Below are 72,089 nucleotides of genomic sequence, written 5' to 3'. Positions count from 1 at the left end.
TCAGCATCTAAACTGTGATTCAAGTCTGACCAAAGATTTCTGCCAGGTGAGGAAAGAAAAGCAGGTGAGATGAAATTCAGTGTTTTGTAGATGTATTGGACCAGTCATTGAGTCCCAGTCTTTTTTTTCTTTCTGCCTTACTTTTCCATTCCTCAAACCCAAAGAAAGACATCTTTCCTACTTAGTGAGGTTAAATTTGTGAGCACAATCTGCAGAAAATTTGCCAAAATGCAAAAGGCTTCTGTCCCAGTGGTAGCTACAGCAGAGAGGGACGTATGGTGTCATGGCAACCTGTGCTTGAAGGCAGAAAACAGGGTTGACTTGCACTGTTGCGTTGTTATCTTTCAATATTCCTAACATGTCTCTGGTGAATTAGAGAAGTTATTCAGTGTTAGAAAAATGACAAACAAATAAAGCTTACATAAGCATATTGCAGCATTTCTGCTTCATTTCTGTAACATAAACTACAAAGCCGCTGTACTGGAGTGTTTTGCTTGGATTAGTGCATTTTTGGGGACGTTAGATAAACTAACTGCGTGTTGCAGCAAAAATGTGACTGAATAGTTCTGGAAAATGTGAGGTCAGTATTATTCAACAGGTTAGTGACGAGAGAAAATCCTGCACGTAGTTGTTTTTGACGCGGCTTTCAGTCCGACGATGGGGTGTCATCATCGAGTCTTAAAGCGGAGTGAAAGACCGCGGTGTTGGAGGAGTGTCGGACTCGCGTGTAGCGCTGAGAGTTCAGGAGGCCCCCGACACACAAATCAACAATGTCCGAGTTCTTGAACCGACGGCACACAGCGAGTGACGGGAGTCTGCTGCCTGCTGACATCACAGGGAGGCCAGTTTTCTACATGCAACGGAGCGGATGTTTGAGCAAAGATACTCAAACGGTACAAGAGACGTGTTTCAGAGCCGCTAATAAACAAATTGCATCGAACTATTTTATGGAAATAACACATCTGCATTAGCGACAACCATTTCGGGTGGAACTAAGTCCACTTTACACTTTGACATTTATCCTCAAACAATTTTAAAATGTTTAATTTACACTTGGCCACATATAAACCTCAGTAAGACAGATTAAAGAGAACTTTATAGCCGTAAGTCTTCATTTGAAAAAGTAAAGCTTACGTCTTAAGGTCAAGATACATTTCCAACTTAATTTAACGCAATGGTAAAATGTTGAGCGCTATTCCACAGAAGGACTTCGTTAGTTCCAGATGATTGCTTTCACTCAAAATGCTTCTATTTTTTTTAACCACACAGCAGAACTTTAATAACTGCAGCCATTTTTTTTCTCACTGAATTAAGTGAAATTCAGTGTAAGATTTTTTTTTTTTTTTTTTTTTTAGGGAATCATCTGAAATATATTAAACCAAAAGTCAATTTTTTTCAGAGATTGCAGCAAAGAGAAAAAAAAAGCATGACTTCCAAAGTGCTGCAAGATAGCCGAGTAATGACACTTTTTGTTGTTGAGATTTATTGCACTGGAGTAATATTCTTCAGAAATGATTTGTTGTGAAATAAAAGCAGCTCGGCCGCGCACAAAATGAGGCGGGCGGTTGGACAAAGAAATGCCCATCAATATACACGTAGCTGCTGGCTTTTCATTTCATATGATATGCAAACCATGCAGCCTGCGAGGAAAATAAGCACATGAAAGAGAGACGGAGTGACGGGGCGAGACAGGGATTACTCATTGTCTCTCTCTCTCTCTCTCTTCGCAGCCTCTGCCGTCTCCCATGACGTGACCTTTTTTTTTGTTTTTTTATTTTAATGGATTTTCTCATCTTTTTGTGCGAGGTAACATGATATGTACTCATCTCAGTGTGACCGGCACCGCATGGGGCAGGAGACAGGATGAAGAGGTTGCCCGTGTGCTAACATAACATGATTTCACCTGCAATCCTTCCTGTTCATTTCGCGGCTTCCTGTTTTCATTCGTGGCACAGAGCCGGATAGCATCCTCAATCCAGCAGCTGCGTTGCCTCTCATGTTGAGGAGTTTTTCTTTGCAATCTTCTATTTTGATACACAATCTTGAAAGAAAATGAGGATTTATTCCTCATTTCACTCGATATTGCAAAAAAAAAAAAAAAATTGCGCTCACATAGACCATCTGTTCATCTGATAATTAGTTAATCAATTCACTGCAGTGCAAGGCATAAAATCCTGCAGATAGGGGTCAGGGGCTTCAGTTAATAAGTGTAATCTTATTGACTTTGGCTGGTGGCTTTTGCCAAACGAGCTGCTTTGAGAATTTCTAAAACTGTTGATCTCCTGAGATTCCCACACTGAACAGTCCTGATGAGTTAACTCAGGAAAAAAGAAGCGGAAACGTCTTGTCGAAGCTGGAGGTCAGAGGAGAGCGGCCTGACTGGTTGGAGCTGACAACAGTAGAAGACCACGTCGGGTCTCGTCAGAGTAGAAGAGAAATGTGAGGCTACAGTGGGCACAACAGTTAAAGGTGGAAAAATGTTGCAGTCAACAGCATGAATCATGGACCCAAACAGCAGTCAGGCTGCTGCTGGAGGTGGAACAGTGTGTGGAACACTTTGAGGTGTTTAACGTCAATCACTGAATGTGCGTTACACACTCCTGCCTTGTGTTTTTTCCGTGAAGCGTGGATGGCTCTGCTCACTTGTGGTTAAGTCTTTCTTTAGAATATAGAGGTTCAGGTCTGTCTTCAATATTTATTCACTCGGAGGTAAAAACTACGGGTCCCGTGTCCGTTTGCGTGGCCGTGTTGCTGACCTAAACGCATCCTTTTGTTCTTTTTATGCCTCCAGACTTCCATAGTTTTGGGTGAATATTGATTTTATTTGTTATTATTTGTTAGCCCTTAGTCTGTGGAGTAGAAGCCCACAACAGCATCTGTGACGCACGTTATTTTGACCGGCGCCTCAGTTGTGGAAGTGGATTGTTGTGGGGTTTTTTTAACAGTTAGATGGAAGCATGTCTTGAGGTGGCGTGAATGCCCCGAAGGTTAATTTGGTCAGTTTGTTTTTGATTTTGTTAGTTTTTTCTGATGATTCATGAGGTATAAATACATTAAGTAATGCTTAATTCATGCATGAATCATGTTTGCTGACTGTATTTATGTCTTGACTGATTTTCTTCTGAAAAAAAGACCCAAGACAAACATGCAGTTTTGGTTGGAATAAAACATTCTCTACTGTAGAACACTTGGGAAAACAGCTGATCATTTGCATGACAACACTGGTTTCACTAATGTGTTAAACCCCACACATGTAGTCCTCAGTGCAGGTCAACAAAAGCTCAGCATTATTATTATTATTATTATACAAATACTAATTCAGCCTGTCTGAGGCGCGGACAGGCTGAGACTCTCCCTGCACTCTCAGGCTAATGTTACATTAGAGAGATGTCCGCAGGCTCCCTGGTTGTATCTGAGCCCCCTAAAAGCTTCGATTGGACTCAATTATGGCTTCATCAGAATGAGTGAATCGGAGTGTATTTCCCTTATCTCCCCGTGCCCCGAGCTTCTTTTCCTCCCCCACCTTAAGAAACAGACATTAGCGTCTCCAAATGCAGCTCTCAAAGAGATTAGATGTGTACAGGCCTGCTGCAGTATGGACAGAGATGAAGGATTAATACCAGCCACAGGCCACATGAGGAAATAAGAAAAGATAGTGGTCGATTCTAACATCCTACTAATGTAATGGTTTGATGATGTTTGACTGTTTTAAACTCACAGAGAACCAAACACTTTATTAGGAACACAACAGTACTAACGGCTCATAATATTCTCTTTATTATTGCTCCCCTGGATTCCACAATGTGTTGGAAACAGTCCTCTAAGATTGTTAAACTTTCTGACATGATTGAGTCACATGATTTCTGCAGATTTGCCTCCCAAGCAGACAACAACGGACCGTTCACCCTTCGGTGAAGTGTTACCAATTCTCGTCATTATGCACATTGTTATTTATGGCAGAGATAATCTACAAACAAAAATAGATGCACTAACCTGAGGAGTTAACTTAATCTGTTTTGGGTAAATAATTTTACAGGGCAACTCGGCTTGAAAGGGTAAAAAAATAAAAACACACGTCGGGCACTTAAAAACAAAGAAATCCAGGTCAGGGCTAACGAGCTGGTTTACAACTGGAAAACTGGAGGTCAATCCAAACACACACAAACAGTTCGAAAAGAGCCAGGCAGACGTGTAAGAAGAAACCAAAGTCAAAAAAATAGGCATGCAGGCTGATAAACAAGCAGTTAGGAAGCGTCTGGCACGAGGCAACAAAGACAAACTGACAGCTGGATGATGAAACACATCATCACATATACATCATGTTTGTTTTATATTACACTCTCTTTATCACCGCTATGAAGCAAAGCCTAAAGAAAGTAGCATACAGGCTGTAAATATTCAGAATTTTTTCAAACATATAGTAGTATTCATCGCCATGGGAACCTCCTTATGAAATCTGATTTTCTAGTCGAGGCAAATGGGGAAAATCCCTTTTTCACAAATGTGTGTCATTCCCCTCGTGATGAAATTGGATGTTTGCCTCGGCTCGCTTAAATTAACTCCTTTTTTGTTGTTGTTTTGTTTCTGTGAGTGCAGAAAAGAAGCTTTTCAATATGTGGTCTTAATGAAAGATGGTATCTGTAACGGCAGCGAGGATTTTACACAATTGAAGCCGGATGCGCGCGCACAAAATCCCACTGTTTACAGTTTTTCTGCATCTTTTTTTTGTTTTTTGATTTTTTTTGCAGAAGGAAGATCTGCTTTTTATGCGGGGAGGAAGGAAGCAGTGAAATGAGCTGAATTTCCATCTTTTTACGACGTCTATCTCATTTATTACTCTGCTATTCTCACACAGATCCCTGAATTACACAAGTAGAGTCTGCAGGACCGCGATTCAACATTTACAGGCTGCAGAAGGGATTACATTTATTTGATCTTTGGAAAAATATCCAATTCATTAGTCACAAGTTTACAAGGATGAACTCAAAGAGCTTCCAGGTGACTCAGAATAACCGGGTTTCATTACAGGCTAAACATCAGAGATGCACCTCATTATATGTGTGTGCATACAGTATCTACCTGTATCAGAAACTTCATCGGGGTAAAAAATTTACTTTCAAAACACAAAACTCAACAAGAAATACAGACAGATTACATGGTTTAGTACATGGCTTATTAATTGTTGTGTTTAAAAAAGTTAGAAGCATTAGTAAGAAATTTAAAGGTGTCCCCTCTTAACGCATACAAAGAGCTCTATAATTTTCTCTGCAGCGAAATAGTAGATTACTGAATGTAACTTTAGTTCCCTGAATACGATCAGTTTGCGTCTAATTATTTTATTGCTGCATTAATTTAACAGCACGTAAAACAAATCAAATCATTTAGAAATTATAGTAACCAATGGACCAGCCTAGCACTAATATGCAATATCATATAATCAATGTATAAACAATCAGTATTATGATGACTGGTTATTTAGAGTCGATTTTATTAGTAGGAAGGTGAAGCAAAATATATATATAATTCATAAAAATTCAATGAGTTAGCTAATTAAATTACTCATCCGCAGCACAGGCAGTCTTAAAAGCTCCAGCATTCGTAGCCTTTTTTCTTTTTTTTTGTGGGTTTTAATGTTTTTATGTTTTTATCTCGACCGGTCCGTGTCGCTTCCTTTCAGCACTAATGGCATACATTAGCCGATTTGACAAAAGCAAGCCTTTCACTTCTTTCATTTTACATTGAAACGCTCTCCACCGGATGACCAGCCAGCGTTTGGTGCAGCTCGTGTTTTATCTACCTTTTTTATCTGTTAAAAAAAATAAGAAGATAACACTTCAACCAGCACCTCGGTGTAAATAACTGAAAAAAAGAAAAAGAAAAGGAGCGCAGCTCCCAAAGCCGGTGTGATGAACTGTGCTCTGCAGATACTGTATTAGTCCTGCTCTACTGCGGAGGGGAAAAAGTCTCACGTCTGTCATTTGAAAAGGAAATTTCAACATCTTCCGGTGTGACAATAAATGCTTTACCCCACATTCATCTCATCTGTGTATCCTCTGGTAACGACAGCGACCTCGGTGAGGGAGCTTTGCCCTCATTAGCAGCCTGCACAGTGTGTGTGTGTGTGTGTGTGTGTGTGTGTGTGTGTGTGTGTGTGTGTGTGTGTGTGTGTGTGTGTGTGTGTGTGTGTGTGTGTGTGTGTGTGTGTGTGTGTATGTTTGTCGGTCGTCTCACCGGGGAACAACAAGCAGAGGGAGAAGGTGTCCCTGCACTCTTTCTCCGTCCTCAAACCTCGTCCTGAAGCCCGAGCGGGGGACACAACAAATGTCAAGCGACACGAGGTGCCAGACAGGCCTCCGCCGTCTCCGTGTGTTCTGGGGACTCGTCTCTGCTCATTAGGAGCTATAACAAGATTTCACCCTTCTGCCCAAATCAAATAAAGGCTGTGTGATGATAGCCTCGGTGACCTTCAGGCTCCTAATGAATCTGACAAGCCAGACTTCCTGCCTCCTCTTCGTTCTCTCTTTCTGCTGTGTGTGTGTGTGTGTGTGTGTGTGTGTGTGTGTGTGTGTGTGTGTGTGTGTGTGTGTGTGTGACGTGTGTGTGCGTGTGTGTGACATTATGTGTCCGATCTCTGTGGACATCGTCCAAGTGAGTCCTGCAATTTACTGTGTGAGGAATACCGAAGGTACAGATGAAAACGTGAATGGCGCGTTAAAGCGGACAAATTCAGGGGTGTGACGTAAAGGGTGACAGTTATTAACTTTTTTTTTTTTTTTTTTTTCACTTTTTTCATGTAACGTCCACTTTAATAGGGAATTTACAACAGCCTGAAAATTGTTTTCTAAGCCAATATTAAACGCTGTATTTGTTTTTCCGTATTCATCAATGCAGCATCTAAAGATATATCTTGATTCGACATGCGCACTTCTTAAAACCTTTGCTGCTTTAGTCGTTGTTGGTGATGTCAGCCTCGTGAAGATGAGGTGCTCGTTTGCTGTTGTTTTTGTACGTTTTAAATGTCAAATCATCACTTTTTTTTGTGCTCTGGAAATATTATTAGTGAACATCTAGCAGTGATCTTTAACAGTATAAAGTAAGATGGACGTACTTTCACATGAAGTCGAATCTGTAGTCCAACTGTAATTCTTAAATTTAGTCGAGCCATTTAATTTTATTGAATGACAAACACCGTATTTATCTACTTTGAAGCTGTAGCCGGCCCTTTAAAAGCTTTGGATTTTTGTTGACCTCAAAACCATGACATAACTTATGTGCATCTGTGATTTTGATAGATAAACGGGTTTGTGTTATCTAAACGAGACGGTTAAATGTTTTGTAAATGGAAAAGTATTCTTTTCTCTCTCTTTTTTGTTTTGTTTTAAATCATACCTCCGCTCGCGTTTGTGGCCTGGTATAATTTGGTTAAAATGATGTTCCCATTTACTGTGTGGACATTTCTACCTCTGGAACATTTCCATTTGGTCTGCCTGGATTTCATTTTTGCTCAGTGAGACGAGTCTGACAAATGTGACAGAGAAGAAGGCAGAGCCAGAGTGTACGAGATTACCACGAGGTGATGCTGCGAGTGCCGCGCTCTTCATCAGATGTCTGCACTCTGAAATGTCAAGCTTGCAGGTGTTAATGTATTCAAACACCTTTGGAACTTAATGCAACCGTCCACCGCTGTATAAATGTCATTATGTTCTCCATATTTTGGATCCTTAACGAGGACCATGTTGGTCTTTTTAAAGTCATTGTTGCTGCCTTCATCATTTAACTGCTGCTCTAATGAAGAACTTGCAGGTAATTGTGTTGACATGCTTGTCTCTTAATCAAAAGGTACAACCTGGTATCACAGCAAAAGCGTGAAATAGACACGCCTGTCCACAACAGCAAAATGTGAGATGGCCACGCATTAAAGTTACACATTTTCCTGTAGTGGACAAAAATGAAGCCTGATGCATGCTTAGAGCCATGTGTTTTACAGGAAAATGTAACTTTTTGCAAAAAGGCATGGTTGGGGTTAAGAAAAAAAACAACAACTCTGTTGCTGGACCTTGGTCACATAATCCTCCCGTCACTTGACATTTACGTGGCTGCAAGTTTCACGTCTCCGTAGTCCAAAGCGTGGCTATGTCGCGTTTTTACTGTATTGGACGGGCGTGTCTATTTCACGCTTTTGTCGTGATACTGGGCTGTAATGTTGGATAGACTGTGTCCACATGGAGCAGCTGGAATCTGGTTTAAACACAATAAACAATTTAACATTTTAGATTCTCCGTCATGACCTTTGGGTGCCGTTTTCTCCATCTTGGTGTATTAAATTGGCAAATTCAACACTAACGACTTCCTCTCACACACTTCTTGCCCACACAAGTTCTCTGAAAGACCGCAGGAGCTCGCTGTCATTAAATATTCATAATTTCTATTAATGCACAATGAGGGTATAGTGTGCAAACAAAGGCAAAACGCCACTGTGTTCAGGTTGATCATTTTGAAACTGGCTTGGGGACAAAGACATGTTAATGCATCATAGTTATTTGTTATCTGCAGCTCTCTCTCGCAGCCTGTTGTGTCGACCAAAATCCTTTTTCATGACTGATGCAGTCACGACAAGCTGCATACTGTGTTGATACCAAGCTTTTTTTCACAAGCTTTTAAATCTGGAAGGCTTTACATATTTAGTGTGTTTTATCTGTGCTATATTTACAATTGTATTCCTCTAAAAGCACTTTTTTTCCCCACTAAAACTTTGCTATAATGTTTGCTCATTTGGTCACTTTCTTCTTGAATGGTGGACTATTTCCATCTTCTTCTGGGAATCAGCCAAAATGAGTCAGCTCTGGTCAAACATTTTATTTTTACTATGAGTGGCCCCATATCCTACTGAGAGTGGCTGCAGCACAGCGGCTCTTCGGTTTCACGCTGGCATGCATGAGGTTTCCAACAATCAGGAAGTTAAAATAGCCGAACCTGAAACCTGCTCTGATCCCAGGTCTGATTGGCTGTTAGCATTTTTATTCGTCTGGTAACTCACTCGTACACTGATTACATTCTCCGTTGGTTGTGCTGGTAATTCATCAGAAATAAATGATTAGAAGTGCAACAAATGAACACAGTCTCTAAGTTTCTACTAAATTAGGTTTTTGGAAGTTATTCAGGAACTAAAGACCTAGAAAATATAGGAGCAAAGGGAGTTATTCTGACTCTTAAAATGTGTGTTTAACAAAAAACATCTCACTTTAGTGAGTAGATGTGAACAGCATCTTTCAGTGCATTTGAAATGAATGTGGCCTGCAGGTGTGAAGTAAAAATGTGTACTAAGAGGTACAATGAACCATCGAATGTCAATTGTAGTGAATATTTTCCTGTCAGGGCAAATGTTGGGAACTCCACCACTGAGAAAGTCAATTGCCAGATTAAATTTAGCTGCTCCAATTAAGAAAGTACATCAGTAAATCACTGAAAGTTTTTTTTTTTTTTAAATTCTAGAATAAATGAAGTATTTGCAGAACTTTTGTCAAAACTTGGTAAAACTGTCATTTCATTTCAATTAATTAAGTGTGTGAATCCAGCTTCCTGCGTCATCCTGTTTGTTTTGTTCAGTTTGCTTCTTTGTGTCTAAATTTAACTCCGTCGCTGAAGTGTTTCCCTCCAGAAGATGAGCCGTCAAATCCAACGTGTCACGACGACGAAGTCTTCCTGAACTTGGAGTGAATCTCCTGGTGGGGGGAAATCTTGAACAGCATCTAAGATACGACGGGGAGCTGACTGAGCACTGCAGCTCCTTAACAGCTCGGGATATTTCATCAAAGATTATCTTTGTTCTTTTACATTTTTACAGTGAAAGCTAAAGCAGGCTTATAATCACCCGCCCAAAATATGTGCAGCTTTAATGAATTTACCCAGAAATCAACTTTTTTTTTTCGTGCTGAGAGATATTAATATAATCATGCTCTAATCTTGTGCTCTTGTTGTAGAGTTTGTGAAATGGAGCATCATTTAACAAATCATTGTAGAAGAAGTGAGAGAAAAACTTTACCATGAGAAAAGAAGTTGGATGAGAACTCGTAGGTGGTTTAAAAAAAAAGAAGAAGAGCCCAGTGGGAAACACGTTTCTCTGTGATCACGGGAGCATGCAGAGTTTCTGTGGAGTCCCCTTTTTGAACCTCTTAAAAAAAAAATGTCAGTGGAAATCTATCCTTTCAAACTGGTGTTCATCAGCCAAAATTGTCTAAAGTTTGCAGAGTTCAAAGACTCCAAAAAGTACAGGACACGTTCAGCCGAAATTGGGAGGGACGTTAAAATAATGCGGTTGGGTTTGGATATTTCACACTCTCGAAAGGGAAATTTATTATTCTGTCAGACAGTGCAATAAGAGGATTTTTTCCATTCAAAGGAATGAAGGGAAATGAGATACTAAGCGGGTGAAAATAGACAAAGTCACCTTCTTAAATACTCCTGCCTGCCACGCCCACCTCACCTGCTGCCTGTTCCCCCAATCAGCAGCACCTGCAGCCACTCTGCAATCAGCCCTCAGTGTCTCTACACCCAGTCTGTCACTTCATACGCTGCATTCATGCGGGGTCGTATTTCCGTGTACACGAGGGTAGTCCGTACGAACGGCGCCCTCTCGTGGTATTCACGACGTCGGAGCTCGAAATTTTCTATAAGCCTCGAGTTCATGATGTTTGTTTGCTGACGTCTACGGAAACATCCGAGGTCATGGAAGTTGATTTTTTTTTTTTTTTTTTGTAGGACAATATTAGGAAACACTACTGTCCAAAGAGACAATTTAAAAACTACAGAAAGAACCGCAAAATATATATTTTATAAGTTTGAGGGTGAATTTTCATCTTTGTTCAGTAAAAAAAATCCCTCGACTTTTGAAATAGGTTCTCATTGTATATTTAGTTGCACCAACACACACGTTCAGACAAGTTCTGTAATTTTTCTCCCACGATAACTTGAGTTGCTTCATTTCTCTATTGCTATTAAAATGATTCAACAATTATTGACCACTTAAAGCAAAAACATGAATAAATCAGGATTAAAGCTTTTGATAACATTTTCTTTAACATTATTTCTCTCTTATTTATAGATGATCTACAAATGTCTGTCAATCAAAGACCTGCATGGCTGCAAAAGAAATTCCACTTTGAAATTGAAAAGATTTGAGTTTGGAATCATAAAAAAAGCTGCATCACTTATTTGTTTTTATTTTTCTGATGCTGCTTCACTGACCGTCACATAAAGGACATATTGGGACTGAAGATGTTTTTTTGAGCACTTCATTAACTTCTGCTCTCCATCCACTCACCGAAATGTGTTGTTTTACCAGAGTTTGAAAAGTGAGAAATCTGTTTATTAGCGACTCACTAAGGAAAAATGGTGCTTCGATTTCAATGACCGCTGTTGAAAATGCAGCAGGCTGATGAAAACACGGCACGTTCGACGTAAATCTTTTTCTCCCCCCCACACAGAATTTGTTTCCAAGAACTTTGCATGTCGGTTGTCGTAAATGCATTTTAATCACCGGTGATTTGCATCCTGTGACGCGTATGAGGTGACACTTTTTCCTCTGTGTCACGATGCGTCGCCTCATCCGTCGTCCATTCACGTGTGAATTGCAGACACACTGCCATGACAATAGAACCCCAACTCATTTCAGCAGCTCATTTCCTGCCACAGAAAAGTTATTACCCGTGTTTCATTTCCTCATCATTAAGAACTGTGGGGGTATAGAAAAAAAGAAAAATTGATGATAATGGAAATAAATTGACAGAGATCATCCGATACGTATCTGTCTCGGGGACTGTAACGACCCCGGTGACATCGACGACGATTCGAGCGTGAAGACATTTGATTGAACGGTCTCTTGTTTGACCCAGAAATCATAAAAGGTAGACATCGGGGAGGGGAAAAAAAAAACGTACTTGTGGATAATGATGATGTGTGGTATAACAGAAGAAGGTGCTTTCTGTGTCACTGTACTTGCTCGCTCAAGATAACAAGTCCAAATGAGTTGAGAACAGGTTCAGATCAGGATAAATCTGCTCACGAAGTACAAAAGTATGCAGAGAATGAGAAAAGTAGCCAGCAAGAATTGCTAATCATTTTCTGAGGGATGCTCTGATTGTGACTGAAACATGAGTGGCAGTGGAAACCAGCCTTCTGGGGGTGTTTTCAATCATGTGCTCATCACTGTGGTGTGTCGGTGTGTGGCATCTCTATAGGAATAAACGCTGAGGATTTCCTGCCTGACATCTGAACGGAGAGGAGACAGACTTGCTGGTTAATCGTTAGCCCTCTGTGGCAGATGTTGTAGCTGTTTAAAATCTTTTTGTTTCAGCTTACATCTTCACTCTCTTCAGAGAGGAGAAAAAAAAAGGTCTTCTAGAGTTGGTACTAGGAGTTTGGTGTGCTCATGTAGCGCCAGAAACAGCTTCACCTGTCTTCAGCCCGAGCAGAGGCCTAATCAGCCAGAAGAATTGAAAACACCTGCGTGGCATTCAGGGTCTTGAAGCACAACTATCCAAAATCTGTGTTTTTGTTGCATATAAACATTAGATGTGTTTTCGGTTCAGACACATTTCAACTACTAAAAACTTCACCAAATGAATATGGAGTTGAAAGTTGAATAATGCTGCGTTCAAATGGATCTCGTGAGCTCGTGGTTACAGCATGGGGAATGGTTCACGTTGTAAAAACACCGTTGCTAGGCAACAGCAACATGGACGGCGTCTAGAAGCCACAGAGGTTAACAATTTAGCAAGCTAACAGGGGAGGTAACGTAATAATAACATATTAGCCAAGCATCCAATGAAAACTGAACTTCCATGACCGCTGCCATTTCTGTAAACGTCAGCAAACAACGTCACAACTCGTGAATTCGAGGCTTATGGAAGATTTTGAGTTCCGACGCCGTGAAAACCACAAGATGCCGCCGTTCATACTGACTCTTCTCATGTACTTGGTAAATATGACCCCATTTGAACGCAGCAAATATCTTCTGTGAAAAAGGTGTGTCCGGGAGGAGAAAGGCATGAGTGAACCTGCCTCCGTCTCATCGTTGAACTGCTGTCAACTTCCAGTTGGAAATCACTCAGTATTACTGCCTCCAACAATAAAATCCCTTTTGTCTGGATTGATTGCTCTGTTCTGCCTTAATTGTGGACTTTAAAGATCTCATGTTGTAGTTTCCGCCCTGCTGCCACCGTCGTTCTGAAAATGACACGGCAGCAAACAAATCATTTGATCCCGGTGAAATGACTGGGTTATGTGTCAACTCACTACAAAAGAGCTGTGGGCCCATTTGTCTCTCTCTCTCTCTCTCTCTCTCTCTGTGCCTTTCCCCTCCAGCTGTAGTGTGCTGTCAGACTCAAAAGGTGATGGAGTACAACTGCTTTATTTCTAGAGTCAATTCCAACTCAGTTTCCAGTTGCAGGAGTTGCTGCAATTAACTTATTGACTCCTGTGTACGCAGCACCCAAAGCTTATACGCTGCAGCAGACCCCTTGGGTGACGGTAACCCTTAAAACTAATTTACTAACTAACTTAAATAAGAAGAAATCGGAATAATGTTCGAGCGACATTACCATTAAGTCGATTCTCTCCCACTATGAGCCGCAGGTATTTGGGACAACATTTATTTTTTTGATTTACCAGGCTTAAACCTTCGTCTACTTTATCCTGCACAATAAATATCTCCACACTCCCACTTACTTTTGCTTCTGCTAACAGCACTGATATCATCGTCCTGGATTATTCCGCCGAGGACCGGATTGATTTCTGAAAACGAGGACGTCTGTATATCAGCCAGCCCTTCGGGTGACATCAGACGGCCCAGCTGGGCGATTTGCTTTATTTACTATAAAAAAGAAAAGGTGCATAACTCCATTATGGCGTGCAACGGTGAGCAATTTAATAATGCAAGCTCAGCACTGTGAATGTATAATAATAAAATGTTGATTCCTGCAGGTCTATTAACAATAAAATAAAAAAAACCCGGCACTGAAGGGATGACACAGCAGGGAGTCTGCAGCTTGAATATTGGTTAAGTTGGCAGGTTCAAAAACTTACAGCTCTACAAAATTGATTCTGTATTGAATATTGATTGAATATCTGTATTTCTCTGCTGAGGTGTGTTCTGTTAGGTCTGTGCATATTGTACATGTGTGTATGTGTCTAGTTGTAAATATCACATCGTGGGAGAATATTCTGTTTGACGGTTGTATTGTGGACAAACCTTGAGGGGGAAAAAATCATTTAGATTTCTGTCAAAACACTCTTCCTTGATGCTGCATTGACTTTTTTTATACACCGACACACATATTTGTCTACTTCTACATCTTTGCCCCGAACTCTAACCCCTTATAACTCTAAAGCTAAAAATGAATGAGGACTAGATTAAAGGTTTTCACCAGTGTAAAACTTGAATTGACCATCGTCCATCCGCTCGGTGCAACTCTGAGGTTTCTCTCCCGTCTAATCTGACATTTATTTTGAAATATGACTGCGTGTTTGGGAGAACATTCGTTAAAGAGAAACATGCAACCAACCAAACGAACACAGTAACCAGCATTTGTCCCGATACTCCAACATGCAGGTCGCACGTCTCATCCTCTGGGGAAATTTGTGTGCTGATCACAGATCTGCAGCCACATGGGGGAATAAATGCAATACATCAGTGGTGTCTCTCTGGTTTCCCCGTGTTGATCTACAGGCCACCTTCCTGCTTAAACACACAGATCAGCTCTGACAGGCCAGCGGGCATCGTCTGATGTCGACGAGGCAGAGCAGCAATACTGTAACGTGTGTGTGTGTGTGTGTGTGTGTGTGTGTGTGTGTGTGTGTGTGTGTGTGTGTGTGTGTGTGTGTGTGTGTGTGTGTGTGTGTGTGTTAAGAGAAGATGCATTGAGAGAGCGTAATATAGTACCAAAGAGTGGGCCAGAGTTGCATTAACAAGATGTCAGGGGAGTATGTGTGCAAGAGAGGCAGTGTAGGATGGTGTGTGTGCTAACACTGTGCTTTTCTCTCAGTTACACCATCATTTGGCTTCATACGCTAACTTCAAGGTGACCAAAAAGCACCAGAGCGTTTGTTCAGTCTTAAATCTGCCTGGTCACCTTCACCGCCGGGTCGCCACGTGACTATTTACAGACCTGTAACTGAACGATGCGATTGATCAGGAGAGTTAATGAAAATCAAACAAATTCTCATCGGCAGTGCAGTACTGCCATGACAGGAATGGGTTTTTAAAAAAAATCACTTGATGTGAATTACCATTGATCTTCTACCCTGATCAATAGTCATCTTGGAGGGAGATGGAGGGGACGGACGAAGGCGTGTGTGTGGACTCGAATGACCTGCAATTTGGCCCAAAGGCATCCTGGGAGGAAACCTGTGGCAGCAGCAACCCTGCAGTTCGATATTGGAAGCCAACAGTAATGAGCTGTGAACTGAATTGACACTTCCATTTTGCACCGTTTTCCTAATCATTTTAGACATTTTAGCGATAAAGTTTGACACTTTTTTTGAAGATTTCTGTCTCATCTAAAATGTCCATTGTGATAAATTTGACGTATTTGCTCCAATTGCATGTAATATAAAGTGCAATATGAGCGCCGGTCAGTGATAGGAAATGCAAGGGTTGGTGCTAATATGGAAATTCTTGCATTTTTCTAAAATATAACAAATTCTGGTCAGAGAAAAAAGAAACACATAAGAAGTGTCTCGCTGTGTGTGAAAGCTGGACTCGGCGAATTTGTCCAAAATGAAAAGGAGAGGTCACTTTGAAGTTGAAGGACTTCCAGAAATCCTGTAAGGTGACATGAGCGGGACAGGCTGAATCGACTCCCGCTAATCCTGCCTGCCGCTCTTTGATGCTTTATGTTGAAAGAAGCTGAAGGGATGAGGGAAGACTCAGCATTGGTGAGTCCAAGTTTTCTTTGACATTTTATACTTTGCTCTTTCACGTAACCCCTTTAAAATTAATTTCTGACTTCCATTTAACTGGTGAATTCTTCTTTATGGGCAACAGCAGTGACCAAACAACAAGCCGAGGTTAACCTGCCATCTTTTCTTTGCTGTAGTCCTACTTTTATCAGAATATAATCACTGTATTTCCAGATAAAAGTCCTGCTTTGTGTTGCTTTAACTTGAGTAAAAGCCTTACACAGAATAATTCCATGCAGGTGTCATCGTCAGCTTTTATAATGACATTTTATAAATTTCTTTGTACTCAGAGTCGAGCTTCACGTATGTGCAGTTCCACACATATCACAGAGTGGAAAATCGATTGAATTTATGTGACTTTATCACCATTTGAGCCGCAGTATTTGGGATAAATACCTTGGTGGGGAAACTGAGGAAGCCTAATTACCTGAGTTTGGCGTCGTGTTCAACCTTTATATCACAGAGAATTCCTTCAAATGACGAGAGCACGCGAGATAAAATGAAAGCGGGGATTACACTTCTCTACATGCAGCCTATTTCCAGGAAACGTGTCAAGTCCCTGAAATACAACCGAACAGCGGAGCGCTTCGAGTTTGGCACGATTTGCACACACAAATCACACAAACCAAAGGACAGCCGTGAATGCTGAATGGGATGCTAAATGAGGTACAGCTGAAAGGGTGATAAAGATGTGAACATGTAGTGTCACGGCTTTGCATACATTTGCCGAGCATGTCGTGTATCGGGATAAAAGTTCATTGCTGTATTATGTTTGGTGTCTGTAAAAGAAAGATCGCCCTGCCAGGTTAGACTTGTTGGGATCCTGATCGGAAACCATGTTATGAACAGGGAACAAAAAGGGCTCGTGTGGTATTAGAGACTGAAACAAGCTCAATAAAAATGGTATTAAGTCTGCCAGAGTTTAGGCTCACATGATAGACGGGCGAGAGATGCCAGCGGGATTCCTTTGTGGCATAATAATAAGTATTTACTTCATGTATAAACGTATTACATTTGTCATGTCATATCGAATATATCCATTCTCTCGTTTTGCTGTAACGGAGCTGCCATAAAAATGATGCACTGAGTTGAGGGAAACAAGTAGATACAGAATATTTATTTACAGCATGTGACAATGTCATATGTATGTATGTACATGTAACCCGGTATCACTGCAAAGCGTGAAATAGACCCGCACCGCCAACTATAGCAAAATGTGAAATAGCTACGCTTGCCGCTGTCTAGGCGTGAAAGTTACACGCTCATGGTTGGGGTTAGGAAACAAAAAGAAAAACGTTGTCACCTCATGGATTCGAACTTCATCATCCCGTATAGCAGTCTTTGAGTAATGCCACCCATCCTTCATCCTACTCCCACACAATTTTTTTTTATCTTGTACTCTTTTGTACTTCAAACCTCTGTTGCGGGACCTTGGTCACATGATTATAGAGCCAGTGGAGGTCCAGGAAGCCTCTTTGAATCTTTTAAATCATCACAAATAATTGAAGGTAAGTTTCTCTGGCACTGAGTTGACCTTGAAGTACTTTCATAGAAGGCATCCACAATTAGAACCAAATAAAGAAAAGAAAAATTTGCATTTCAAATCAATTTAGAAAAGAAGAAAAATTAAGTATGTATGGGACCTTGGTGTCATCAGTGATTCTGGCATTCAGACTGTGAACAAAATGCTCCACAAATTAGTGGAGGCTCATTATTTTTCAGTCGAGCTGGGTGACAAGAAACACTGAATATGACTCAAAAGAAGTGTTAACAGTTAAACGAAGGAGCTGCATTAACCCAGCCTAGTGTTCACAGATCCAAATTCACAGTGTGAGCATAAGGTTGTGGCCAATTTCTACTGGAGATTGTTTCTAGTTTCTGCATCCTAATGGCCATCGGGTTAATTTGAAGCTATTGGAGCAGCCTTTAATCAGTTGGCATACACCACCACATGTAGGGTGTGCGCAAGAACTCTATCATTGTTGGACTTGCAGTTAGAAACAAACACTAAACTTCAATATCTTTCCACTTAGCCGCCTCCACTGGCCACCGATTGATCCTCCCTTCAGACTGGCGGGGCAAACCTTCATTCGAATCCAGACTATAATCACAGCAAAGACTTCCATTCAACACCTAGTGGGTCAGATCCATCGTAACAACGCATATGACAGTTTCTGCTCAGACGAGGCAGGTACATCAAGATATGATCAAGTTCTGTGTGTTCTCCTTAAATTCTGCCTCGATATGTTAGACGTAGGATGATAAAAGTACCAGGATGTCCGACCGCATCCGTTGGTATTGTGCAGTCTGCAGGCTGAGCGTGCTTCTCTGACTGCTCAGACCCACGATCTTCTATGCGGCAGAAAATACGTCACATCCGCTGAGCTGCCGAGATAGTTGGTGGCGCCGATGCGCCGACATGTTCCAAATCACATCCTTTTTTCTTTCGTTTACTTCAAATGTCGCGCGACGCATCGCAACGAATATGACCAAGGGGGTCAAAGTTCAAGATGCACTTTTACGATAAAGTAGTATGTCCCAATCATATACATACTACATGCAACAGTACATACTTTGCAAAGGTTACTTGCAGTACGTACTTAAAGTTAAAATAAATAGTCGTATTTATGTAGGAAATGTTTCATTTCTGCCTTACAGCTCTTTGGATTCATGAATTGCTCTTCTGATGTGATCCATAATTAGAGGTGCCTCTTTTTCCATCTTGCCCCGTGTCCCCCTTCCAGAGTCTGTGCACACCACTGACGTGCCCTGATGTCTACCTTACAATGTGACAACGGGATGCCTCCTAAATGCAATTAAGAACACCTCGATCACCGTAAAACTACCGGAGCACCACCGACTCAGAGAAATTCCCTGTTGCATCACTGAAACCAAAAACTGCGCTGGAACATTGTGTGATTTTCTTTTTTTTTCACCACCTGGATCCAAACCGAAGAATGTGTCACATCAAAACCAGACAAACCAAGAGACGTCACACTACAACATGTTAACCCCCCCGGTAGCTTATATTCTGCTACTACCGTGTTAAGTGCGAGCCGAGTCCCCTCTTCGCTTTGCCGTGGTGGTGGTGGTGGTGGTGGTGGTGGGGGGCTGTAGGACGGAGCAGCCAGCCAGCCAGCGTCAGGGCTGAATAATTGATCTCTCTCTATCGGTCAGGGGGACGTTAGAGTGGGACGCTTCTCTCTCTCTCTCCCCCCACCCCCCCAACCTCTCTCTCTCCATCACTCCTCCATGTGATTCAGTCGCTCCCTTCCCCATCGCGGTGTTAACGGCAGCTGCTTCACCCTCCGCAAACCACCGCCCCCTCTACTCCTCCTTCCCCTCTTTTCTCTCTCTGCGTGTGTGAGTGAGTGAGAGTGTGTGCAAAGGGAGACGAAGCAAAGAAGGAAGCACCAAGGACGTCCTGTGTTTGGTTTTTTCTTCCTCCAAAGCCCCGGGAACCGGAGATGCAAGGGACGAGCAGTTAGATTGATCCCCGAGCTGCTGTTGCCTGCTGCAGGATAACTTCGTTCCGGAAGGGTGCTGCATCTGAAAGCTGTGCTCTCTCTTGATCCTTGCTCGGTGTGTTGAGTGTGTGAGGAAGGATTTCAGCCCGGTCGCCGGACGTGAAGGTAAATCGATGCGTAATGAGGCTGCTTCAATACAATTCAACGGGTTTTGGAGAAGGGGTGGGGGGGTGAGGGGGGGTAGAGGGGGAGCTATCCACTCGCGGTGGTGCTGAAACCAACCAGTCTCTGAGTGTACAAGGAAGTGCATGTGTGGCTCTTGCTTATTACGGCATCCCTGTCCCCTTGGCACGCAATATGCACAACAGAGGTCGATGTTGTAGCGCACATCGACTGCACATGCATCCGTTAAACTCGCGTGCAATCAGTCGGCATTTGTTGCCTAATTAATTGGCTTGTGCGAGCAGCTTTCTCTGATGCCGGAGTGGGATGGCTGTGTCCAATGTCCCTCCAATAGAGAATGGAAAGTTTTACCACATGATCAGGATTTTTTTTTTTTTTTTTTTTAACACAGGAGTGGTTTAATCCGGGGGGGGGGGGGGGGGCTCCACATGCATGACAACAGAGCCGTCCGGCCGGGCTGAGGACTTGCACCGTGTGTCACTTTCTCACAACTCGCCAACGGAGAGGTTCTAACGGACCGTCGTGACACTAAACACTCAGCTGCCCGGAAATATTTTGGTTTTAAAAAGCGCCTCGTTCGCAGGGAAATAGCACGCGGCAGCTGCTGATTCAGTCAGTGTGTGGTTTTTTGTTGTTGTTGTTGTTGTTGTTGAGAGAGAGAGAGAGAGAGAGAGAGAGAGAGAGAGAGGTTTGGCGCTTTTCTTTGTTCAGTTTGTGTTTGAACCATTGACCTTGGTGTCCTTCAGTTGGCGCATCGAAGAAAACGTGCTCCACGCACCAAATCCTCTACGTGTGAATGTTTGCAAGCTTGATTAGGAGCTAAATGTAATTTCAGAAATGTTTGTTTCATATTTGTCATGAACAAATTAAATAGGGGGGCGTGTCTGTTGTGGTGAAAACATAAGTGGTCTTAATGTTTTTTTTTTTGTTGTTGTCGTTTTTTCTTTCCAGATCTGGCAACAAAGGACTTCTACTTTTCCGGCTACTACTGAATGTAACATCGCTCAGATCAGGAAGGCAGGGAATTAAAAGCCATCACCATGAATTTCGTTATGAAACAAGCGTTGGGAGGTAAGTTCGACCTTTTTTTTTTTTTTTTTTAACTGTGTTTGTGAGTCTGCTGCTGTTTTGTGTATTACGACTTATGATTTTCAGTACCTGCCCCCTTTTTTATTTTTAATCTTTCTGCACAAACACACACGTTGTTATTGTCTTCAATCTTAGACAGTTACACTTGAGGAACTCCATTCTTTTGTCTTTCCTTTCTATTGTGCGCTTTTTTTTTTTTTTTTTTTTTCCTCCCTCCACATCTGCTGCTGCACACATGGCGCAGTTGGCCCCCCTGGGGGGGGGGGGGGGGCACACTGGGTAGTCTACAGTTTACTGTGACAGGCAATTGATTTGTAACGTTGACCAAAACCTTTGTGGCCAAAAGTGGCATTTCATGTTTCGGTGGGTGCAACCTGCTCGCCACGAGCTGTTTGAAACGGGTCTTTACCATTAATCGGGCTGCGTGTGACTCCTGACTGGACGCTTATCTCCACACGCTGAGTACGCATTTTCCACCTGAAGTGGGGTGAGGTGGGGGGGAGGATAATCAAGGCAGAATCTAATCTTCAATAATTTCATTCAGGCATGTGAATGGTTTTGTAATTGCTTGTGCTGCAAACGGCTCCCCGGACATGAGATTATCATAACAGAGTAATGAATTCTGAAGGAATATGAAGCTGTTATCGTGTGTGAATATGCAGATGGTGGAAGGTGAAATGACCTGAGTGGTTGTTGTTGTTTTTTTTTTTTTTACAGAGGAGGCACCCCGCTTGGTAGAAGCAATATTTATTCAGGGGATTGAAACGTCTTTGTCGTCGAGAATATGTTGACGTTTTGAAGCCTCTGACAACCTGGTGTCAAATTAAACATTCAGGAATAAATAAGCAATAATCTGAGTTAAATATGCGACTCCTTCGGCCTGCCATAAATAAACCACACTGCTGTCATCACATCCTGATTGGTGTTTGAAAACATATGACATCAGCATTTTTTTCATTAAGCCCCGCCCTCACTTAAAACCTGGGTGGAGATGACACCCAGAACTCAGAAATCTCTCAGGTGAAATGATCCAAACTGTCCCTATTTTGGCTGAAAACTGGAGGCTGAGAGAAGCTGATGAAACATTTTCAGACTGTTTCAAACCTTTTCCTTTTCTGAAATAGTTTGATTCAAATCTTGAGCTTCAGCAACTCCTGCGTTATCAGAGCCGTGAGATGTTGTAACTTCGACACTGGAAGAGATCGTCTCCTGTCGTCATGAAGGGGATCTTCGCTGAAACTTGAACGAGCTCTCCGCTGACCTTTCGAGTTGCAAATCTTCACTGCTTGAAGTCTCGAAGGCGGCTCAGACCGAACTCCCTTTTGTGAAGGACGACAGCTGGGTCTCAAACTTCACCAGAAACTTCTCCTTTTCCTCTGTTGATCTGTTTTAAGAAAACCTCTTCATCCTGTTGAGCGTCAGCGCTAACAGGAGGAGCAGGAAGCTGTGTTTTTTTTTTTCTCACTATATTGTGGACTAACTGTTGTGTTGTGCATGTGTTGGAGTTTAAATCACAAGATCACCTGGCGATCGTAGTTCGGTATGAATGGATGCAACAGGTCAGAACGAGAGAAAGAACTTCACCACAGTACTTTTTCAATGCCAAACTGTTGGCATTGAAGTACGCAGTTTTCATTTTCACTCAGTTTATAGAGTATTGTACAAAACCGTGATGCATTATTGTCGTAAAAATCCTTCAATTGTAAGGATTAAGATTTATATTCAGGTTCAGTTCATTGTCGTTGCACAATGCAGGTTCTAGTGCAAAGAACTGCAGGTTGAACATATCAGGACATTTCTGATCAGTTTGTCTCATGCAAAGACATTTTGTGAAAGAGGAAATAATCCTGTGAGTTTCATCTCACCCCCGTGTCTTCATGCAGACACACCTTGCTCGACCACCTGCTCTCCATCACATGATGTAATGTATGAACATAATGTAGCGTGTGCGTGCAGTCTGGCCTGTCAGCAGGTAGAGATGTTGAAGTGTGATGCGGAGCAGGATCCACTTCATTAAACAGCTAGAGTGTGAAGCTCCGCCCCCCTCCACCCCCTCCTCCACCCCCCAGTGTGGTTTCTCTGTTTGATGCAAACTCACTGTATTTTCATTGATTTACTCTGAGACATAAAGCTCTCCTCCAGATGAAGGATGCTTGATGCTGTTGTTGGTGTTGTGCTGACAGTATTTTGTGGAAGACTTGTCATGTTGTCGGCCGGCCAGGTGTTTCTCAGTGACGCTGCTGCGACTATGTTTCCTACTTCCTTTTTCCACTGTTTACATTCGAAAACAGAAAATCAATGGCAAGGACAGTAAAAAAATTACAACCAAAAAAATGTAAATCTGCAAAGCTTGTATTCTTATATGTTCCGAAAACATGTAAAATATATATAATTTATGATTGTAGAGCTTGTAGACACACCGGTCTGCAGGTCTCTGTAGCTGTTTTGTGTTTGTTGATGTCAGGTGCTCTGGAGCTCCGTGTGTTCATCACGCGTGGCGGGGATGTTCGTTGTTGTCCCGTGGAGCTGCAGCTGCCCACCGCCCGGCTGCCGCGAAAAACTCCCCGTCAATAAAAGACGAGTCAAACCCGCTGAACTGTGCATAAAAGAAATTTCACACGAGGAAAAAAGCAGGCAGTTTCATGCCAAGGTCTCCACCTTAAGCGGAGAATTTCTTTCCGTCTTGGGAAGCAAGTTTTTTAGTTTTTTGTTTTTTGTTTCCCTTCTTAAGGAGTAATGAGTTTTCAGTGTGCAGTGGATTAGCTGTGGGCTATTATCTCACTTCTCTTTCTCTTTGTGCGCTCCGAGGAGAAACTCACACTCCATCTGCTCCCATCTCGGACCTGATTTGTATTCTGTCGGTTTTGTACAGTGAAGAGCGACGTCGTCCCGCCCGGCGCCGAGGAAGCACTCGTCTGTCACCCATGACCCTTTCATCTTTTGAATTGCAAGTCATAGAGGAGAAGGTCTCAACGTTTTTTGGTGTTTTTTTTTTTTTTTTTATGTCAAGGACTCACATAAGTAAAACTTTAGGAGAGATATCTGAGAAGACGTGCCTGAAGAGACAGTTGGTAGTCTATACAGAGATGTGAGAAAAGATCAAGCTGGTTGTAATAATAATAATAATAATAATAATAATAATCACTATTCATGTGTATTTACATGAGTATCTGCACACAGGCTAATAATCTTGTTCGTGCTGCCAACTAGTGGCGACTACACGCTCTTCCCACAACCCATCATGATTTACTTTGGTTTACTTTGACACATGAATTTGTGCCACAGATCATAAGAAGCTTGTTTTTGTTTTTTTACAGTCCCGAGCTGTGAGTGAGCAGTACGAGCCAGAAAGTCCGAAACAGAATAAGCTATCAGAGACCCAAGTTCTGTGCTGAAGCGTCCACTTTTTGACTTTGTGCTGCCGGCCCACAATCCTCCCCACAAAGAGGTACGGTTAGCCGACAAGGAGAGCAGTCGACTGGCTCAAATGTGTCCTTTAAAATGAGTTGCGTTAAGACCGTAGTGCTGACACGTCTCCAGCTGACCAGCGTGTTAGCTTGCCACAGTAGTTTACCATCTCGTCACTACGTCACTTAAAACTGCTAAAACCATCAAATAATCCCAACAAAAATCTGTGCGCTCTCCGTTTTAAAAGTCCACCAGTCCCGAAGCCGGGGAGCCCCGGCTCACTACTATATATATATATATATATATATATATATATATATATATATATATATTGACACATATCAAAATGGTTCCTACTTGAACCAGTTCTATGTGAAGAAAATATGAAATTAAGAAAATAAAAGAAGATTTCTTATTTCAGTGTTACAATATGTGAAATATATGCAGCAATGTAATCAAAAATAATCTTCAATCAACAATGTTATACACTTTATAAAAGATAAAACCTTCAATAATGAATTTTTCTGCTTTAAATCCCAACTCTATTTTAGATACTCCACTCTAAAGCAGAACTCTGGGAAAAATGAACCCAATATGATGATACGGTACCACGGAAAGTCTGGTATTATCATTGAATTATCATGTAGATGTAGTCTGAAGGTTTATGACAAGAGATGAATCTTTAAAATAAGCAGAGGCCCCCGTCATTTAATATCACATGAATAAAATCAAAATGGATTCAGAACATGGACTTCGGTTTTAGAACCACTGGCTGTAACTCATGAGTGACGTGTCGGGAGAAAAGTCAGGTCAAATGGGGGATCAATTCAATTTGCCTGCCAGTGGATGCAGTGTGTGTGTGTGTGTGTGTGTGTGTGTGTGTGTGTGTGTGTGTGTGTGTGTGTGTGTGTGTGTGTGTGTGTGTGTGTGTGTGTGTGTGTGTGTGTGTGTGTGTGTGTGTGTGTGTGTGTGTGTGTGTGTGTGTGAAGAGGCTCTTATCACAAGAACGTGAGGTCATTCGAAAAGTGCTCGTAAATAGAATCTCTCTCCTCTTTCCCTCGGTGAAGCTGCTGCACCAGCTCCTCCCTCCTTCTTCCTCCTTCTCCTCCTTCTCCTCCTCATTCTCCTCCTCCTCCTCCCACCCTTGGCCTCGGAGGAGGAAGAGGAGGAAAATGAGGTGTAGGAGGAGATGAAAAGTGACAAACTGATCTTTAAAACTGGGTGTTATATCATCAGCAGCTGATGGTGAGAGGTTGTAAAAGTGGAGCTGCACTCTGGACCGGCTGAAGCTGTAATCTCTGTTTAATGGGAGAAGCTCCGAGTTTCTCTCCTTCTCCTTTTTCCTCCACCACCTCCTGCTTCCTTTTTTTCGTGAGTCCTTTCTCCCTCTAACACCTTTTCTTCATCTGCTCGTCCTTCTCGGGTCACTTTCTTACCTCTGTTCCACCATCTCTCGCTTCCTCATCACTGCCCATGCTCCCGAACCTTCCCTCCTTTCTCTCCTCCGTCACTCTCTCCATCATCTCTTTGCTCCTCCATCGCTCCAGTTTCAACTTTCACTCCCTTTTCTTTCCTGCCGATTACAGTAAATCTAAAGGGCGAGGCGAAGAAACCTCAATCAGGCAGCCACGGGGGGAAAACTGGGATGTGTTTGTGTGACTCTGTGTGTGTGTGTGTGTGTGTGTGTGTGTGTGTGTGTGTGTGTGTGTGTGTGTGTGTGTGTGTGTGTGTGTGTGTGTGTGTGTGTGTGTGTGTGGTGGGCGGTGTGTGTTTCTGGATGTGATTCATTGTCTACTGAGAGCGAGCGAGAGAGAGAGGAGAAGAGTGCAGCAAAGTGTGCGACACAGAGGGAGACCAGGGTGGACCTTGGTAGTTGGCTTTAGCTGGTGTTAGATGATAAGTGTGTGTGTGTGTGTGTGTGTGTGTGTGTGTGTGTGTGTGTGTGTGTGTGTGTGTGTGTGTGTGTGTGTGTGTGTGTGTGTGTGTGTGTGTGTGTGTGTTTGGTTAGGAAGCAAAAGGATGCTGACACAAACACGCATACAAATTGACAAAGGCATGAACGTAGACACACACGACCAGGACTAAAATATGAAATTCAAAACTGACTGACATACCGATGAACAATCCCAAGAACACACACACACACACACACACACACACACACACACACACACACACACACACACACACACACACACACACACACACACACACACACACACACACACACACACACACTGGGACTCATAATCAGTGGGAAGTAAGAGACCTCCCGCCCAGTTGAAAACCACAGGAGGGGGAACAGCATCATAACAGCACAGATATAGCAGCCTGCAGTCGGAACAGTTTACACACATTCACTTGGCAAAAATGCAGACGCTCTCTGGAGAAACAACAGATTACAATATTGGATATATGGAGCTGATATGTGAAGCTGAGTGCATATACATGTATATATATATATTATATACATATAAGTACACACTTCTCGTCAGGTGTGAGCAAAGAGACTTTTCTTTTGTTTTTGGTCCGTCTGTCAGTGATTTAAAGATTTAAATTCCTCTTCGTGACTCACTTCTTCTCGCTCCGTTGTCCGTGCAAACCAGCGGTTTGTCATTTAGGAGGGAAAATGAAGAGATTCAATTTATGAATGCATATTTTAGGCAATAATTGCTTTCAAATACATCTGACAAAGATGTGCGCTTTTAATCTTTATTTGTCTGTGCAAGGTTTGCAGAGCATGAATGCAGATAGTAGGGTTGAGTGTTTGGCTCGAGGGTACCTCAGCTGTAACGATGAAGGTCAGAGAACTGAGCTGGGCGCTGACAGTATCAGTTTCAAAACCCAGACCTAAAGGCTTCAAAGGCCTTTAAATGAATTTCCGTAAAAATTAAGGAGGATAAAAAGACCTTTGACCCTTTTTTTTTTTAATCTTCTGGGGTTTTGGTTTTGAGCTGGATTTTGGATTAATGTAAGATACAACTAGGCAATAAACCAAAACAGAGCTTAAATTCTGATGGATAACTGAGATATATTTGAACAAAAACCTCATTGGAGGTTTGTTCTCTCTAAGACCTACAGAAGATGCCTTGTTGTTTCCTCTTCAGGTGTGTTCAGACCTCAGACTGCATATGAAAGTGTTTGTAGCTTGCAGGTTTGAAAAAATGAGACAGATGCGAAAGTGCCTTAATGTGCAATACCACTGTGTGCCACTAGAGGTCAGCCCCAAAAAAGCCTCCGGCTCCATTGACTCCCATTCTACTTCTTTCATGAAATTCTAAGTCAATTAAAAAAAAAAAAAAAAGTCTCCTCGAATTATTTCAGTGTTGTTCGCTCCTTCTTATTAGTTTTCTGGCGGTCCATCTGAAAATAATCATGTCATTAATTAGAAAATAAACACGTGTTTGTTTGATTGACAGGCCTGCGGTGCAGTCAGGTAACTGCTATCGGTGAGCGGGACAGAGTATTTTCGAGTTTCCCCTAAAATGTCTCTGCATTCAAGTAGTTCAAGTGTACTTCAAAAGAAGATTTTTTTTAACACTAAATCTGTCCTTATATTTGCGTAGGAGGTGAATAAACACACAGAAGGAAGCGGCAACTTAGCAACCAAGCAAAGAAAACTAAATGTAACCAAGCCGTAAAATTGTAGATTCTTCTATCGCTTTAAGAACATCCGTTTTGAACCACCAAACATTTGAACATGACATGTTGGGTTCAGTGAAGGTTTACACGAGCTCATCTGACAGAACCGCAGCAGTCCTGCCAGAGGGAGGCCGGGAGGCGCTGCTGCAAACACATTCTCACATTGTGCACATGAAGTCAAACACATACAGTACATATGTTGCACTAATGTGTGCGCATTAGGTCATGTTTGTGTGCAAACCGGGTTCCTAATAAGAGACATGAGAGTAATGGAAGAAAACCTGCACTAATTGTAAAGTGTCACGGCTTCGTGGCGTGACTGTGAAAACGAGGTCCAGTATGCTGTATGAGGCAACTCCCCGTGCTACTGCTGGTGTGGTCACATGGGGGAATAAAACACAATTATCCTAAAGGATTAATTAGGATTAGCTAAAGAACCCTGGGGGATACATGCTATATGAAGATATATAACTCTCGTGTGACCTTACAAACACCTGGACTGTTGTTTACTTGTTCAAAGAGAGGGAAATCATCCAATCATCTGGCTCTGTCCAGTCTCTGCCAATGAGCCTGGTATGGGCCGTGTCTTCTTGAGCGATGGGCGCCGTGCCATCTCCCCCCTCTCCTCCTCCCCTCCGTCTTCAAAAAAAAAGCAGCGGCATGGATCCGCACACGCACGTTTAAACCCTTGATTGTAAAAATGTAAACGCATTTTTTTCTCTTTGTATCAAGTTTTGATTTAAACTACGGGAACGTAACCACAGGTTGTGGAAATTGGATTTTTATGCAGCCGCATTCCTCCCAGTGTGATCGCGATATTACATGTTATTAAAGCCCTTCAGCCCTGCACATGCACAGTGGTAATGTTTCGGGGGTTTTTTTCCACTCACATGTGCTTTACCTCCACAAGCTGCTGACCAAGCTCAGATAACGTCACATGTAATTTCGACAAAACACAGGCTGCGCGCCGGATTTCATATAAAACTTAACTGGCTTTCAGCAGACTTGGCATGTAGGAAATTTTTTTTATGGCGGATATCAACCCATTTTAACCCAATTTAGCAATCACATGTATGATTCATTGTCTACCACTTGTTGCAACATATGATAAAAAAAAATTTCCATGGGAATCTATGCGGGTTTCACACGTTACAGCATGAAAATGTTCCAAAACCATGTTTCCTCCACATAAAATAAAAGTATAAACGTTTTCGCATGTGAAATTTATGTGGACACCAACATTGCACTTTCACTGAGGTGATGACTTTCACCCTTCATAATTAAAATGTTTAATTTCGTTACTTTTAATATTTTTAGTCTCTAACAGGAAATCACAAATTCAGTGCTAACCTCAATATGCCTGGCAACATTTTAATTATTTTTTTTTTTTTATCAGCTAACATAAAAAAAAACAGACAACTCTCAAACCACTCACATTATCTCACTTGATAATAAGCTGGAAGCAAAGAAGTAATATGGTCATAAAGTTTATATTACTGTAATAAGATTCAGGCATAATCTACGAGCAGGAGACAAGGTTCATCATCATTTTACAAGAAAATGTAACACACCTCTTCGCTGCCTGTCAGAAGATTTGAACACTGAATGTATAAAACACAAGTTTTTTTCACGTAGATTAAAAACCTGTGATGAAGCTCAACAAACACAAAGACCGTCGCTGTGAATTAAAGCACTTCTCTAACCTAAATACTTCACAAATAGATCCAAACCTGGCCAAAGTTCTTCACGCCCATGTAGACTTTTACCACCCGAATACTCTTTGTGCCGAGTTGAACTATCTTTCTCCCTTATGTAGTAATGACAATAGATTGACATTCTCCCGTCTGTGGGCGTTTCATTTTTTTTTTTTGCCCTGCGAAAGCCTGCCGGAGGCGGCCGATCCATCAACTGCGGAGGGAATTCCCATGTGGCCAACGTGCCTGTCAATCAAGCCTTTTCATTTTCAAAATGAAAAGTCCCTGAGGTATCCACCGTGTGGAAACATTTCAGCAAAGAGCCGAATGCACAGCGGTTCTGGACACACAAACTGCTCCGTGCCACTGAGTGTTTGAATGACAGTTGGCCTGTTTGGTTCATCGGGTTCCTTCAGGTGACAGTAGAGTTTTGTTTCGTACAGACAAGGGCGATAGTTTTTTTTCTCCATCGTACTTCCTCGTGGCTCATTTCCTCAGTACGAGCTGGAAGCTGTGCGAGACGGAATATTTAGCCGGTGTAGGAAATCACTGTGACATTGTCGAGAGAGATGAACATTGATTACTAATTGAAGTCTGACCAGCAGCACTGAGCTGTCTTTCATTAACTTGATGATCAGAGTGGGAAGGAAAAGCCACAGACAGATTTCTGGGATCAGGAATGTCAAAAGTAGATTTGTGTGTTATCATTGTCTTATTCTACATGTTCAGTACTTTTTTTTTCTTTTTTCTCTAGTGTGTCGTAGCAGCGACATTGAACCAAAGTAAAAAAAAAAAATCCAAAAAGTTAAAGTTGAAATGTGCAAATAGTTGCCGTCTATATCTCCACCCACCCGCCCGCCAGTGAACGCAGCTCGAACTTGCTGCTCGATGACATGGAAAAGTTTCTTTAAGTGTGTGATGTATGACACCCTGGCTGTCTTAATCTGTTTCTGAGACTATCATGGCAATTTCAAAGTGGAAATCCTCAATCATGGCTTCATTATTCTCCGGCGCAGTATCGGTGAAGATACGTGTTAAAACTTCTCAGAAAGCGATGAGTCCTATTTTTCCGTGCCTCTAATATTTGGAGCCGCTGATATATGCATCCATTATCATCCGAATTTTGCACCGAGTTGTGAATCTAATTGCCCTTTGTATTCATCGTGGTTAGTGTTAATTCCCCAGTAATGTAGACTTTTGCTTCGGTTTCAATTGTTCCCCGGACTGATGATATTGCCCTTCACCTTGCGTGAACAGGTGACCGATTTCATGCCACTGGCTAATTAACTGGGATAGTGTGTGGGTCCATATTGGCTAAATTATAGCAAATGGCTTTACTGAAACTGCTGTCAGCACGGCGGATAAACAAACACGTGCACGGTTACAGGAAAAAAACATGTGGCGGTTCCACTCCGTGCAGACAAACGAGCCTCTCTGAACCTAAACACACAAACACCTTCTCGGTGCTAATTACATCTCCAAATCGATTTTTTTTTTGTTTTTTGTTGTTGTTGTTGTTGTTGTTGTCTGAACTTGGTGGGGAGTTCAGGGAATCGAAACACTCCACCTGCATCGCCCGGGAGATGAGGGACACTGTTCTGCATGAGAGCGACTGCTGCTTATTAGCGATTCACGCTTTGACCTAGAAAGCGGTTAATAGCGTACGCTGAGGCTGCATGACACTTAACTATACGCTGTGGCGAGAGGGATGACTGGATAGCACACATTAGTGTTATGGAGCACCCTCTTGATTGTGTTTCGCGCGTGTGTGTGTGTGTGTGTATGTGTGTACACAGTGTTCAGTATATCATCATTAGTCGGTGGGAAAGTCGCTCCTCTCGTTTGTCTGTTTTAACTGAAATGCGCAGTTGACTCGCTGCTCTCTCTGCTGGTATTATTTCATGGTCAAGTTTTTATGGCTCTGATCCGACTACTTTCTGGTGTAACATAAAATATTACAGCTAGAAAGGTGTTTTTGGCATCTTATGTGCATACATTCATGAGAGTAGTTGACTTGGGACCTTGAGCATTCTCAGTTTTGTATACAGTATGATAATTGCCATCTTTTTTTTTTTTTTAATGCTAATGTGAAGCAGGAGCCGTTAAAAACTGAAATATTTTGGAAATTAAATGCTGTAATGCTGTTGTATCCTACTAGTTTGTTGTTTGTAACAGCATACATTCGAGATCAATGTCAATAATCTATAACAACTCCAGCTGGCGTGCTTCCAGACTCCTCCAGGCAACGCGGTGGGTGGGATTAGATAGAGAAGTAGCCTCGCAGTTGAAAACTAAAGGATTGCTGAGATCTGAGAAAATCTAGATTACAAGTTACTGAACCTGAAATTATTAGATGGTTATAATATCATTTTTTGCATAGAAAAACTGTGTCCATGCACATAGTTAGAACGAAGTAGTTTTAGAACTCCTGCAACAGAAAGATGTGGTTAAAATTTGAATGCTTGACTTTAATTTTTTTTCTCCTTTGCACTGTATCCAATTAACTCACAGTATTGTAATAATGGTGACTGCTACGGTTATTAAATGTGCAAAATATATTTATTTTACTGTTTTTTCCCCAAGAAAATCTGATGTAATATGTGTATGGTTTGAAATCAATGTAACTGTGAAACACTTCCATGAATATTTATGAGGCTTTCTAACTTGAACTTGAATTAAGTGTTTCATTTTCAGGTTGATTTACAACCAGTCATCAAATTTGCCACTTAAAAAAAAAATGCGTCAAACATCATCACACACCAAAACTTTGCAATTTAAATATATACGAAAGGGATTTTAAAGGTCCCATATTGTATAAATTCAGATTTGCATTTCATTTTGGATTATAAAGCAGGTTTCGGTGCTATATAAAGGATGTGAAAGTTTCAGCTGTTCAGTCAATGTACAAATGCACACAGATCTTATTCCAAAACTGTGCAATTTGGACGTCCTTAAATTTGTCATGTCAAACTCAGAGTGGTCATTTGGTCGCAAAGCTGTCAAACTACAAGACCAAAGAAAACCTGTGATTGTGGTTTTTGGTACTTAAAACTAAATATGTGTACATTTTAAAATATATACATCAAGACTGGAAATAAAACACCAGAAAAGTGTAAAATATGGGACATTTACATATCATAATTTTCTCCCTGTGATTATTTAAATTAGTTTATAGTTTGCGGTTGAGACAAAGGGTTGACTTTGCATAAGAACACAGATGGGAGGCACACAGAAGAATTGGCCAGGACACCTTGTCAGCCAGCTCAGCAGCATCCAGCACTTTCTGCAGGGGTCAGCAGCTGCACACTTGGCAAACACAAACACACACACACACACACACACACACACACACACACACACACACACACACACACACACACACACACACACACACACACACACACACACACACACACACACACCAGAAGGATTCAGTGATGTGTTGTGGCCCGCTGACCCACCTGCAGGATCCTGATGCAAAGAGATGCCTCCTGCCACCGCGACACACGCACACGAAGGGGTGAGACGTTATCAATGGCCGCTGCAGGAGAGCTGGAAACTGCAGAGTTTGTTTTCTCTTGCGCAAGTTGGGTCGCGAAGGGAGTTTTTGAAGCGCACTGCCAAGAAATGACTGAGTCACCGCTGTCGCTCAGTAACCTGAACAACCCCTGCAGATGTAGTTGGGGGCAGCTTGATCCATCGGCCGGCGAGAATCGACCCGTGATGATGAAACATACACTCGGAAACAGATGCACGTCCACCAAGAACGACGTGTAAGCAACAAAATAAAGACGCCCGCGTTCAAGTTTGCTCAGACACGAGACTCAGAAAACATTAACAACACATAGACACACTTAAACAAGAACATGTAGACAGATTAATGTGAGCGTGTTAACGTGCACAAAAATACAAGATGCAAAAGTTAACCCACTTATTTCAAATACATAATTGTTTATAAAGACACGGACGAAGCAGCACATTAGTCGCACACATGCACACCACAGATGGTCTCTACCTCTGCACTGACTGTGTCGTGAGGAAATGAGTCATCTGTTAGCACCTACATTATGTGAGATCACTGTGTCGTCCTCCACTGTCCATTTATTGGCGATTTATTCACTGTTTAGTTTGGGTCAGGAGAGTTAAAGAGGAAAATCACAGAGGCACTTCTGTAATAACGTCAAGGCCACATGAGGTTATAAAGAAACACAAAACGTACACAGTGTAGTTAATCAGTTCAGCCACTGAGATGGGAAAGTTTCTAAAAGGCTCCTATAATCAGCAGGATGCACCTTCATTCCCCTTTGTTTAGTTTGTTTTGTAAGGCAGAGCCTCCCTGATTGAAGAAATGATCTGATTTGTTGACTTGCACATAAGTGGGCGGAGCCATGAAACTACAGAGAAGTAAGACGAACAATTAACAATCTTGTTATGAAGTTGGCTTCAGAAGGTTATTTTCCAAACTTTAGATTCTCATTAGAAAGTTTTCTTTTAAAGATAAAGTTGAGTCAATGCAAGAGTGCCAAAAAGGTGCAATACCACTGTGGACCACCAGGGGCTGGTTCCAAAAAACATCAGGCTCCAATAGACTCAATTCAAAAAAAGCATCAAGTTATTTTATAAAGTCAATAAAAACAATTTTCTACAAGTTATTCTAGTGACATTAACTAGATTCCCTCCTTGTAATCACTGTTGTGATGCTTCTGAAAATAATGTTTAAAAAAAAAAGCTCTTCCGCAATCATAGCAAACTTCACTTAATTCTCTACGTATAGAATCTTACTGGCTTATCTTTTTACTAACAAATCTGATATTGTGTTTTTCAGTATTAATTCAAGCAGGAGAGATTTGTGCCCACTCGAGGCTTGGAAGTGTTTCAACTGACAGTTATCTAATAGTATGTGTGCAGAACATGAGAACAGGATTTTTACTTCTGGAATTGTAGATGCTTGAAAAACAAAACTACTCCTACTCTAAGAGTCGAAATAGAAAGTAAAAATAAAATGAGTGGATGAAGTTAATTTTCAAAGCAGTCTTAGTTTTATTTCACCACAATACAACACTTGAAATTAAAGCTGAATTTTGCGCTAATAACCTTTCTTAATGCAGAAGTTGTGGCTGATTATGTAAAGGAACCACTGTTGCCTAAAATAACCCTCGTGACGTCCTCCCCCCTTCTTAGGTAATCACTAATTTTCCACTTGGCTCTCCGCTGCGACGTGCTGCGCTGATCCTCCCAGTGAGAACAATGTGTAATTCTCTGGCGACGGCAGGAAAAAGCAACCGCTGACCTTCACCGCACCTTCTTGACCGGCATCCAAAATGGCCGCCCTCTTCAATATGTCGTATTGGCATGTCGTTAGCGACCCGCTGCTCGGCTTGAGTTACACCCTCCGGCAACGGACACTCGTAGGGTTCGGAGTGATTCCCTGTTTTTTTAAGTGTACACGCACGCACACACGCACGCACACACGCACACACACACACACGCACACACACACACACACACACACACACACACACACACACACACACACACACACACACACACTTTCCATGAAAAACAAACAGGCCCATCAATTATGTCTGCTGTGGGCTGAGCTGGTGTTGGTCCATTAAACTGTGTTTCTCCATTTGTTCTGCTGCATCATTAATCAGAACACTTTCTGCTGTCTGCTGCAAACTCTCCGCAGGTGTGTGTGTGTGTGTGTGTGTGTGTGTGTGTGTGTGTGTGTGTGTGTGTGTGTGTGTGTGTGTGTGTGTGTGTGTGTGTGTGTGTGTCTTCGCCTTGCACAGGTGCTCATGCAGAGGTGTTGTTGTGGGTCTGGAGGCAGCAGATATAGACGGTGCAAGGTCGAGCTGAAAACCTATGGATCAAAGACACGTAGCAGAACGCCCACTGAGGCTTCAGTCGAGGTTTCACCAGCGGCTGCTGCTTTCATCCTCACCGTCACTAAAAGCTCCGGGGGATTATTAACCTGAACGCAGCGCAGTTATCTCGACTCCATTACCTGCAAAATATCTACTTAGGTTTAAAGTCAGTGAGCGGACTCTTTAGCTTCAATCATTTTATTGTGATGTGATTCCAGGGTATACGCGGGGACACACTCCCTTCTCTGGTGAAATAATGAATGTCATCATGCTGCTTAGTATCAGGTGTGTCGGTGCAAAAAAATTTTTTTTAAACTTTTTAGAAACAGGATTTTTAAATGTAAATACTGATATAAAGACTTGGACATAAATTTGGGCAAGACGTAGCTAAACAACGAATACAGGGACATTTTGTTTGACGTTTTTCACATTTCCTTTAAATCTGGAGGTAATGCATATTTACAGGGTACAAACATCTGTCACATGACCCCTCAGGCAGACTGAGGTTGAATTCTTGCAAGTCTTCATATTCCCAAATATACCATAACAATGTTTTTTTATTTTTTTTATTTCACATTTGTGGGTTATTTCCTAAATATGCTTGAAATTGCACCAAATCAGAACACGAGTATCAGTCGTACGGCCTTCCCCTTGGAGACGTTGAGCAAAGACTTCTCCACATGTGACTCCGCTTTTCCAAACATGTAGTCTTTCAACTATTATGAACTATAAAAATGATCAAACAGCTTCCATTAGATGCACATAAAAAACATGAACGTTCAGCCCAGCGCTCCTGTCATCTGTATTCTCCGTGAAGCTACTGCTGGTTTTCTACCTTAAGTTAATTGGTGTTAACAGCATTCACATGGCGTCCCAGGTGTAGTTCAGTCCCGATTAGCCGGCAGGAATTAAAGCCAGCAGGACTTTGGATCCTATGGACTGAGATCAGGAACTTCTGTAGGATGTTTTTTTAGTCTACATTGCTCCGCAATTGTGAATAAAAATCAGCAAGTCATGCATTAATTAATACACCGATACCCTGCCTTATATCTGCTTTGTTGCTCTTCCAAATCTTAATCCTATGGTATGGTTTCTCCATATGGTTCACTATAAACATTTCATTTTTGCAGTCTGTACAGGACAAGCTTCGTACCCTGCTGGGTGTCATATGTCGAGTGTCCTGAACAATCCTCGGGTCGACACGCATGCCAAGCTCTCTGTGGTTTGAGTCCTACCGGGCCAAGCTCTCTGTGGTTTGAGTCCTGCCGGGCCAAGCTCTCTGTGGTTTGAATCCTGCCGGGCCAAGCTCTCTGTGGTTTGAGTCCTGCCGGGCCAAGCCATGCAGAAAATGCGTGCACTCAAGATATCGTACGATTCCGTGGATTAATAGCTTGTGGTACTTGGCGAACCGCCGTGAGAGAGAGGGGGGGGCATGCGGGCGAGGACACGATGGTTAAGGTGCTGGTGGTGGTGGTGGTGGTGGTGGAGGGTGTGTGGGGGGAGAGGGGGTTGCCGGGACACAACGCCGACAAACACAAGATCAGAACCGCGTCATCCGCCATCTGTCACGGGGAAATTCCTCCTTCGCCGGTCGGGACAGAGCAACAGAGGCAGGACATAAAGACGCAAACACAGGGAGGTGGAGGTAACAGCAGATGCGACACGCTTCCCTTAGTGCGCTAACAAACAGTCCTCTGACATGTCAGGACTCTTACTTGTGTCGTGCAGGAGTTTTGATAGTAGTGGTGTTGTAAGTGTTTTCTACGTAGCCAAAATGGCGACTGTTTAAGGTATTAAAAAAAAGTGTGCAGCTTCTTTTTTTTTTTGGACCGATTTGAGTGCATCATCCCGGTACTTGTAGTGCACTGCAGGTGCAGGTGATTGTACGATTTGACCTTAACACCAGTGGTTGGAATTTGTCAATAAAACCAAAATTCAAATTAACTTTGAGGCACTTGGAAGAAGGTAAACAACTTGAATATGCTGTAATCCGCACATTAAAAGTGCATCAGAGAATAAAAGTGATGCCAAATTAAGGTAGAAAACTCCTCCACATCCTCCCGTTTTAAAAAGGACACCAGACAGCAGGTCTGAAAAGTACAGTGTGTTCAGTTGTCGTAGGATACACCCCATCTTAAATCCAGCCTATGGTAAGAAAAGGTGGCATTGTACAAATGGGATTGTTCCCCTGACGGAAGTCATTGTGCTGCTAAATCATGCAAATGCTTCACGTGCGTTTCGTCGTTTCATCCCGACACCAGAACAAGCTGCCGTTCACGGTTTTGTTTTCCTGCAGACGTGACTGCTTTCAGACGGTCGGAATCCCCCGAGGACATTTTATTTTCTTTTGTTTTGAGATTATCGTAGCTGGAGACTCGAGCGCGTGATATCCCCTCAGCGATGAGTCATCGCGTGATTTATGTGTCTCCCACAAAACTGTTGAGCTCAGGTGATGACTCCGGGGAATCCACTCGCCAATCCTTGATGCTGACTCTTTAAGCTTTCAAACTGGATGAAGCTCCAGTCTGGGCTTTTATACCACTGCTGTGTTTGTGTGTGTGTGTGTGTGTGTGTGTGTGTGTGTGTGTGTGTGTGTGTGTGTGTGTGTGTGTGTGTGTGTGTGTGTGTGTGTGTGTGTGTGTGTGTGTGTGTGTGTGTGTGTGTGGACACCCACACAGCCTAATGTTTGCCCGGACTGCTTACCGTTACAAAATGTAAAATTACAACTGTTATTTCAGCTATTTATTAGTATCACAATCCCCCTTTTCTCAACCTGACGATTCTAAAGTCCTATAGGCTGTTTTCTTTTAACATTTTATTCACCAAAAATCAAATGATGTCATATTTGTAACACTAGTGATAACATAAAAATAAAAATCAGAGTCGTTCCTGTCCAATTAAAAGAGGACGTGATTATTTTTTTTTTTATCGTAGCTATTTGGCTGTTCTCTGTAAGGTCTTTTTTCTTGAATAGAGCAGCGCAGAGCTTGAAGCTGAGGGTCTCTCCGAGCTGCATCGCTTCACTCCGCTCACTGTGAACCTTTTGTGAAGGTGCAGGAGATGTGGGTGTTGAGAAAAGGGCTGCCTGGGCTGCCGCGAGTGGGAGTGTGAACTTCTGCTGACTGCTAAAAAGCTTTACGAAGCTTCCCGGAGCGTTTCTACGTAAAGACCAGCAGCATGCAGGCGTCCCAGAAATCGGGTCGAACCATTATCGCTGGCGCAGGGGAGGTGGGGGTGTCACAGGTTACGTATTCTCTTTAAGGAACTCAGACTTTACATCTCTTCCTGGTGCTTAAAGGGGTTATTTTTCCTGCGCTTTTCTTATCTACGCGGAGAATGGAAAGATGCCCTCCACATATATCTTGATAGGCGAGCCAGCTTGTATGAATCCTGAAGTACATGGTCTTGACTAAGAGCATTTTCTCAGTTAAACATTGTGACAAAAGCTACAAACAAAAGGAGCTGCTGAATCACTGAAGACCAGTTTACTCCAACTGAGCAAATAGCATCCCTCTGTAAGATGCCAAGCCCACGGAAAAGAGAAAAAACTACAAAAACAAACAACAGACATGGAAATGAAGCCAACTGCCACAATGGAGCTTTAATTAGTCTGCAGATGTGAATTGGATGGCGAGAGGCAAGTGACAGTTAAATGTGTCACTGGCAGGAAAGGAGAGAAGCATGAAATTAGTCTGCTTAGCTCGCGGAGTTAATGAGTCCAAGAGGAGCATCCGAAACGACGTGACAGTGGGACTTGAACATATCGCAACCGCCACCTTTACAAACACGTAGCTGCGTTTTACTGACCCAAATTCATTCAGTCGACCTTCATTTGCGATTTTAATGAAAACCATTGAGCAACTCTCATTTACAAAGATGCCAAAAATCAAATATGGAAGAAAAAGACACAAACAAGAGAAACCGACATAACAAGAAAATCAGAGGCATGAGAGTCTTTCAGCTTCGGGTTACATTGCCAGAGATTTCGTAAGTTTTCTGCGCTACCACCAAAAGCAGTCTTTCCAAGGTCAATCCCAAAACAAGGTACCTGCAGACCCGGCCAGTCACTTGAGATGGTTTAAAGTAGAGTTCCTGTGCAACAGTGGATTGTTTCCAGTCGTTGCATCCTAATGGGCACACACATTTTAAAGCGATTGGATGTCCTGTTTCTAAGAACCAAGAACCCATTTGAATAAAACATTTGGACAGTTTAAAAGGATGCAGAGCAGAAGTGGAAAGGAAGTTGTTGTTTACATGATATGGAAGACAACCTCAAGTCGGCCATTTTAGCCAGAAATGACCGTTTTTGGACGAAGTGGGGAGGAGTGAAGGGTGGATTTGACTGAGAACCAGAGAAAACTACACCCCCTAAACTAAACTCGAAACCTGACTGCACCCCAAGCATGTCAATCAAACCAGACATGTCCTCAAATGTAGCTCTCTTTAAGGCTTAATATTTCATTAATTATGGGAATTTTTCAGAAGGACCACCAGAACCCTGATAACAAGGACTAAATTGATCTTAACTTGTGGAAGAAATTGTACTGACTTTGTATTTCATCAGAGAAGTTGAATGGGGGTCTTTGGAGCCAGAGTTTTTTTTTTTTTTTTTTTTTTTTAAGCCAGCCCCTCGTGACCTTTAGAGGTATAACACTTTAAGACACTTTACTTTTTAACCTGGGAAGCCACGTCCATTTCTATGAACAGTGTATGGACGTATATCTCAGGCTCAGCTAGAGCATATTGTGATCCAGATGGTGCAGGTTGGGACTGCCACTTCCAAAGTTTGCTAATTTATTCCCTGATGTTAAAAGGGTCGGAATTGAGGGCAAGAAAAATGACCTTCTGTCAGACATTTAATACAACCTGCCTGAAATCTGCCAGGCTGCTCTAGGACACACACACACACACACACACACACACACACACACACACACACACACACACACACACACACACACACACACACACACACACACACACACACACAGGAATAGGTTTCATAAGAAAAGAGAAGCAGACACACACCTTTGCTGTAAAGGTCAGTCGTTCCACAGGCTTCCAGACGGTCATGGACTCTGTGCTAACACTCGGCGTACAATAATACTGACTGTTATTGTGACATTGCTGGAATCGCGTCACCTCGCTGACTCCCCGGGGGTAAAAAAAAAAAAAAAAAAAGATAGAATCAATCGTAGCATGAGGGGTCACGCTGCAGAGGAGAATTGCTCTTTTCTATTGCTGGAGTGATTATGAGAGGGAATTGGCAGCGTTGTTATCAGGGCCGTGCACAGTTCAGAAATCAATGTCAGTTTTTGTCCCTCCGAGACAATAGAGGAGATATCTTCTCAATTCGTATCTACAGCGCTGCAAAGACATTCGTCCCTCGGGCCAAAAGAGCAGCGTGAAAGCCCCCACAGTCAACTGAGCAGATGAAAAACTATTGATGGAGACGACAGCGGCTGCGTGAAAAAAAAAAAGGAGACCGTACGCCCTTGTGTGCTCTGACACATTTAGAAAAAGGAACCTACATCCTCAACGATAATCATTCTAAGCAGCAAGATGTCTCTTATTCATGGTGCACCGAACCCTGTATGCAGCAGATGTACATCAGAGTGTGGCAATCATGCGCTGATGTACACAATCTTTTTGGTTCCACTTAAACGCCCCCACTTTTTCAATTTGTTTTGAACCACTTCTCATTCAAAGGTTACATCTCCATGAACTCGAATTAGGTTTCTTTGCATCTTGCGAGAAGATGCTGATCTTTGTCATTTAAGTTAAATGAGGTATTAAGAAACCGACGCCTTTGGAAAACGCCTCCAGTAATGGAAAGTGTAAAGAAACTGGTGGAAAATGCAAATGAGATACTGATTACAGTCAGTAAATGTAAATGTTTTTAAATCTTTACCTTTTTTTTTTTTTTTTAACTCATAGTGCCCAACACAGTGGATCCAAATTGAAGTTTCTTCTTCTTGGTTGATTTGTTCAGGTTCAAGTATTCATCACAGCGAGGCGGCGAACACATCAAATTAAACAGCAAAGTAACTTTTCTGTGACAAATTGTTAAAAAATAAAAAATTATAAAAAATAAAAAAAAAGATTTTGTTTGAATGCTCATTAAACTCGTCACTTTATAATTATGGAACAAATATCACAAGAAACAAATTTCTCAAACTGAAACAAAAGAAATATTTACATAACTTTGCATTTGAAGGCTGTTTGTGTGTCTTCCCTTGTTTCTCGTGCTCGTCGGGCTCAGCTCAAAGCTGTGCGTTGGCAGAAAAACTTAATGAGAGGAAGAAGTCGCGATGAGGAACTCGCAAATGAGGAGGGACTAATTTACAACGCAGCACTGATGGTATGCTAATAGTAAGGCTGCTAATTACTGAGGATTCTCGCTGGGATGAAAACAGATGATATTGAGTCATGGGACGGAAGAAGTTTTGATTAATTAGGATTCTTTTCTTTATTTTTCTTCTTCTCAGGTGGCAACGGTGCAAACTCCAATGTGGCATCGCATTAAAGAGACTTTTGGAGTCAAAAGGTTCAAGACCATTTTTCACTTTGCCCCGACCGACTGAATTGTCAACGTACAGCTAACCTGCTGCGCACAGAGTCTGCAAGAAATGTGTAATGTGTTACGGTGCTTTTCATGATAATATTGAAGGATCTGCAGGTAATGATATTTTCTTCATCTGAACATCTATTGCAGCTATGATGGCACATTTTAAACAGGAAATGCACAAACCGTAGTGAATAACAATCGCGACTTTCCAGCCTCTCGACTGTACGATTCAAACCGTCTTCTTTTGACAGTGTGCCGTCCAGGCAGGAGATGCTAGCCAGGCTTTTTAATTTTTTTTATTTATCATGAGCCAGCTGAGCGACCTAAGCTGCTCTGACATCAGTTTAGCCCCCATGTGACACCTTCCAGGTCCAGTCAGCCTCCTAAAGAAACCTCGTCGCCACCAGCCTCGCCGACCGGCCTTCGCCGCTCAACCCCCGGAGGATAAAGGTTAATTTTCCGAGTGAACTGCTGCTGTCACACGCATTAGCGTACTGATTCACAAACAGTGCAGCAGCAAGTGTGTTGGTACGTGTACACGTCTCCAGGCAGCGAGAGCATCTTGCCGTGACTCAACGGCCGCGTTTGACTCACGGTGACTCGCAGACATCGAGCCTGTCAGAAGGTTTCAGTGAGCTCCGGCTTGAATGGTGCCGCCGACCACGCTCCGACTCCTTCGAACACACAACCGGGCGGGCGACGAGTGCGATGATGAGTAGTGAGCGTTTTCGTGTTGCAGCCATCGGTTGACTCCACATGTGGGTTTGTTTACTTGTCCTTTGAGAGGTCGAGGAACACTCCCACAGAGAAGGTTTTCTGAGTTATCTGGACGACGTTGCGGGAATAAAACACAATTCGTATCGCATTTTTAGCATGGGCTGGTGTACAGAGATCTTTTCCTGTGTTGTTCTTGTTGTTGTTGTTTTTTTGTTTTCCTGGTAAGACTTTCTCGGAAAAAACTCTAGATTTCCTTTTTCAGAAAAAAAAAAACATTTTTTTGTAAAAGTAAGGTAATTTTGAAGGTTTTATTCTTTTTTTCAGGCTTTTTCTGTTTAGTTACTTGAAAAGTGGAAAATTATATTTTGTATTGGCTCATTACTCATTACAATTACACAAGCATCAACTTGGAGTCATGGTTTTTGCCACCTGACAATTGTTAGCCCAATATTAACTCATATTTTAGCTCCTCGGGGACATATTCAGTTCAACTTGACACTGTGTTCGTCATCTAGTTGCTAAATTTGTGTGCCGTTTGCTGGTGGGCGGTTGTGGTATTATCACCAAAAAAAAAAAAAACAGCTTGTCTGCTGTGGCAGGAAACTAAGTTGATGAAAGAGTCGAGACTGAACCACAATTAGTAAAGTTGTGGGCTGCACGATCAAAACAATGAGTTAAAAGATTGCTAAGACGTTTTTAGAGATGTGGGAGGTTGATGGGTTGGGTGATAAAATCATCATGCTTTCATCAATATGTCAGATTACACAGTTTGATAGATTATTAATGCGAGAGGGCTTAAAAGAAAACCTCAAAGAACTAAAACTTACACGGACAAAAACAATCTTTATTTCACAAGAACATGATGTTTGGCTTTTAAGGTTAAAGTTATATATGTATATTTTTTTTCTATGTAAAGGGAGAGAGGGAAATTAAATCGGGTATTTGATGGAGTCAATGCATTTGAGTTCGAGGGTTAATAAGAAAACGTATTCAATGTACGTAAATTCGTACGCAAGTGTGGACAACTGATGTTAACGAGACAACGAATTTGGAGTATTTCCTTCGTCCTCCTGCTTACCCCTTCTTCTTATTAAATGTTCACAATAAAACAAGTCAGTGAAAGTGCCACTAAATAATTCGTGCAGGAACAAACATGTTTGGATAATAGACATATTTCAGTTGCTCTCTTTATGAATCCAATTCTTTATTCTCTTGACTAGTTCTCAGTTTATTTTAACATCCCAATACTTTTTCTGACTTTGAATTTCAAAAGGTGCTTCTAGCAGTTCATATGTTTTCATGTTGTTGTTTTTTTAGCTTGAGCTGATACAAGTTTTCAAAGCTGAGAATAAGAGAAAAAAAAAGTGTAGTAATTGTAAATTATACATCTGCACCTGCAAAGAAAATGGACTACCTGCCCTCCTTGTGCACTCTCCCACTGGGATGATGTAGGTTTACTGAAAAAAAATATCACCGACATAATTACCACTTTAATGCAGAAAATCTCCCCTTTTTACATCATAATTTAATCAAGGTTCATAATGAAGACATTATAAACTAGCACTAATGATTCCTCCCTGAGAGGAATAGAGTTCCTGTATGGAGCATCTATCTTTGTTCTCCGTCTAATAATTCCTTGCAGCGTCCTCGCTGACCTCCCAGGATGCATCAGCAATCCATTTATAGTCCAGGAGCTTTTGAAATGTCTTTTGACACAGCTGCGTTTTCCAAGCGGTCAGAAAATTTGAAACGGACTCTGTGACTTTGTTAGCTTTGAATCTGTTTGATGTTGTGAGTTCAAGACAACAAAGAATAGAATATATTTCTTGTGAGGTCAGACATCTGAAAAGCAGCAATGAGAGGTACTTTCACCCGGAAGTACCGGCTGCCTTCACACACATTATGTAGCTGAAGTGTGGTCTTTTTTTAAAAGCTGTATCCACCCACGGCTTAAATAACTGCACCAGAAATATCTGTCAGTCCAAACCATAACCGAAGCCTGGGAGAGACCATCGTTAGCACCATCAGCCTGTTCTCCACCAACCACACCTTTATGTAATGAGCCTCCCTGAATATGGACGCCATATTGGAGCTGCTCTTGAACACAACAACAGGAGAGGTCTTGCTTTGGTGGTTTCTTTACTTTGCATTGAGTTTTGCTGTCAGAATAAACATGTTCTACTAAACGCGGGTCGTATGCACCATAACTTTGTTCCGTCTTCTGCACGGCTTATAATATCCCACCGAGAGCGTTTCAGAAGCGAAGCGTTTTGTCTGCCGGTGTTTTATCTTACGTCCTCATTTGTTTCCTTGATTTTTGTGTTACCAGTTGTTTCTTCCTTCTTTGTGCTGCAGCATCCATCCATCCATCCATTATGTTTACCCATTTCTCCACACAGAAATGCTCCCCGGCCGAGGTTCGAGCCCAGAACCTTCTTGCTGGCGACAGCGCTAACCACTGCACCGCTGTGCCGCCCGCAACCAAAGTTAATGCAGCATGCTGTGTTTTTATCATCAAACAACATTAATCCTCTTAATTATACCGTAACTATTTCACGTACTGCGCCTGTAGCAGGAGGAGAACGCATTTTGTTTTCCAAATTAAAAGACCGCAGGGGTAGACGGGGATGTGTCTACACATGGGTGTTTTATTTTGAAAAATGACCGAATTCTCTTTGTTTTTCTCTGACTGACTTCCTGCCCGGCCGGTCTGCTGTTCAACATGTCTCGGCATCCGTCAAAAATCAACTCGCTGCCTATCTTTAGCGCGGCGACCCACTTTCTGATACGCACCGCGGCGCAACCTTTGGGATACGAAGCATTGACTTTAATGACGGCGAACCGGCGCCGGTGGAACTGGTGGAAAATGGGCTTCAAGGCCCCCCCTCCCCCCCGAACTAATCTCAGAGCTTGTTATTTCAGGGTGAGAAAGATACAATACAGTTTTTTGTGTCACTGTCACCTACGTTTGGAAATAAATCTACTTTACAAGACATGTACCACGTAGTATTATTGCCACGTTTTGCGAATCCACTTGTTACAATGGCATGAAGCTTGTAGTTGGTCAGACTTTGTCGAACATAGTTAAAAACATGTGAAGTGTGGCCTCTGTCTCTCTGCTCTACACGGGAGGAGAAAGCTTTGATATTCTGTACTGCCCCCCCCCCCCCCACACACACACACACACACACACACACACAGACACACACACCCTCCCTCTGCCAGCCAAGGTCGCTGGCATGGATGAGTAGCACCACAAGCCCCAGCCGTCACACTCTACTTCCTTTTTGTCCTCGGCGACAATCAGCTCTCAGCCTTTTTTTTTTCCCACCACTATTTTCCAATTCTTTTTCCCCGTTCCTTTTCTTTCAGTCTCCGTGCTCCAATCACTCCCTCTGCTTTTGATTCTTTCACTTTCACTCTCTCTTCGTGTCTCTTTTCCATCACGCGGGTATTACAGTTCTAGAAATCCAGACAGGAAAAAAAAGGCATCGGCCCTCACCGCCACGGAAAACCCGCCACGATTCCAACGCTGACCTCGATTCTCAGCTTGCTTCTTACACTTTCTTGTGCTCTTTTTTTTTTTTTTTTTTTGTTGTTGCCCGAGACGAACTTCAAAGAGCTGCAGGAAAGGCGGGGGACCGGTCGTCTGGTGAACATCTGAGGACATCTAGAAAACGCTCGAGCATCAACTCACGCCTGAAAGTGTGCCAGAGCATGTTGCATGACTGAGAATCAGCCGAGGGAAATGCATGATGGGATTTTACTGCTGGAGTCGGTCCCACTTTTCACACCTAACTGGGCTGAGTGCGTCACAGCGGCGGTTGTCAAAACTGGAGGTCATGAGAGGCTTTTAGGGGAAAATAAGGTCATTAATTTTTTTTTTTTTTTTTTTTTAAATATATTGATACCTTTATATCCTGAATTTCTGCACCTTCAGTTCTTTCTTAGGATTAGAAATGTAGCACAGCCTGAAGAGTGAAATCTGTGTGGTGTGGAAAGTTCACCTCTCTGCTTATTTTCTGTTGGATCCCTCTCAGCTACTCCTACTTGCCACTCACACAAGGTGACAAGTAGGAGTTTGTTTGTTCGGAGGCTGGTGTGAGCCAAAAAAGGTTGTTTTGGTCTGAATTTCAAAAATAGATTTTGAAATTTGTGATGATAATTTTTTTTTATAATAGCTGTCCTCAATGACAGAATAAATGATAGAAACGGATTCACCTCTTTTTCTCACTAAATATGATGCTTTTAGTTGATGTTCTTATTTAGTTTGTTTCATATGTCCCTGAAACAACACGCTGTCACCAACACAACGCCTTGCACTGCTTTCAGGTTGTCCATCCATCCGTCTGTCCATGTGAACGTCCCATTCTTGTGAACGTGATATCTCTGGGTGCCTTGAACAAACGTCTTCAAATTTGGCACAAAGGTTCACTTGGATGATTAGACTTTAAGGGTTAAAGGTCAAGTTCCCTGTGATCTCTTGTTTGTCCCATTTACGTGAATAGATCAGGAAGGCCTTGAGGGAATTTTTATTACATCTGACACTTGGACTCCAGGATGAACTGAGTACATTTTGGGGGTCAAAGTTCACTGTGATTTCAGTAAGAACTTTTGTGGAGTATTGTTATTTTTTTTACTCAAAAAGTCAAAGTTTGATGCTTTTTCACAGAACTTAATTTCACCACTTTTCCAGTGTGAACACGCTAACGATTCACAACCTCCTTGGAGGGAACCTTGGCATGTCAAATTGTAAATTACTCTAAATATATTTGGGGAAAAAATGCAAACTGCATGTTTTTGAAACATAATGACAAACTCTGAACAAACAAAGTTTTTCTTTTGCATAAGTGAGGAAAAAACAAGGCGAGAAAGGTGTCCCAAACCCAGAGAGCACAATGAGAACTGAGGGCTGATAATGCAGCTATTCATGCTTTTGATTAAGCTTAAAAGTAATAACACAAAGCAATCGTATCCCTAACAGGATTCAGCAAATTCATGAGATTAATGTGGTCCCCCCTTTATGAGCGGATAGGAAAGGTTTCATTTCATAGTATCGCATCATTTCAATGGGAGGTTTTATGGAGCTGAAGAAAGAGAGAGACGCTGCAATTATTCAGCCGGCTCTGATTCACCGTGAATCAATTCGACAGTATTTTATTAGCGACTGTCTTTTTACTTCCAGGTGGTGAATAAGTCAGGAGTTTGCAGCCCACTTTGTGACGAAGACTTCAAACATATTTTGATGCTCGTGTGTTCAGTGCGTTTTTATTCATCTCTTCTCGGAGTTTTGTTTCGAAACCAGGTTGGCTTTGAAGAGAAGTTTTTTTTTGTTTTTTTTTAACTCAGTCTCACTGAATGTATAAAATACCTGAATGTAAAATAACAGCTGATCTGAAGGGAAAGATACCGTATGATCCCATTTTGATTTTGTCCAATTTAAAATTTCTTCTGTGAAAGTCTGCTAACCAGACAGGAGGACATTAAAGCCTTGAAAAGGAACGTGGGTTACCAGTTTCTGAAGATGCAGATGGCTCAGGATGTTGGCATGAGCAGTCACATATATCATTTGAGGTACTTTCATTCTGTACACTTCAGTCGTATGAAAAAAAAATGGTTTTACTTTGTTTGGTAAAAGAACCTTGGACTAAGTCTGAGTTTTTGATGGAAAACTCAAAAGGAAAAATCTGTCATGAAAAGAGGTTTGCAACCGTTTAATTTTGGTTATGTCATTTCCAAGGAGAAGATAGAAATAGAAATGCTCAAATTAAAAGAATTTAGCTGCAAAGGAAATAATAATAAAAAAAAAAGATGTCAGTTGTTGGAGTTGTTCACACTTGTCTATGTAAAGTCAGAAAGTGCTTCTCAGTCCTACTCTGTATGTACGCGCTGCCTTCACTCCTGCATGGCCACTCATGCTGTGAAGGTCTGAATTGCATTTTCATATTTCGGATGCTTTAAAAAGCCTCCAAAGCTCCAGAAATCCGATCTGCGGGTGACGACGCGGAGGTCGGCGTGATCTCATGTTTGAGTAATGGCGCCGGTTGTCATTGAAATCAGATTCCCCCCTACTCCCCTCGCATGTGATCGATGAGTGTGCTCAGAGAGTGGCAGGGGAGGATGAGGCCGGGGCGATTATGAACAGGGAAACCCGTGAATCCATCGGGCTAATTTGCAGACGAAGGCTCTCCGGGGCCATCAGGAGGATTGAATCATAGTTCCTGATATTAGCATGGAGGCGGCAGGCTGAAATTGGAGCTAAAAGCATAACTGGAAGGGCGAGAGGGAAGCGGAGCCTCGGGTCTTAGGGATCAACGTGTGAGCATAATGCCGACAATACATACCCGAGGAGGATCCCGGCCAGCTTAGTTCCCATGTGCTTTTCACGGTAATGCCTATTTCAGTGGGTGACGGCAGCTTTGCGGTGGCTCACGAAGAAGAAGAAGCTCGAGGCTTCGAAGGACGACTTTCCTTCAAAGGTCACGCCGCAATTTGAGGTTCGATTTCGACTCCTGTTTACTTTGGCTTCAGCATTTCAGAATGAATTTGATATTATCCTCGAGTAACTCATCAAAAGTCGCCGTCTTATTAAAATCTTTGCGACAGAGATTGGCTTTTTTCACGGTGCCCCAGTTCCTTGCGAAGAAACTGAACAAGTTGGCTAATAACAAAAATAAATAGTTGTTGACCCACTTGAAGAACTTCCAAGTCTGCACCACTGAAATACCTCACCCTCTAAACCTCCACAGCTTTTATTTTTCTCCCTCCTCTTTCAACAGCTCGGTGAGATTTGAACGCTGGAGGCTTTGATTCTTAACTGCTCGGTTTTCAGCTTCCTGTGGTGTTTTTTTTTTTTTTAAACGTGTATTTGAAATGAACATCAAGACATGTTTCGCTTTAGTTTCAGCCTTTAGATGTAGCACTCTTTCAGGCAGATGGGAACGTCGTCACGGCAGCGATTGGCTCACTGATTTACTTATTTTTTAAGACGATGGCTCCGGAAATGGTGTAAAGTGAAAGAAGATGCTGTTGTTCATAACGTCAAAGAGTCTCTCAGCTGAATAGCTAATGGGGGGGGATTTTTATTGCAGAGGTGAGGAGGGAGGTGCATTAGCATCTTTAACCATGTGGGAAATACTATTATGGAAAATGCAAATGAAGGATTGATGGATTCTCCTAAACGCAACCTCTAGTTGCCAGATTTAACAAAGACCTTTCTCCTTTAGGAGTCATGCAATATTCTCGCATATCTTCCTATCATGAACAAAAGAAATGACACGGTTACATTCCAGCTGGATTGATTACGAATCATTATATGCGTTGGTAAGTTTTCCACATGAGCTGCAGGGACGTAAGAGAAATTTACAATCCATTGTATTAAGTACAGGAGGATGAGTTCAATTAATAATAATATTAATAATAATAAATGTTCAAAGTGCTTTACAGCTAGACAATGACATGCAGTGTTTCACATAAAATCTAGATATGAAGGAACATTTGAAAATATAGAAAATAAATAAAATGCATAGAATTAAACATGAGAAATTGAGTTAAAATAAAAAATAAAGCAACATGCAATTACATATACGTCATATTTATTTGCATACCGAGCAGTAACAGGAGGAGATGAAGGAATCTGTTAGTTCGTTAACCTGTTAATTGGCTCTGGTATGAATTCCGATGTGTCAGAAGTCACATGTTGTAAAGTGTATGAATAGGATGTGAAAATAAAGTGAAGATTTTCAGGTAAATGTGTGATAAAGTACGTCACAAAAGAAACAATAATGGATGCTTTCAGGACCTGTTTGAGACTGACTCATCCTGTAATTTGTCATACTTAATCTCTGTCCTGACTTGTGAAAAGGTGAGCTCATTTCAAAATATGGAAACTGCTGTAACATCATGTTCCAGTCTTTCCTATTCAAATATTCAAATTTTTAAGCATCTGAAAAGTGAAAGACTAAATGCAACATTTAAATATGCAAACAAACACTAGCTTTCTTTGAATATCTGATTGATTTATTATTGTAAATATGTTTTATTTTATTTATCACTTGTACTTTGATCCCCACAGAAAGCAATTATCGGAAGCAATTATTCGGCTCCACTAAAAGTTTTTTTTATTTGTTCGGACGATTTCTTTTGTCACATCTGACACAGACATGAGTGCTTTCAAGTCTCCTACCTGGCAGAACAAAGCAAAAAGCAGCCACACAATGAGCCAGGGATAATTAGGTCTCGAATAATTTGTGAGAATGAACTAACATGAGCTCAGTGATTGGATTGATTGATATGCAGTTATAACAAAGCTTCAGAGAAATAACCCTAATTGCTTTCCGTAGAATTCCCATATAAAAACATATTTTCTCAGGTAATGTAGAAATACAGATTTTGTCTCTTTCATAGCAAAGCAAAAAATAGCTTCATTGAATGAACAGTTTATTGAAATGTGATTGTAGTCTAAAGTCCTCTGTTTGTTCCGACCTTCAAATACGACCGGCGGAAGTGTTTCTTAAATTAACGCCCCTGGCTACGTTTAGGCTACGTTAAAGTTATGCGAACTTCTGTCGTCATGGCAACAGTAAACGGGAAGCAAACATCGTCTCGCTGTTTTATGTAAACGTCCACCGAACCCACGTCCTCCCAACATGCTAAAAAAAAATCGTCGTCTGAACTGCGTCACTTCTCCGAGGCCAGTAAAGCGTTATTATTCATACGACCACTAGAGGGTGCTTAACTTTAAATTGTAGCTGTGGGTCAGAATAACCTGCTCGCATCAAAAGACCCATAGGGTTGTTTTTTGAAAGAGGACACTCTACTTTTTTTTTTTTAGTTTGGTCTGATTTTAGTTCTTTGCAATGGAGAGTAAACAAGAAGAACCTGTTACAGATGAAGGAAACTCTCAGTGAGAATCATAGAAGTTTGTGAAACTCGAAAATTTGCGGCATGAACCTCAAACATACATGTCACGGCTGAGAGGTACGTAAAAACAGTATTTGTTTTCTTATGATTTAGATTTAACAGCAGGGCTTGAAACTCGATGCCAATCCTTGTTGCATTTCAAGTATTCCAGGTGCCAGCGTCGCTGTTGTTGTCGACAGCTGCTGTTTGTTTTCGCACATGGAGCACATGAACAGGTGCAACTTTTGGGTTCACTTCACCTCCCAATTATTGCCGGAAAATATACACAGAATAATCAAAGTCTCGAAGGCACGGCAGTGGAGGGACGGGAAACAAACAATGAACATTATCACTGCGAAAAAAAATTGAAGATCGCAACATTTCTTTCCTGCATCACATCAACTGCAGAATGAAACCATTTACACACAAATTGATTTGGATGTAATGTAGAGCAAGATGAGACTGAAGTATATTCTGTTTCTCCAGACCGATGGCAGGTGAATTACTTCCGGGGTTATTCACCATCATTGATCGCTAGCTTGATGCGGCCCATTGAACTGTCGAAACAAGAAGCACACGAGTTGAAGTCTGAGGGGAAGTGACAGGTGAAAGGAAGCAGGTCCCATCATCATATTTGATCTACTTTTCTTCACTAAAATGTACTCGTAGTCTGACCAGAGAGAGAAAAGAAATGTATTCTGAAGTCTCTCACAGATGGGTTTCATGACCTGTCTGGCTTTTTATATTTAGATCCTTTAATGCAAACCTACAACGATGAGAAATCCAGGCATTGCTTCAACAACAACAACAAAAAGATTATGCCTTTAAAGTACCGTCTGATACCTTATTGATCCCCATAGTATTTTGGACACATCAGCGGTGCCACGACAGAGGCTGAAACCTTTGAACTGATAATGTAACCTCAGCACAGTAATGCAGTTTGATTAATCGAATGTGCTAAATATCATGTGTACATGAATAGCCTGGTGTTTCCAGACCTAAATTCACATCTTGAATAGGTCTGGCAAACGCCTCATTGGGGATTATTTCCAGTCGTTGCATCTTAACGGACCTCAGGTTGATTTTTAAAGCATCTCGAGCTGGTTTTAACCGATCCGCATTGACCACCACATCATGTATGTCGTGCGCTGGAAATTAAGACGCTGTAAACAACAGAGAGCCTCCCTCGAAAGTTGATGAAAGTTTATGAAGCACCACACACCTGGTTAAACAGTTGACATCATTAACACGTCTTTATATATATATATATATACATGCTACTCTGAAATAATTTTTTTATTTAGCATGTGAGGATTTTTCATCCTAACGTTCCAACTTCAATTCAACTTTTGAGTCTATTTTGAATTTTTTTTTCATCTTTATTTTGTGTTTTTGCTCAGCAGTGTGTTTGTTGCTGCGTCACCTCCATGACTCATCACCGCAGTGATTCCAGAGTAATTGCTAATGAACTTGTGCGATTGCTCTCTGTGATCTCTGGCACGTGACCCCCCCCCCAACCTCCACTTTCCCCCGAGCTGTTTGAAGGCGCCCCAACGCGGGTCATGCTCATTCGAAGCGACACGAGAAGCTATCAGACCTTAACGTTCAGACAGAGCCGGTTATCCTAATAACCCCGGAACAAGATGGTGAAAGTGACAGCTAAAGTGATATTACCTCACTGAGATCAGAGTAGACATGATTACTTTACTTTTTTGTCTCGCTGTTTCTATGTAACAGATATGATTTATGATTTAATATCATTCTTTAAGGCTTCCTGGGGATGCGTCTCTTTCTCAATCGGATATAGTTCGTGGATGACAGTCGAGATCATACGCTCGTTTTTTATTTTCAAATCTACTGCGCATTTTGATTTACGTGTTTATTTTCATGCTCACTTTATCAAGCAGAATGTGCACAGTTTACTGAGATAAACAGAGATCCAAAAGTAAAAGCTCCTTGTGGTGACCTGCATGTGTGTGTGTGTGTGTGTGTGTGTGTGTGTGTGTGTGTGTGTGTGTGTGTGTGTGTGTGTGTGTGTGTGTGTGTGTGTGTGTGTGTGGATGGATGCCTCGCCCTTGGTGCCAACCTCAGTGGTGATAAATGCGCTCTGTCCCTGCTCGCTCGTCGCCAAGGCCAGAGTCTGTGAGGCTGTCTTTCAACGATAATGGTTGTGAGCGGGTGATAAAGCACAGGAGTGATGTACCTCAAGCCTCCAATGTGCCCCAGAGATTTCCTGAGATATTCTGTGGATGGGGTGAGGGTGTGGGGACACACACACACACACACACACACACACACACACACACACACACACACACACACACCTCATGTCTCATGTCTTGCTTCTAGATCATGAAATATTGTTATGCGTTCATGTTCAGCTGCCGTGGTCATATATTTTCACTTCCTCTGCTACTGAGCTTTTTACTTCCTGGTTGCACTTTGTCTTTGCAGTTTCTGTGCTCGTGTGTTTTTCCCGCTTCTTCTGATCACTCTCACCTGTTTCCACTTTGCTGTCTCCTTCTTCTGCTTCTCCGCCTGTTTGCACTTCACCGTCAGCCTCCTTTGTTTAAACTCTTCCTGTTCTTTACTCTTGTCAGCGACCACAAAATGGACGGCGTCTAGAAGCCACAGGGGCTAACAATTTAGCAAGCTAACCGGGGAGGTAACGTAAGGCAGGAAATACAAAAACAAAAACATTTGAACACAGCATATTTGCGACAGATGCATTTTTACCTTTTCAGTATCTGGGTAGAATGTTTGAGATGCACTTCCTGTGATCCTCTTGGATGGATTAAATGTTCCTTTTATTGTCGTGTTGAGATAACGTGATATAATACGAAGTGCTTATAAGTACGGATGCAACGACAGAGATCCTCCAAGCAAACTCGGTGTATATAGTGTTTACTCCAAGTTTAACATTGAACTCCATCTTAAAAGGGAATTTTCTATTAACCCAAACAGACGTTTTGAAAAATATGAAGTACCGATCAAAGCAAAAAAAAAAAAAAAAATGAGCAACACATAGTGAAATACACACTCCACACTGGCCTTGTAGCCCTGAATGTTTTTTTAATTTCAAGTCTGTTTATTATTCTGCATCACCTTCGTAGAAGTATATGCAAGGCCGCTTAGAGTGCGCTCTCTCAGCCACATGAATATACAAGGAATGAAAAGGAAGGAGCTCAGCATCTCGCTCGAGCACACAGATTTAACTTGGCACCATTTCACTATAAAATAACCTTTTCCTCAGTCAGCCTGTCACTCACAACAATACAGAAGCAATCTCCCGTACCGAACACGGTTTTCTCCTCTTCTGTTACCCAGAGTGCTGTTAAAACTCTCCGAGGACGGCTGTGTTCCACAAACCGGACGGGTCTCGCTGATGGAGTCAACAGTCAGGACGAGCACAGACAGCTCCGTGTGAAAAGTGACTCAGTGGTGCTTTCACAAACGATCTCTTCAAGGTCTGACATTGATACGACTCTGTGTAGGAGTTTCAAAAACACAGCCTTGGTTCTTTTAAAGCAATCACGATGCTAAAGTGACTTCTGCGTGACCTTTGAGAAGTTGGCAAGATGCTTTTGTCACTTTTGTAAACACCTACACTGATAACTCGATTGGTTCTTTTCCCTCGGCAACTGTTTTCATCCAGTCGAAGCAATTTCAAAAGCCATAAACCGCACGAGGTGATTATCAAATGTTTTCACACAATAACAGGAAAAAAACTGGACCATCCTTGATCCTCTGCTAGTAAATGTAACCGCTTCATCTTCACATCACATAAGTCTTCGTCATGGACAAAATAGGGCTATTTTCTGACCCACTGATGCAAACTAACTCCTTTATGTCACGGCGAAGAAGACGGGTGTAAAATGACAAGTGTCGTGATCACCCCAAATCACATGACCTATTGTGTTCACGCCACCATGTCAGCTGTCACTGTTCACAATCACTTCAAAGTGACTGAACATTGCATCGAAACATTTAATCGATTAAACTTTACTGACGCTAAAATGCTCCCAAGGTGCTTTGCATGAATCCTGAAACGGCCAGAACAGGCAATCAAATTTAAAAGGTAAAAATTCCACATACCTATATTATTAACTTATGATGTAGTTGGGGCTAAAATTGAATTATTTACACATCCAACAGACACAGGCTGTCAGTAGCATCCATGTAAAGCCCAATATCTAGCTTTTAATTGGCTGCTACTTTCTCAATTTTATTCATCTATGGAAAAACAGGTCATTTTGTAGAGCTTTATGTATATATGTATGTATGGGCACCAGTTATACCTGCTAAATGAGCACACTAAAAAAGAGAAGAACATTTTCAGTGTGCTCTCTCCATACTGAGCCAGACTCAGTTCCCTTGGTGGTTTTTCCACTGGGTTTTGGGACCACCTCCCCGCCCACCCCGGGGCAGGAGGCTGATGGAAGCCGGTCCACACGGCTGGTGTGGGCCGTGGGGGTTGAGGCGGGGACCTGCCGGTCGGCAGCCGTGGGACTGGTGAGGACTGGTGACAGATGGGAGGGCAGGAACACAGAGTCCTTGAGTCTGCTCCCGCTGTTTCCTCTCTCTTACACTACCGCTTTTTTTTTTCTTTTTTCTGCATTATCTCCCGTTGGCTCGCTTGTTCTCACTGTTGCCTTTTTATGACATTTTTCTCCCTCTAAATGTGTTTCTTCTTCCCTTCTTATTGTCAAATGTTTCTTTATCTCTCAGTTTCCCCTTCTGTCGCTTCCTTTTAACTTTTCACTGGTATGGACTTTTTCAACCTCTGTTCTCTCTCTTAAATACACCTTGTTCTCTTTTATTCTCCAGTGCTCCTTTTCATCGTCGATCGTTCTGTGAACCACTCTTTGGTTCTTTTATTTGTCCTTGTCACCGATTTCCTTTTATTTTGACACTTTTTTTTTTCCCTCCCTGATGCAGTGTGATGTTTTCTCATCACATTTTTTAATTAGCTGTCGTAGAAATAATATTTTTTTTTATGCCATACAGTGATACTTTTTTCTGTTTTCATTTTTAGCTCTCTGGTCCTATTTTGCTTTCCTTTTTTTCTTTTTTTGCTGTCCTTCTTCAGAAGCCTTTGGGCTACACAGGGGACACTTCTCATGTGGTGTCAACCAATCCATCAGCACGAAACATACAAGTCACACACACACACACACACACACACACACACACACACACACACACACACACACACACACACACACACACACACACACACACACACACACACACACACACATTCATGAAATGCTCTTGGAGCCCAAATGCACCCAGAGGACACGCACTCGAGCTTACTTTAAACACAGAAATAAGTGCACCAACACAGAGCACACACACACCTCAAACACATAGAGGGAATTCAGACCTGTACATTTCATTCTCATTCTGCAGAACCACACACACACACACACACACACACACACACACACACACACACACACACACACACACACACACAGTACCACTCACACTTCCACACTCTCTCTTCATGTTTTCACGCGCCCTCTAACTCTAAGACTGTTTTTTATATAACAGTCTAATTCACCTCTTGACCCGACCATCCGTGACTTCCAAACTTCTCTCCTTTTCAATTTCTGCTCGTCATCCTACGAAGCCTTTTTCCTTTTCAAAATTAGCCTCCAGGCTTTCAGCTGACCTAAAAAGTCCCTCTAAAGATGTAATGAGTGAGTTAGCACGCACAGCTCGCTCTCCACATTTATGGCAGTGATGTATTATACTGTAGTATGGTATATTGCAGTGACTTGAAACATGCTTTTACAAACCCAAGCGGCATATCTCTATAAAAATGGAAATTACCATCCGCCAGGTAATTGGTCAGATTGGTCCAGACTGAAACAAGTATTATAAGGATTGGTTTGAAATTTGGAGCAGACATTCATGGTACCTAGAGCATGGACTCTGACTTTTCATCTGGCAAGAAGTGGGAAAAAAACACCTTTAACAGGAATAAAACTCCCTTTTAACAGGAAAAGACCTCCAACAGAACCAGGCTCAGATATGGACGGTCATCTGACCTGTTTTCTAGAGGGGTGATCGGAGATGACTGATGGGAACTTCAGTGAAGGCAGAGATCATTGGGCCAATTAGGTGACGATAATATTGTGAAAATATTTATCTGCAGGGGTCTTTTCCTGCCATTTAAAACAAAATAAATTACCATCTACATCTCTGAAACACTAGAGTTCTGGAGAGGAATGAGTTATTCTTTGTCTTTTAATTAGGTACTTCTAATTAAGTACCTTAAAGCATGTTTCAGTGTTTTCCTAACCATAGCCGAGGCTCTCAATTCTGACTCTGGAGCTTTCTCACTGCGCTGCTCCCAGACTCCACAGCTGGCAGCTTCTGATGACACCAAGGCTTTTGGGACCGACAACTGTCTCCGACTTTTTCACAGTAACTTTGTCACAATCAGGCGAGCTAATTAGCCGTGAGCATCAAGATTATTCATGCGAACATTTGGGAGAGGCTGGCGTAGAAAAGCAGCAACATATGGAGAGACGAGACGGATCAATAACCAAGAGATAAAAATACATCAGTAGTAGACAGATAACATATCTGTCTGATATTTCAGCCCATGTAAACTGAAAAAGACCCAATTTGGCCAAAACTTGTGAGCTAGAATGGTCCAGCCCACTGGAGTGTAGACATACTGTTATGAACAGAAAATTAAGGAGCAATTTTAATGAAAGTACGATGGTGCTCTCTAATCTAAGGTAAGAATAGTTCACGTTGAACGAAGGTAGGAAGATATATCTAATAAAGGTGAAGCTCAAACAATGTAACACTGTGTGCCGTGCTGTATTTTAATTTGTAGCTGCCGACTCCAAAGTTGAACAAGTTTTAATTGAGAAAGTTTTCTCCGTTCGGCTCGGCCACAGGAGAATATATTATCCCTGAAGTGATGAAGTATGGTCGCCCTCAGTTTCTGTGAAGATTGCCACTAATACAGTATTTGGGAAATCCCCTCAAGCTGTAAACAGAGAGAAAGTTTACAGTCCTATTCAGCAGTTTTACTTTATCCCGGGGCACAGAAAAAAATCTTTAAGATGCATTTTTATGAGTGTTACCGCGAGATAGTAACCAAACTCTTTATGGATGCATAGAAATATGTTATTAATAATGAAACATCAGACTTCTTTGGAGCCTGCAAGGAAAGGATTCGATAGCCTCCAGAATATGGAGATCATAGAGAGAACAGCAGAGAGAAAACAGAGATAGTGTCTGACTCCTTGATAATTATTGTTGTCTTTAACAAAACAATGAATTCTTAAACGTTATTTGCTGGTCTCAGTTATTATCACACTTTGAATATGAACTGAATCTGAGGCCACCGCTTTTAATTGAAGTCAACAAACACCTAAAGATTAAAACAGGGTTTATATTTATATATTATTCATGTTTTATTTATCAAGTGTAGCTGACTTGTTTTCCCTTTTGCTTAACGGTACTTTAGGTACACTAAAGTTCATGCATTGTTTATAAGTCATAGAAATAGACTGTACCAATTGGCTGCCAAAGATGGACAGGTGATTGATGAGTCTCTAAACCCTCCATAGACCTCATCTCTGAGAGAGACAGAACTCTGTGCTGGCAAACTTTCAGGAAGTTTGTGTGGAGGAGGGCCTGAGAAAGTTTTAAACTTCATATTTGGTCACTGTCCTACTTATAATATGACTGCAGTACCTTGAATTCATAAAAATACAAACAGCAAGTCTAAAGTAACAATTATACTTTTGTGTTGAACAATCCCTCCTTCCAAAAAAGAAAAAGAAAACCAGTGAACACTGACGATCAATAACTTTAGGATATTGTGTAATGCACTTAATAATAAGAAAACAAGTACAGCTGGTGATGACAAGCACATGTTTAAATCATGTTTTATCTTGAGGTCATGACTTTATATATCTAATTAATTGAATTAATGTTAAGTGACTGACTACATCTTATTTTCACTGGATGGACTCCACGTCGACGGCCACAAAATGCAAATCACTTTACCGTATATCTTACGCTGACATGAGAAAGTCCCGAGATTAATGAAGGTGATACATTCTTGGCATGACAACATGTTATGTGTCGTGTAACAAGTCACTTAAAACACATTAATTAACAGTCACCCTGTCAACATGGCAATCTAGAACTGCTGCCAAGAACCTCAAGTTCACCACTGTATCATCAATTTCACTGCTCAACCAGATGGCTGTGTCGTTAAGTTTTTTTCCCCTCCAGAGAGCCTTGCGAGGCTCAACATTGCAGCCGAGCACTGACCGACCGGGGCGGAGACAGAGGCTCTAATAAGGAAAGGACAGTTTCCTGGACTGAGGGCAGGGTGAGAGCTAGGTGTATTTCACATGTGCCCGCTGTGGTCCGGGAGGTCCAGTTCTCATTAAAATCAATTTCTTCCCTGCGAGTTGGAACGGAACAGAGAGTCACGGGTTCAGCCTTCGTCGGGCCGCTGGCTTGTTTCCAGCCACTGAGCTGGAAGCGAAGAGCTAATACCCCTGCCGTGAGAACACACAGGCGGAGCCCCGTGGAAAGGCAATGTGCAGAAGCACTGCAGTAGCGGCTCGGCATGCAGGCTGACACTCAAGATTGGGCTGTGCGATATCCTAGATTGAACTTTGACTTTTTCAAGTTGTTACCACTTATATTATAATGACAGGTTTTGTTTTTAAGGGTTTTACTTAACCGGTAAAAGTACCAATGTTCTCTGTCTTGGTGTGAGTGTATCTGTGTGTCTCGCTATGAACGCGGGTAAACAAAAATGACGTGTCGATAAAGCATCCATGACTGAATAACGGCAGTAAGACAGCTTGCGTTTTGAAGTTACATTTTCCAGGATAGACTTCCACTTTGACAGCGTTGATGATGTGCACACACAAGCAGATATTTTTCATGGTGGTTTTTTGGACATTCAGTGCAAATGTTTAAATATTCCTTCTCTCTCCATCTGTGTGTGGTTACTACAGTACAGTTCATGTTACGTTCAGACTCCCTACATAAAAGGTTCTCAGACTGGAACTTAATATTGAATTATACAATAATTCCTAGGGGGCACCGAGATAGGACAAAACACATCATCCATGCAAAATTGATGCCTGTAGCACGCACCAGATGCTCCACACAGACACAAGTAGTAGTCGAGACAGAGTGGTCTGTCAGCACCTGCTACAGCTTTGCCAACGCCAGCGGGCCTTTTAATAAGCATTAGTTAAGAGATAGCGTCATTAAAATGACTATTTGGCATCTTTCTAGTCTCTCTTTTACTCGTCCTTAAAAATACAGAATCCAAAGGCTTCACCGGTGACATGTAAACGTCGTCGACGTTTACATTCAAGATAGGAATCGATGCGGTGAAGTGAGAGAATATTTAATCGGCAATCATCGGCATCAAAAGTGAGCAGATAAGGAACACAACACAACCTTCAGCTATAAGAAACATGGAATATTATCTTTTTACCACACGCTTCATCTCTTGTTTCGCATATCTGACGCGCAGACACGAGATGAGATGAGCAGTAGAAGGAGCCCCAGTGTCGGTTTGTTATGGTCCTTCAGAGCGGCGCTACGTGCCTTTTGTTCTCAGAGTCTTAACCCTCGATCCAAGTGGACACTTGACACGAGGATGTAAATTCCTGCTTGAGACAGCAAAGACCAAAGAGAGTAGAACAAAGGCAATCAGGAGAATTGCTAATAATTTATTGTAGCGTCTTTTATCTCCCGGCTCTTGTTCGTGGCGCTCACCTCTTGTTCTCTCTGTTGTCAGACCCTTTTGTCTTTGGTTCAGTGGAGGGCACTTTGTCCTGCTCGTTCACAGGGCCTGAGAGAGGACTCAAAACACAAACCGATATCTCTTGAGTTATCCAAATCTTAGATGTACCACTGAGCAACAGGCCAAAATGCTGGGATCCATTAGGACAAAATTACTCGTGATTAGCCAGACTTATATATTAAAAGGTCTGACGTTTGTTTCATCTAACACTTTTCTCTCCCTCTCTGTCACCATCAACAACAGGGGCCACCAAAGACATGGGCAAGATGCTCGGTGGAGAGGAGGAGAAAGACCCTGATGCTGCGAAAAAAGAGGAGGAAAGACAAGAAGCGCTGAGGCAACAGGAAGAGGAGAGGAAGGCCAAATATGCAAAAATGGAGGCAGAGAGAGAAAACCTCCGACAGGGCATCAGGGATAAGGTAAAAAAAATAAAATAAAATAAATACTTCAGTACTTCCAACTCTAATAGAGCTGCACAAGGTAATATTTAGAGGATTGCTCCTTTGTTTCTTACCTACAAAACCACTGTACAGCATCACTGGGTGAAATGGACGACTCAGCATTGTGTAATACAAATATTGATCTTATACTACGAAGTTGTATAGCAGCTAATATATTTCAACCCAGTTTCACAGCAAAGCGTGAAATGGACACGCCACTCCACTAAGGCAAAATGTGAGATAGCCACGCTTGGCGATGTTTAGGCGTGTCTATGACACGCTTTGTAGGTGTGAAACTTACACGCACATAAATGTAACATGAAAAAGGATCATGTGACCGTGGTGCCGCAACAGAGGTCCTGAGACCAGGTACAAGGGACATTTTTAATAACAGACTGCCATGCTGGATGATGGGGTTCGAATCCAGGAGCTGAAACGATTGTTCTTTAATTTTGTATTTTTTTTAATGCTAACCATGTGGTTATTTCCTAGCCCCAACCATGTGTTTTTGCTCATGGTTTTGTTTTCCTTTAAGTCACGGTCGAAAGCAGGTTTCATTTTCCTAGAAATCGCTACCAGCCAAAGCGTGTAATAGACACGCGCATCCACTACAGCAAAACGTGTAAATGTTCAAGTGTAACTGTTCCATTAGTTTTCCTACAAAATATTGTAGGAACAGAGTTGTATTGCCAAAAACATCTGCCGGCTGCAAATCAGGTCAATGAGAGCAAAGTGGTGAAGTTACAGGACATAAAATCAAACCAATGAGCTGGAGGATGCTAAGCTGTTTCTCTACAGCTGAGAGAAACTGCAAAGTTGATGAACACTCTCTAAGGGCCATCGCCCACGTTTTCTAAACATTGTCTTTCACCCATTGTTAATATAAATACATAATTTAGTGCAGCTTCAAATAAAGAAAAGACTATGCTGGCATGGCATGGAAGCATTGCACTGAAACAATTACTGCTGAAAACATTAATGCAAGAAGCATTATGTTCCACCCAAAACTAATTAGCCAGGGAGACAGGGTTGCTTCTTTCAGAAAAAAAAAAAAAAAGCTGCCTTACATTAGTCTATTTGCTGCAGTCTGGTCCAGGTCATAAAATGAGATTACTAGACGCACAGATCGCTAAAAATATTCTCAGCACGAGTCTAATTTCCAGTTTCACAGGGATTTTATTTTTTTGTCTTACTGACCCCCCTTTTTTTCTTTTTTTTTCACAAAGACTACCTTGTCTTTGATAAATTCATGTTCAATATTTAATTAATCAGTAATTAAATTTTAAATGATAGTATTAAAGTGTCTGCAGCTGGCAGTGAAATATTCCCCTTCAGACTGCTAATAACACACTGAATATTTGACTTGAGTGCTCTTTGAGGGCTTTCGGGCTGACTTTAAAACTTTTCCATGTGTAGCCCTTGTAAAACTATCTGTGGAGTTTGGGGATCAGCTCTGAACTCCACTGAGTGGCCGTGACTTTTTTTCTTTTGAAACAATTGTGGAAGAAGAAAGAAGAGGGGAGAGAGAGCACGATATGACAGCATATCTCCGGGAAGTGTTTGATTATAGCGAGTGGAGAGGGGCTGACTAAGCGTGACTGTCTTCACTTCAACTGATGCAAGCCTTTGTTACTGTGGAACAAGAGCAAGAGAGAGAGAGAGAGAGAGAGGCTGAGTGATACAGATTGCAAGAGACTGAGACGGAGCAGCATGAAGGGAAGGCAGAGAGCAAACAATGGGAATAGAGGGAGATCCAGAAGAGATATCCATCAACCGGTCGCATCAGTGTGTTTTTCGGTCATAAAACCAGGAAGAAAGGTTTCTCAGAAAAAAATACTTTTGATTCTCAAATGTTTTTGGGAAGAAGTGGTTTCAACCATCAAGCCAGTCAGGATGCTTCGTTACATCTGCCCTACCCAAAGTTTTTCTTTTTCAAAGAACCACATTCTAGTGGTAAACATCACGTTAATATTAAAAACATAGCAGCTAATGCAATGCAGCTGCAGATGAATGCAATTTCTTATAGTGGCATGAAAGTCAAACAATAACCCCTTGAAATACCTTCATTATTAAAGCTGCCTGTGAAGAACTGTGCTAAAATTTTGACTTGTTAAATAATGCAACTGCATATGTTTCGCAAAATTTGAGAGGCATGCAGGATTGCAGCTACGATTTAAGGACCCTGATGATCAGGGCTGTAGTTCGATTAGAGCGCATCTGTGATGCACACACATGGCTCAGTTGTGGCTCCTGTTCCTACTAGTTGACATAGTCAATAATGTATACTTCCATCGCCTTCATTTAATGAAGTCATCCATAATGTAATCACACTATTTTCAATGGTTGTTTGTGATTAATAATCCAGTGTTATTTTCCAATTTCAGTTTTTTCAGATGTTTACTGTATAAAAAAATTGAATATAACAAAACTATAACACAAAGACGAACATGGGAATTGTACGAAAGGAAAAAGTGCAAGGCACTCAATATATATTGTCTCTTTTATTGGTATCTGTATATTCATGTCTTCTTTTTTTGTTCTCGTTATCCTTCTACACATGTTGTACTTTGTATACCAGCCTCTTGTTTAAGTGTTGGAAATTATCAGGTGCCTGCAATCATCCTGATTTTACTAAAGGGGCAGTTTGTGTGCTGAGATTTAAACTCCAAAGAAGACTATTTGTGCTGCTGCACAAGAGTTGTAACCCAGTTTTGTTTTAACATGTAAAAACTCCTTGTTTTTGGAATTTCTACATGAAATCTGAATAAAGGTGGGGTTTTTTGTTTAGTTTTTTTTGCCAGAAGAGTGCCTTGGACTTTTTTACCTTCTTTTTTGTGTTCCCTACCAAAGAGCACCTTCATCACACTCAGGACCTTTTCCTTTTTAAAAACATGGGAAATGGTTGAACTGGTCTAATGGTATTTTAGTGCTGAAGATAAAGATCAATCCAAGTTAGATATAATCTCTCCTCCCTGTCTTCTAATGACATTTTTATTCTCTGATGCTCTTTGTTCGATTGCCCAACATCGACCGAGTGAAACAGTTTTTTTTTTTTTTTTTTTACAATATCTGATTTGACATTGATGGCTGTCACGGTATGTTTAAGGGAAAATATCTGTGTGATAAGGATCAGAGAGTGGCATGTTATTGGCTGACTGGGTATAAAGAAGTTAGCAGAGAAGAATCCGAACGGGCCTTGTTGGCTGCAGACCAAATCTTTTGAATCCTCTGTTGAGTGAAATGTTGGACCAGAATTACAGTAAAACTGAGTTTTAATCCCACAGTCAGCCCCGACCAGCTACTGATCTTTGTCAGTGTGCAAAGTCTTTTATAAACATTCAGCTCTTTAATGTGTATTTATTTCCAAGACGGTCTTTTCATTTCTCAGTTGTTGTCAAGTCTTTAGGCTGTCACTCAAACCTCAGAGACTTTCTTTGGAGGCATTTCTAAGAAAAATATCACATATAGGCAAAAAGGATGGTTTAGTGATGGCAGCATATATTATTGAGCTAGATTTGTACTTTAATAAATGGCAAACATCTGTACCGTGGAAAAAATGACGTGTTTTTGCAACAGACATTAACTACCGTTCCCTCCACAGCAAGACTCGTCTAAGCTTGTGTCTTTACAGTGGAAATGGACACTACTGGTCCTCCTTTAAGATATTTACTGCTCCACGATCACATTAACTCGTGCCTGGGAAAGCAGCAAAGAGGTCACGGAGGAGTGAGGCTCATTTTCCATATCTGTGCCTCTCGATCAACCGCCACTCAGCCTGCATGGTGACCTTCCTGTACTCCACAACCTTTTCCTTGCAGTCCAGCTGTATTGATTTTGCACAAACTTGGATTGCAAATGCACAAAATATACTTTAATGAGCACAAATGTACAGACTGGATGCCAAAATAGAATACAAGTTCCTGGTTTCAGAACTGAAACTAATCCAATCAGCTCGCCATCTGTTTGGATTCATCAAGGCTTCAGGTTCAATTACAAATGTAGTGTTTGAACTGACATGCTGCATTAGTAGTAAATTGTTTTAGGCTGTCCAGATTTGTTTGTTTCATTTTGTAGTCATTGTGCATTGTGAGGTTTTTTGGGTTTTTTTTGGCACACCAACAGTAAAAATACTAAATTACTTCCTGTTATTGCAATAATGGAGCATTTCTGTTAACTGAGAGTTGAGGTGCCAGCTGAGTGATATCATCAATCAATGAAGAGCAATTTGCCTTCACATAATAACGTCATACTAAACTGATTTAGTATCATTTCTTTACTGAAGAGAGGAGCATTTCAGTGAAGGTGCAGGTGAAACAGATTTCACAGCTGATGTTGTTCTCTCTCATGTTTTTAAAAAGCAATTTTGTGCTCTGCCCTAAACGCACTCTTGATTTAATAGAAGTCTGGTGAGGCTCAAGGTTTGTGAGCTAATTGTTGTCCAGGACACCTGCTGAGTGCCTCTGTAATTGCTCCATAAAATTTTAGAATTAGAGCCAGCAGCCGTTAAAGCTTCCATTTACAGCCACAAACAGACAAAACAACCTCAATTTCTTTTTAGTTTTAACTCTACATTTAACTGCAGAAATCCATTTTAACTGCTGTTCTTACAGGACCCAAAATATTACACTATACACTGCACTTAATGTATGAAGCTAATACAAACAAATGAATACTTCTGAATTACTTTGCAAGAGTGGTATCTGTTTTCAAACCAAATTACCAAAAATTTTAGAAATGTGATACAAAATGTGTGATGTAAAACTTTCCTGTTGGTCGGTCCCCTGGCGTTATTATACTACTACTGTATATGTCTGCTCACTAGTCCTTGTACATAGGAATGGGTACAACTGCAGTGGATCAATAGAGCACTTCAAAATAAAAAAATAATAGAAGAAAGTGAGCAAAGGCCCTTCTCGTCTCTAGTGGTGTGTTGGCCTTTTGGAATACTGAAACAAATCCCAGTGGGCCATTAAAAGAATCCATTAAGTTTTTTTCCGGCTGTGTGCCTGTCATTCAGGGTGCACAAGAGCATGTTGTGGGTCACCTTCGTCCAGCAGATACATGCAGCTCTGAATTTCTTTCCCAGTAAATTTTGTATTTTTTAAAATGGCCTACACTTTCTTCTGCAACAACCACAGACAGTAAAACTTGGGTCATAATAAGTTTGATAAGTTGCACACAACAAATGGGGTTGATTTTTGATGTTGGCAGTTTTTTGCAAAAGTACATTTACTCCTGACCATCTATTTTTAGATCCAACAAAAATATGAGACAAAACTCAGCACCGAGCTTGGAGAAAACACCCTGTCTGAAGACGGCTTTATATGTTTGTTTGTTTTCATTCTTCTTTCCTGTGCAGTATGGCATCAAGAAGAAGGAAGAGAAGGAAGCCGAGGCAGCGGCTGCTATGGAGCAGGCCTCCGAGGGCAGCCTCACCCGCCCGAAAAAGGCGGTTCCCACTGGCTGCGGCGACGAGGAGGAAGAGGAGAGCATCGTGGATACGGTCATGAAATTCATCCCGACACCACTCATGGATATGTTCAATAAAAAGTAACAGTGTTTTGGGTGAAACGTGATTAACTTCTTACAACGCTCATCTAATCAATGCTGTACCACCCTGGCCCACCCCAACCCGCAATCACACCTCTCTTCACCTCCCTCCCACCCCGCCAACCCAACTTTTAAGTGTCGTGGAATTGCGCAACGTGCCATGATTTTGTCCTCGAGTTAAACCATCGGGTCTCAGACAGTGATTCGTACTTTTGAACTTCTCAAAACAGAGCATCTTCTTTGATAACCGGTTATTATAATCGTATTTCTAAAAAAGTATGCAACACCTAGATCTAATGTCTTTACTTCAAGGCAAACTGATGCCATGTTTTCAAAATGTCCAGCACTTAGAAAAAGACCTGATATCACCCATCATCCACCCTTTTTGTTTGTAAATAGCCTCGGTTATATAAAAAACAAAGAGAACTATATACGAATGAAATATGACATATAACAAGATGACTAAGAGTATAAGCCATATTTTTAACTTTGAAGAAATTATCCAAATCATATCAAAATCTGAAATTTTCCTCTTATGTTCTTACTAATATTTGATACATAGTGTATATAAAAAAAAAAGCATTTTTATTGGTTCTCCGTTGTGAGGATTCACCCCATAAAAACTGTCCCTTATGTTCCCATTGATTTTACTGTGAATGTGTAATGTGAGCTCCGGTAAAGTCTAAGCAGCATCTGTAAACCCACAAAGGGAAGGAATTAATTTGAAATGAGACTTTTTTGTTGTTGTTTGTTTACTTTTTTTTTTTTTTTTTTTTAAGCATGCAGTAAATTGGTGTGAAGTGAAGTACATAAATGGATGCCATTTCATTTGTTATGATGAAGCAAAATACATTGATATTTGAGGCAATAACTGGTTTTCCAATTTTATTTAATTGACATCCACCATGTACAGTAAGCGATAATTGACTTTGTGTCTAAAATGTTCTTCCATGGGGAAGACTATAGAGCTTCTCCATACATAAAGTTTGTCTGAAAGCAGTAACATAAAAATTCTAAAAATTCACTGGCTATACATGTTTGTGGTTTAAAAATTCAGTTGGATGTCCCGTGGCAGGTGTCGCTTACTCTGCTTTCGCAATAGGACGTGTAAAAGTTTGACCAGGCTAGTTAATTTTTTAGTTGTGTTAACATTTTCATGATTTTTTTGTAAGAAAAAAAATAAGTAAGAAATCCATTTCGCAAACACAACTATGTTGTGAACACATTATATGTGAACAGACAGTGACAATAGTGCAATATATTGTTCGAAATGAAGTTGTCCTGTGTCCGTTGGTTTTACTGATGGGAGTGTAGTCCCAAATCAGCAATAACAGACAATCTTCATTGTTGTGTGTTTAAAAGTTACTCCTTAATGTGTTTAGTCGTGTGTTGAAGACGCAGACGTGTCTACATGCTGTAGTAACGGTGACGCCTTTATAGGTCATGCATATTTAATTAAAAACAGAGAAAAGAGGGGAGGTGGGACGATTCGTTTCATGTCTTGAAAAATGTTAAGTCACAGAGCAACGAACACAACCAGGACTCGTGGCCAAAATTGCAAACCGAAAGGCAAATTGCACCGGAGGTTTTTACAAGTAGATGTTTACAAATCATGCAAAGAAATTTGCGGAAAAAAACGAGAAACTTAAAGCCCACGATCGTACAAAAGAAAAAAAAACATTTGCCGACTCTGCAGAGTCTACTCTTTCTTGCAGGTAAATGTGTAAAGGCACAAATTTAGAGACAAGAATGAACTCTAGTTTCTCTCCATATGCCTTGTTTTTTATTTCCCTTTCATTCCACAGTGTCTTGTTAAACATTCCAGATATTTCAGACATTCCACCAGACTTTTTTCTGGAAACACGCTGAATATTTACAGTAGGCCGCAGTAAATGCCTTTTTATTAAACAAGTACATCACAACAATATAACCTGAAAATTGTTGCTAGAGCGAATATAATGTATTGACTTGATGCATTCAAGAGCTATTATAGCTGCCATGTATAGAAAGAAAAGAAAAAAAAAAAACCCACATGATGTTTTGAGGGAAATCTTAAATGTGCGGCTAGCAGTGATCAGTTAAATCTTGTGATACATTTTGTTGAAAAATGTTTTTGTGATCCTCTTGCACACAGTAGCTGTAGGTGTAATTAAGGGGTTTTAAAAAACACCTATTTAGCCACATTGTCAACAGTTTTTACATACAGAGCAGTGTATTCCTGTGGCATAGACGAGGGAAATTAGCTTTCCACTGTGCATTGTGAGCTCGATAATATATATATATATATATATATATATAGATATATATACATACATATAAATAAATATATATGTATATTTATATATTCTTTATATATATATATATATATATATATACATAACATAAAAAAGGCACAGTGTGGTGAGGTCACCTGTAGAGCACATGTATTGACCTTCCTGTGATTTTACTTGTCAACTGCCTTTGCCAGCCTCTGTTCGCAGATAGTTGGCAACCGTTAGCTGTTAGGCATTTTGGAATCATACATCACGCATCACGCACTCCCATTCCCATTATCAGAGCAATTATTCAATCAAACCAAAGAATAGTGCTGGTAGTAGTAAACAAGAGGTTTCATTCTTATTTAGTTGCTGCATATCTTTATTTATTTGTAAATTCTCAGGTATTCTACCTTTAAGTTTTACCAGATTAACCATAACTAGCCTTCTCTTCGTGCAAAATTAGCCTTCTCTGCTAACGAATTTAACGATTTCCTTGCCAGGGGCCTAGCGAGCCTTCAGCAACTTTTATTTATGAATGACATATCTCTTGTTTGGCCCAAGAATATTCTAGAAAAAAAAGCTACAACGACTGCCCCTGAAAAGGACTCCCGTCGACAACACCTTAGCAGATATCGTTAGCGCGTTCAGGCAAATCAGTGAGTCTTTTTCCAAACTGGTGTGCTCTGAAATCAGATCACCCATCGCATCTCAACCCACTGACATCATCACACCCCGTCATAAACGCATTGATCATCATTTTGTAAATTGATTGCGCTCCAAATGGCTTCTAGACCACTGCCCGAACAAACTGCCCGAGTCATGCGTAATCAATATTTTGTCGTCTGGTAGACGCCGTGTCAGAAACCCCACTGCAGTTAGAAGTCACTCATTAGTGCCGCTCATTCAGCCATTAATAGGATTATAAAAAAAACTGCCTGAAAAGAAACATGGCACTTGAATAAATACTCCTTCGATGTGACTTGACTGTAACTGTCTGACGTTTTCTCTCTCCTTGCATCTGTCTTCCTCTGTTCTGTATGTTTTGAGAAGATGCTTACACTGGTGCAGTATTTTTTCTTTTTTCTTTTTCTTTCGTGTCTGTAGCCAGTCCTGTTTCTGTCTTCTGGTGGTTTGGTATTTTGAGAAAAAAAAAACAAAAAAAAAACATGTTCATTTGGTGCATTTTTTTCGTACTGCAAAAATCTTCACCCTCCTTCTCTTTCTCTCTCTCTCCCTATTTGTTGACAAAAATGTATGCATGCTTATGGTGTGCGATGTAGGCAAGGTTGTTGATATAATCGTTTCGTGTCCTCTGTGTTTCAAAGCTCCACCTGTTAGCCTCACTGCATGCCATTTTAGACGAATATTTCAGTCTGTAACTTTCCTGCAAAAATGGAATCACCGCACACTGAGAATAAAGTGATTTCATATAATTTTTCATCGTCTTGTGTTTCTGCATTCAAACTAATTCTGCAAGCAGTCCGTTGGCTACTGCTACCTCTGTGTAAAATTTAAAAAAAAAAATTAAAAAAAAAAATATGTAGAAGCAGTGGTAGAGACATGTAGTGTATTTCTGGTTTGGGAGGCAGGATCATCCCTGATTTGTGAGACTGAGACGTGACCTGCAGTCATGGATCATATCCCATTGCATGGCATTCGTAAAAGGAAGTATGTGCAAAAGACCTTCGATGTATATCACATGTTACTGTTTCTGTCAGTCAATCCTGTTTTTCATCTCGACATGACTGTTGTGCTTTTTTTTTTTTTTTTTTTTTTACATTATATTATTCTTATTTTTTTCTCAGAAGGAATTTCAACATCTATTCAATAAAAGCGAAAAGGGCTGTAAACAGAATGCACTGTGTCGTTCAAATCGTGATTGGCGAGGGAGACAAGATGCGTGATGGTGTCACAGTGAGTACACGGACATCAAAGCCATGCAAATGGCTTCTATCTCAACAGCAGTCGGTTTGTCATAAGTGGGCCTGTGATACGGGTATCGGAAAAAAACCTTTTACATCAAACAAATCCACTAAAAAGATAATGGAGGAGCGCCAAGCAAGGATCAGGGATGGCAATGACTTCTGAGTTGCATTTAATTCTAGCACAGAAAGGAGGCTGACGTCTAAAGGAAATTAAACGATTACGATGCCTTGACATTTTTGGAGTTTGGTGCTTATCTGAGATTTGGTTTGGATTTTAAAAACGGTTCTTCCAAAAGGTCGTGTCATTTATTTACCTTACAAAAACACACACCTTCTTTTTGAGAGTAGCAAAGTATTGAAAACAAATTTACGTAGCTCTTCAGTTGTGGTATAAATTAATATTTCACTTGCCAGATACAGACAACATGGCTGCATACTGTTGCGCTTCAAAAAGCACGTGGTTTCTTGAGCAGTGTGGGGACGAAATCTTTCTCGCTGTCTGTTGCAACAGATGTTGAGTGATTTATACTCTGCCAGCTCCTCACACATTAATACCCTCATCTCACAGACAGGTTGTTATTATAACCACTTATGGAAGTATTAGCA

General features: G+C 41.4%; 1 protein-coding gene across 4 annotated transcripts; it reads left to right on the top strand.

The window, feature by feature from the left end:
- The first annotated feature begins 19,202 nt into the window (after window positions 1–19,202).
- LOC138626372 (complexin-1-like) lies at window positions 19,203–70,991 on the top strand. 4 transcript variants are annotated; one of them, XM_069707969.1, is made up of 4 exons: window positions 19,203–19,589; window positions 20,559–20,678; window positions 61,554–61,729; window positions 67,110–70,991. In XM_069707969.1, the coding sequence occupies exons 2-4, from the start codon at window positions 20,648–20,650 to the stop codon at window positions 67,302–67,304; spliced, it is 402 nt and encodes a 133-aa protein (XP_069564070.1). In that variant the 5' UTR covers window positions 19,203–19,589; window positions 20,559–20,647; the 3' UTR covers window positions 67,305–70,991. The 4 variants fall into 4 exon arrangements, with proteins under 4 accessions (XP_069564070.1, XP_069564071.1, XP_069564072.1 ...); XM_069707970.1 differs by lacking the exon at window positions 19,203–19,589 and adding an exon at window positions 20,072–20,219; XM_069707971.1 differs by lacking the exon at window positions 19,203–19,589 and adding an exon at window positions 20,072–20,223.
- Window positions 70,992–72,089: the final 1,098 nt, after the last annotated feature.

The sequence above is a fragment of the Brachyistius frenatus genome, unplaced genomic scaffold (genome assembly GCF_029030835.1).
Source record: "Brachyistius frenatus isolate BFR_SWC_R1_liver_20210118 unplaced genomic scaffold, ASM2903083v1 Contig_73, whole genome shotgun sequence".
In the NCBI taxonomy this organism is placed as follows: domain Eukaryota; kingdom Metazoa; phylum Chordata; class Actinopteri; family Embiotocidae; genus Brachyistius; species Brachyistius frenatus.
This window is presented reverse-complemented; position numbering and strand designations above follow the sequence as displayed.

Bases quoted from the DNA above. Each gene is read 5' to 3' on its own strand.
- LOC138626372 (XM_069707969.1), top strand. From the start codon at position 20,648: ATGAATTTCGTTATGAAACAAGCGTTGGGAG. The intron at 20,679-61,553 runs GTAAGTTCGACC...CATCAACAACAG, and splicing joins TATGAAACAAGCGTTGGGAG to GGGCCACCAAAGACATGGGC. The intron at 61,730-67,109 runs GTAAAAAAAATA...TTTCCTGTGCAG, and splicing joins GACAGGGCATCAGGGATAAG to TATGGCATCAAGAAGAAGGA.